Source organism: Malania oleifera, chromosome 12 (genome assembly GCF_029873635.1).
Source record: "Malania oleifera isolate guangnan ecotype guangnan chromosome 12, ASM2987363v1, whole genome shotgun sequence".
Taxonomy (NCBI): domain Eukaryota; kingdom Viridiplantae; phylum Streptophyta; class Magnoliopsida; order Santalales; family Ximeniaceae; genus Malania; species Malania oleifera.
This window is the reverse complement of record NC_080428.1, coordinates 81,080,756-81,152,844: the sequence shown is the minus strand read 5'-3', so window position 1 is coordinate 81,152,844 and position 72,089 is coordinate 81,080,756. Positions and strand designations below refer to the sequence as shown.

At 35.0% G+C, this 72,089-nt stretch overlaps 2 protein-coding genes across 4 annotated transcripts in view; both read left to right on the top strand.

The window, feature by feature from the left end:
* Positions 1-41,363: 41,363 nt before the first annotated feature.
* LOC131144672 (uncharacterized) lies at positions 41,364-56,301 on the top strand. 3 transcript variants are annotated; one of them, XM_058093452.1, is made up of 9 exons: positions 41,364-41,515; positions 41,646-41,753; positions 41,970-42,028; positions 42,116-42,415; positions 43,146-43,206; positions 54,951-55,075; positions 55,224-55,286; positions 55,376-55,500; positions 55,992-56,301. In XM_058093452.1, the coding sequence occupies exons 2-9, from the start codon at positions 41,696-41,698 to the stop codon at positions 56,125-56,127; spliced, it is 927 nt and encodes a 308-aa protein (XP_057949435.1). In that variant the 5' UTR covers positions 41,364-41,515; positions 41,646-41,695; the 3' UTR covers positions 56,128-56,301. The 3 variants fall into 3 exon arrangements, with proteins under 3 accessions (XP_057949435.1, XP_057949437.1, XP_057949436.1); XM_058093454.1 differs by having other exon boundaries at positions 41,426-41,515; positions 55,267-55,286; XM_058093453.1 differs by having other exon boundaries at positions 41,505-41,556.
* An 11,320-nt stretch (positions 56,302-67,621) lies between these two features.
* LOC131144671 (cytochrome P450 704C1-like) overlaps positions 67,622-72,089 on the top strand; it is a 4,853-nt gene continuing 385 nt past the window's right edge. The window contains exons 1-6 of the mRNA XM_058093451.1: positions 67,622-69,394; positions 69,889-70,104; positions 70,193-70,483; positions 70,700-71,020; positions 71,637-71,840; positions 72,055-72,089. The exon at positions 72,055-72,089 is cut by the window's right edge and continues 385 nt beyond it. Of these exons, the coding sequence (XP_057949434.1) occupies positions 69,083-69,394; positions 69,889-70,104; positions 70,193-70,483; positions 70,700-71,020; positions 71,637-71,840; positions 72,055-72,089 (1,379 nt within the window). The 5' untranslated portion in view covers positions 67,622-69,082. The remainder of the gene's footprint in view (positions 69,395-69,888; positions 70,105-70,192; positions 70,484-70,699; positions 71,021-71,636; positions 71,841-72,054) is intronic.

The following is a 72,089-nucleotide window of genomic DNA, read 5'->3' as shown; positions in this document are numbered from 1 at the left end:
GAGGCCCGGATTCTCTAAATCCCTAAAATGTGATTACAAAGAATAAATATAGGGCAACTAAAATCAATAGCACAATGTTAGGCACAATCAGCGGAGGAAAAAAATGGTACAAAGAAGATGAAACCTATCTATGCAGTATTAAAGAAGATTAGGAGCACAGATGTCCTCTCCTCCACCACTCTGAAGTTGATGGGGTACGAGCTCGCTGGCAACATGTCGTTGCCTACTATTCTTGAGAGAGGTCCAAGGGCTTAGGAGGTTCCACAAGAGCAGCCCCATATACCGTCGAACGCTAAGATCATGGTGGCCATCACCGGTCTCACTGCATCATCTGAGGATTTTAAGACCTTCATGATAGAGCAGGCATCCTCCACCCAGGCCAAGCTTGATGCTCTCCATGGAGAGTTCACAGAGTTCTAGTCCAATGTGCGGGCGAACTTCCATATCCTTGGTGAGTGCCTGAGAGAGATGAATGATGAGGACATTGGTGAGGATCAGATGGAGGTGAGTAGTGATGAGGATGATGAGCACGATGATGGTGAGACTTAGAGGAGTCCTTAGAGTTTAGCTGCTTCATATTTCATCTATCTTATGCTTTATTTACATACACTTACATTTGAGTTTGTAATACCTAAAACAACTTTTTATTTTGTTTTTCGGTCATACACACTCATCACACACATACACAAATACATATAGATACTATCTTGTGGTGATTGTCATTTTGCTCTGATGTTTATTAGCTTGTATTCTTATATACGTATATGATTGCTTGATTGAAAGCCTCCTGCATGGCAGATGCAGTTGATGTGAAACTGTCTATTGGTAGATATATTAGGTTCTCAAATGCTGAAAACTATGTGACATGCTATTGCCTATTTGAGAACATTTTATACAAGTTAATGTGGGAAATGTCCTGTTTACAGACAGCATGCTGCCAGATTTTTTGTAGATATTTTCTCAAAATATTCAAACGTTTTGTAAAATGATAGTGGATGTGCATGTAAATTCTGATCTAGATTTCAAAATGTATGCACTTAGCTAAATTTAAATTTGAATCATCTGAAGCTTGTGCATACACATTTAAAGGTTTTGAAATTGGCAGGTGTTTATGGGATAAGTCACATTTTTAAACAAAATGCTACCGAAATTTTCAAAATCACTGCACATATCCTGTACTTTTAAAAATATTGAATATTTTAAAAATTAGGCTGTGCTTCTAGAACATTATCTTTGTGCATCATGAACAATTTTAATATGATCTAGTTCTAATTCACTTCACTCTGTTTGTTGAACTGAAATTCACTATGTTTTTTGGCAAACTGTATCTCTCAAATAATAATTGGTATCGATATTTTTTTAGGGGGGAATTCCTGAATTGATCCTAAAAGTTAATCTTGTGTGATGCAGTATATTTAAAAGTTTTAAAGTACTTGTGTATCTTGTTCAAGGTATAAGTTTAAAGAGAATGCAAAATCTTAGGGGGAGTCACTTCACCTTGATACATACGGCTCTGAAACATTAAATTCATCTTATATCTCTTTTTACCTTATATCTTGTGGGAATACATATTTTTCTAACAAGTGGTATCATTTTGTGTTAAATGATCATTTTATTTCTTCAACATGATCAATACTGAACTGTTTTAGTTGTTGGATGCAAATTGTTATATATTGTCCGTTTAACTCAAAACAGGTCACTTATGTAATGACCCGAAAAATAATGGTATTTAAATAATAATAAAGAGGGAGGAAAATAGAAATTGTAAAAGAGGCGACAGCGGATTTCGTCGACGAATGCGAAGTACTTTGAGCTCATCAACGAGGGTGCGCTTCGTCGACGAGAAGATACCAAGAGTGAGTTTGGACGATTTTGAATTTCGTCGACGAGGAGTGAGTTCGTCGACGAATTGTCTTCGTGGCCTCGTCGACGAGATAACGTGGCTCATCTACGAAGGCTAGTGTATAAAGAGACCAAACCGTCATTTTATGGCCAAAACCCTACGGGAATCTCTCGCACACTCCTCATTTCGTCTCCCCTTACTTCTCTCTAAGATCTCGGGCCGATCTTTCATCAGTTCGAGGATCTGAAGCCCCTACGACACTCTTGGGAAAGTTCTCTACATATCTACTGAGTGGATCATTAGTGGGGCTCATTCGGAATCCATCCCAAATTCAGGGTAAGACTTTCTACTCACTATTTGATTTTTCAACACTTGTAGAAAGCGTAGTACGCGTAGAAATATTGAAATTTAGTTATGAGGAATGTCATTTTCAAGGTGTTGAACGGGGAGCCTTGCAGCTACGAGACTGTTTATTTTAGGGGCCTCTCAGGAGTCATGTAAGGGGATAAACTAAGCTAGTTGATTATGAAAATTATAAGTATGATTTTATAGCATTTGATTTCAAGGAAATATATGTATTTATATATATTTATGCATTATGTTGGAAAATACTGTTAAAAATGATGATATGTTTGAAATATACGAAATACCCATTTTGTGTGGCATGAGTAGAATTTGTTATGAATAACTGTTTTCTAGGAATATGATAATGATATGGATATATTTGCCAGTGTACAAGCCGATCTATGGATATGTTTTTCCGGCGTATGGGCCGAGTTATGGATATATTTTGCTAGTGTATGAGCCGAGCTATGGATATTTTTTGTCGGCATACAAGCCGAGTTATGGTAAAAATATGAAATGCCGGCGTACGAGCCGATGATTTTCATGATGTATATATATATATGCAAAATGATGTGATGATATTAACTTGGCAATTAATAGTATGAAATATCCATGTATCATAATTTGATTATATGTTATATGTTATCAGAACATGGTTGGCTTGGTTTAGGCTAGCACTTGTACGGTACTGCTGCTATGTGTTCATGATCATCATGATATTGTGTTAACACTAATGTACGGAGTAGCGTGAGGACGGATAGTCGATGTGGTTTTAAGAAGTGTGGATGCCCCTAATGTATGGACCAGGTCTGGCAGACCCATCAGACTTATAGTGTAACAACCTGCTATTTATAATTTTTTTTTCCTTCTATCTGAATATAATAAATGTCATCTAGCTGAAGTACTACTGGTAAACTTAGGCTCCAATGAGTGCTGAGAATAATTTTGTATATCATATGCATTTAAGCAACGGTAACAGAAAAATTGTACACTGTCTTATATACAATACCAGAAAACTATAATAATCTAAAATATATTTTTACAATACTAAATACCCAGTGACAACATTAAAATCTGAAAACTATCCCCAAATCACTAATATCAAAACACACATACCCTTCTAGTAAGGGCAGCTCTAGTCAACCTCTACCCGCGAGCGTGATCTGCTCGCCTAGCCGGATCTCCTGAAAAACAATAAGTCACTAGGATGAGACAACGCTCAGTAAGGAAATATGCTATTACTAGTGTGTGGCGATTGAGTTAAACATTTAAAATACTAAAATAATATTGATACTATAATCTGGGAAAGCTGATAAATTGTGCCGAATATATATATCATGTAATTTTAAATTACAGTTGTGTATCTGAGTTTGCTATCTATACATACTGCTAACATAATACTATAAACTGCTGCTGTGTGATATATCTGTACATGGGAACTTCTGTTATACCCTAGGATCTGTGTATCATGATATTACCCCTCATGATAGGGTTATGCGACCCGTAGGCTGGACTTACTCTAGTTGGCCTACCATGTAGTGACCCGAAGAATAATAGCATTTTAATAATAAGAGGAAGAGAAAATAGATACAGAAACAGAACGAGGCCGTAGACTTCATCAACGAACACAGGGTCTCATCGATGAAGGTCTTCAGAATTTCGTCGATGAACACAGGGCTTTGTCGACGAGAAAATATCGAGAGAGGGTCCGGGGTGGTTTGAATTTCGTCGACGAATACAGGGCTTCGTCGACGAATTTACTGAAGGATTCGTAGATGAAGTGACGTGTCTCGTCGATGAATCTGGCAGTATTTAAGGAGGAAAACCGAGATATTTCTCATTTCTCTCACCGCTCTTTCTCTCCTCTCTCTCTCCTACGACTCTCTCTCCCTTCTCTCTTCAATTCTGGCCGCACCAGTGGCCGGATTGACGATCCGAAGCTACCACGACGCTCCTAGCGGAGTTCTCTGCAAACCTGCCGGAGCAAATCGTCGGGAAAACAGAGTTGGAATTCATCCCAAATTCAGGGTAAGGTCTTTTATCCAGTTTTTAACTTCCAGGCAGTTATAGGAAATGATATAGGCGGAAAAATACTGATGTTATGTTCTGGCATATGTTGGTTTCAGGGTGTTTTGTAGAAGGCCCTGCGGGTGTTAAGCTTGTATTCCCTAGGGGCTTTTCAAAGTTAAGGTAAAGGAAATATGTTATGCTAGATATTTTTAGAAACATTATACAGTTTATTTAATTATGAAAACTATGTATTTAGTATGGTGTGGCTTGTGAATATGAATATGGTACCGATATACGTTTTACGAATTTAGTTTCATGATTTTTACGAATTTCAGTATTATGATTATACAGATCTCAGTACCATGACTACATGAATATCAGTATTATGATTATGTAGATGATAGAGTTATGATTATATAGTTCTTAGTATTACATATGAACTACAGTTACAGTTTATGTAGCATCATGGTTATTTTAGTACTCCATAGTCATGGTAAATCAGTTAGATATGTATAGAAATATATTATATGATATCAGACCCTGTTGGACTTGCAGCTACAGAGCACGGTACCGTTGCTACAGATATTATGTTACTTTATCAGTGCAACCACCTATTCAGATAATACGTGGTAAGGTCGACCACCTAGGCCCTTGAAGAGGTTATGCTCCCCATCCAGATAAGGGTTGAGGTGGGCAAGTCGACTGACGAAGTTTAGTGATTTATTCCTGATTGGCCAACTAGGGTAAATCCAACTTACAGGCCGCACAACCTTGTCATGAGGGGCCATGTCATGACACACAAATAGCCACAGGGAATAGTTTCAGTTACTATTACATACGTACAAATTTACAGAAACAGGGATTCTACTTATGTACACTAGAAGTATTTTGAATTATAACCATAATACTGTATGTTAAGCAATAGGGAAAAGGGGTGGTGTATTTTATTATTGGTAATGTACTTTGTAATCAACTATTCATATTTATATGAATATAGATTTCATGATATATATATATATATATATATATATATATAGTAGCTCATTTGCCACACACTAGTAATAACATATTTCTTCTTACTGAGCGTTGACTCACCCCAGTGTTCAAACATTTTTCAGGTGATCCAGGTAGGCGAGCAGACTAGGCTCGCAAATAGAGGGGCGTCTGTAGTGCCCTATCAGAGAGTGAGTATCATTTTTGGGAACGTTTTTGTACAGCCCTCACCAGTTGAGGATATTTTGGGAATATAGTTATATTTGTAAATATTGGAAAATATTTTAGAACTCTGATATTGTATATAATGGTTATGGTTATGCTTGTATGACTTCCACTTCTTGCTACTTAGGTTTATGAATGGGTTTTTCCTTAGTATGGTATCAGAGCATGTAGAATATTATAATATGGAAAAAAAATCAGTTAATTAAGCAGGTCGTTACACACACAGTTTAGCAATAAAATTCATACATTGCTTGTAAAATAAGCACACCAACATTTAACGTTTATATACTGAAAATACCTTTCATTCCTTACATAATTACCCTAAAAATATTTTTCCACTTTAATCAGTTCATTTTCGCATATACATATCTAATAAACAACCATAAACTCGAAAAAACATAATTTAAATAGTTGGCATTTTAAACCCATACGGAAACATATACACGTATATATAACACAATTTATTTTTTGTCAAATTCATAAAGATTTTGATTTAATATATATTTTTCCCCTTACCTGGTTTCTTGAACTACGCCAATAGAGACCCCAAAAATATGTCTGCGGCGCTCACCCGGACCCTGAAATTAAAATTTTGAATTCCATTAAATTAACCCTAAATAAAATATTATTTTAATATTTCCTACGGCCATAAATTGTAAATAAATAATTATACCCTTAAATATAGTCAAATTACTAAATTTCTCAAATCTCACTCTCACTTTGGAGTTGGGCCTAGAAAACCCCAATTGAAACTTTACTTATGTCAAAATGATAACGATCACGACTAGGACATTGTGGTGGTGCATGATCGTTGATTTAACAACAGATTTAATGAAAAAAATGAGAAATTAGGATAAAGTTGTCTTACCCCAGGAATGGTACTTACGCCACTGCCACGACAAATCTGCTCCAGTAGAAATGTTGTTGGCGGAGTTAGGAATCCAACGACACCTTCCTTTTTTCGATCGGTCGAATATCCATCGAGAAATGAGGGGAGAGAGAGAGAGAGGCGGAGACGGAGAGGCCCAGGGACAGAGAGAGAACAAAGAGGCGCTGGAATTCAGGGTAACCTTCTGTAATCTTCTTCATCTTTCTTCCTTTTTTTTTTTTTACTTACTTTACATATAATATAATAATATTATCTATATATATATATATATATATACATATCATATTATTTATTTAATACATCAGATTTAATAATACTTAATTAATTAATTAATTCATAATAATTTTTTTAAATTACTTATTTATTTATTTATTTAATAATGTTTAATTAATTAATTGATTAATAATTTGAATTAATTATTTTTTTTTTAATTTTTTTTCGAGTTATTACATTGTCCCTGAAATAAAAGAATCAAATTCTACTCATTGTAATATCTGTCCTCTTGCTAAACAACAGAGGTTGTGATTTCCAAACAACAATAATATGTGTTCAATAGCTTTTCAACTTGTGCATTGTGATATCTGGGGACCTTTCTCTACAAAATCAATTGATGGTGCAAGGTATTTTCTGACCATTGTAGATGGTCATACTCGATGCACTTGGTTATACTTAATGCAGTCTAGGGCACAAGCCAGTTATTACTTGAAGTCTTTTGTCTCTTTTGTTGAAAATTAGTTTCATATTATTATGCAAGCCATATGTACTGATAATGGTGCAGAATTTCACATGCCTGATTTTTTTATTTCCAAAGGCATTGTTCATCTAAAATCTTATGTCCATACACCACAGCAGAATGGTGTTGTTGAACGAAAGCATCAACACATCCTTGTCGTGGCTAGATCTCTTCAATTTCAGTCTAATTTACCTCTTCATTTCTAGGGTGAGTGTGCTTTAATTGTGATTTACCTCATTAACACGTTACCCACTCCAATTCTCAATGAAAAATCTCCTTTTGAGATGTCGTTCCGTAAAATTCCTTGTTACTCTCATCTTAGAGTTTTCGGTTGCCATTGTTTTGCATCTACTTTTTCACATGGTCGAACCAAATTTGATCCTAGAGCAAAGTCCTGCATATTTGTAGGTTATCCTCATTCTGTAAAGGGCTATAAATTATATGATCCACACACTCAAAAAAATATTCATATCTCGAGATGTTGTGTTTCATAAGCATGTTTTTCCTTTTCGGAAATTTTCACATAATAATTCCTCTCGTATTCCTTATCCCATTCTACCAAACTGCATGACTTTTCCATCCTCTACAACTCCCATTATCAGTTCAAATCCATCCACTTCTGAACCATCTTCCCATATTCCAAATATTACATCAGATCCAATTGAAGCTTCTGTTGATTCTCCAATTGACTCCAATACTTCCATTCCCTCTGTTCCTTTAAGAAGGTCTTGTAGAAAAATTCGATCTCCTTCTTATCTCCAGGATTATCATTGTTCTTTGCCTTCTTTGAGAAATCAGTCAAGCTCTGCCACTATTGCAGGTCCAGGTTGTCTTCATGACATTTTTCCCTACATATCCACTTCTAATCTTTCTCTTGCTCATCAAACTTTTGTGTCCTCGGTTACCAACCTTGTCGAACCTCAATCTTATAAGGAGGCAGCTCTTTACCCTGAATGGAGAAAAGCTATGGTTGTTGAAATCAAGGCCCTAGAAGACAATCACACATGGACCTTGACTGAATTGCCTCCTAGGAAAGTTGCCATTGATAATAAATGGGTTTACAAGATTAAGTTCAATTTTGATGGCACGGTTGAGAGGCCCAAAGCTTGACTTGTGGCCAAATGTTTCACACAGCAAGCAGGCTTGGATTACATCGAGACCTTTAGTCTTGTTGCTAAGTTGGTCAGTGTCCATTGCATCCTATCCATTGCTGCTATCAAAGGTTGGCACCTCCATCAGTTAGATGTCAATAATGTTTTCCTTCATGGAGATCTTCATGAGGAATTTTATATGCGTGTGCCTCCTGGATTTGCTAGCAAGGGGGAGAATATTGTATGCAAGCTAAAATAGTCTCTTTATGAGCTCAAGCAAGCATCACGACAATGGTACTCAAAATAATCCACTTCTTTGACAGAATTTGGTTACAAACAGTCACTCGCAGACTATTCTCTCTTCACTAAGGGTAATGGTGAGTCATACACTGCTCTTTTAGTATATGTAGATGATGTGATTTTGGTAGGGAATGATTTGTAGGAGTTTAAGGATCTAACACACTTTCTACATGAGAAGTTTAAAATTAAAGATCTTGGAGAATTGAAGTACTTCTTAGGAATAGAGGTAGCAAGGTCTAAAAGAGGCATTTCCATATGTCAAAGGAAATATGCGTTGGACATTCTTAAAGAATTGGGTTATATAGGCTCTAAGGCAGTCAAATTTCCTATGGAGCAAAACTTGAAGTTGACTACAGAAGAGGGGGACTTACTAGAAGATTCCACTACCTATGGAAGATTAATTGGGAGAATGTTGTACCTAACTATTACAAGGCCACATTTATCCTATGCGGTTCAAGTTCTAAGTTAGATCATGGACAAGCAAAGGGTACCTCATTTGACTGTAGCATATTGGGTGCTGAGGTATATCAAGGCCACTCCTGGTCAAGGTATGTTCTTCTCAGCTTCTTCGGACATGCATTTGAAGGCTTTTTGTGACTCAGATTGGGCAGGTTGCATTGAGACTAGGAGATCAGTCATGGGTTATTGTGTTTTCTTGGGAAATTCTTTAGTTTCACCGAAATCCAAGAAACAGAAGACAGTTTCTAGATCATCTACAAAATCGGAATATAGATCCATGGCTACTACTGTTTGCGAAGTAACTTGGCTGATTTCATTAATTAGGGATTTAAAGATTGAGCATACAAGGCCAGCCTTGATTTTTTGTGACGATCAAGCAGCACTACATATAGCTGCTAATCCGGTATTCCATGAGAGAACAAAACATATAGAGACAGACTGTCATATAGTTCAGGAAAAATTACAAGTTGGTGTTATCAAGATTTTGCAAGTCACTTCACAGAATCAGCTAGCAGACCTCTTCACGAAACCTCTCGAATTTCCTTCCTTTGCTTCATTGCTTTCCAAGATGGGTGTAATTGATGTTCATACTCAATCACATCCATCTTGAGGGGGAGTGTTAAATAGTCAACTGCCAGCTGTAAATGTAGTTAGAATTTTAGTTAGCATTCACAGAATATTATTCAGTTAGTTATTTTGTTATCCATTCAGTTTGTTAGTTCTTCAGTTTCAGCTATATATACTTATTGATGTAATATTTTTTATTATGAATGAGATTCAGAATTTCTCTCTATGTCTAGCTGTTTCTTTATAATGAGTTCACTTTAAATGATTAGCAAGCACAAGTTTTCATCCTCATTTGAATATTTCCTTCTTCAAACGAAAAGTTGCTAGTTTTATTTGTTCATCGTTTTGAAAATTAATTTTTTAATATGAAATCTATAAATGTATAATTTTTTTCGATGCTCAGCAATAATATTTATAATTAAAGTTTAATCTTATTATTTATAAAAAAAATAAGATTGTAAAGTGTGCTTAAAAAGTCCATTAATTTTAAATGACAGTTACATGAGAAAATCTAACTTGGGACACTTGGATTGTACAAGAAATAAATTATTGCCATTAAGAGTGAGTGTATTGTTAATATCGATCATCCCTTTACACAATAATTAATTGTCCGAGTACGATCCATGACTGAATCAGATTTGAATTGTAGAAATAAGAAGTAAAATCAAAGTTTGAATTCATTTTTGTACATCCTTAAACATAAGAGAAATAAGAGTATAAGAAATATGAGGTGGAAAGTATTTATCTCTCGTATGTAACCTAGTCTTACCATGGAATTTCAATCAGACAAAAAAAAAAAAGAAAAAGAAAAAAAAATAGTCATGTTTTAAATAAAATGAAAACTTAAGTGTTGGTATCGTTTCAAGTAATCATCGAAACGGAAAATGAAAGGAAAAATAAGTGTTGGTATCGTTTCAATAAAAATTATAATGCAAAATTAAAATTAAATATAATTTCTAAATTAAAAATATGAGACTTAAGCCTATATATCATTTTACACTTTAATTAAATTTTAGGGTCTATTTGATATTTTTTTATTATATATATTTTTTAATTTTTTTATTGTGAAAATGTAGATTATAAAAATACATTTTTGTGTACATTGTGAGTTTTATATTTTTGTGTTCATTTTTTAATTATTTTTTTGAAATAAATTTCATAATTTTTTATTATTTCCTACAACCTATTAGAAGAATACTTTAATATCTAGAATTAAGTTTTATAGATTAAATCATTCATTTCATATGTAAATTTGAATCAATATTAAAAGAGAACAATCATTTGAATTTAAAATATAATTAGAATAAAAGTATCATAAGTTTTTATTAAAATTTAAAATACTAAAATCTATTTTAAAATTTTTCTTTACTACTTTTTAATTTTCAAACGCAATATGATTTTTCTTTTAAGGCGATTTATTAAATATTAAGTAAAATAGTTATAAAATAATATTCTTAATTTATATTGCTTTGTACTTCTATTATTTTGGCTACATTTTTTTTAAAATGTTGTTTGTTTTAAGGAAAAATATGAGTATTTGTTCGATCAAGTTTTTAATTTATTTTATTTAGTTTTAAATCATTAACCAAATATATTGTTGCTTTTCAAATTTTAATTTCCATTTTAAGTTTTTCGTTCTCATAATTTTTTGCATGATATCAAACGGTCCCTTATCGCCTTCTTGATATTTGTTTAACAAAATCACTATGATTATTATGTTCAATTGATTAGTTAAGACATTTAAATTTAAATTACAAAAAATAAGAAAAATACTTAGAAGTTGAATGCTTTCTCCACGTGCAATTTTAAGCTTAACAATTACACAATCTCACCATAGTAATTTTAATTACTTTGAATTTGTTACATCCATAAATTTATATATATTAAAGACAAATAGGTAGCAACATTATATCCACATCACTCCCTCAATTATCATTATCACTTTATTCCTTGAATAATGATTCCATTTTCACAAAATTAAGTGCTTCAAACCAATGGATTCAAGAATCAAGAACTTGCAAAAATTTTGAAGAGCAATCAATCTAATCGAAAAAGATGCATTGTAGATCAACTTCTAATTTAGTAATCTAACTCCGATAACTTGAACTATGATACAATTGAATTGAAAGTTTGTTGAATGTTTGTAGAAATGGCTTAAGTTTATTGAATGTTTTTTTTTCTAAATCTTTAATTACATCAGCCTAATAATAATTAGAAAGGTTAAATATATTCCTACCAACAATCATCAGCGATCTGTGTTTTTTTTTTTTATTGTAAATCTTAATTCACTCTCATAAATGTTGAAAAACAATCAATGAGATTGAAAAAAAAAAATTATAGATCAATTTATAATTAAATAATCCAACTTTGATAACTTTTTAATTTGATACAATCAAATTGAAAGTTTGTTGAATGTTTTCTAGAAATGGCACAATTTTTTTGTTGAATTTTTTTTAAAAAAATATTATTTTATCACATTATTTTAATGATAATTGAGAGGTTAAGTATGTTCTCATCACCCATAAATAGGGATTCTTTTTCACTAAGAATCTAAATTCACTCGCTAATTATAAAAATATTTTTAAAAATTTATAAAAAAATCTTACGTCTTTATATATTTTTAAAATAAAATATTTTATCTTACTTCAATATAGTTATATTCTTAATAAAGTTCAACTTTACTAGTAGATGGAACAATATAAAATAAAAGTGCCAACAATAAATAGGAGGAATACTTGAATTGAAATTCTATGTACTTGAGAAGATTTTTATTTTGTGTAAATTTTCTAGAAACAAAATATGGTACTAATAAATATTGTACCAAGGTCACGACTTCGATTCCCCCTTGAGAGTTTATCCCAGTGAATTACCAGGGGTGCGTCAATGGGCGGATGACTTTCACTCTTATTGGGGATTTGGCTCATATTCTAAGTGGAAGACATGTATCGGGGAAAGCACCATGAAATGAGAGACGAAGAGAGATGTGTACAGGGTGCAACCTTGAGGGCAAACTGTCGACGATTTTAGGCAGTGCTACAAAGGGTTTTCTTCTCGGCTTCAAAACGTCGACAGTTTCACTCACAGACGTGATCGACTTTCAAATATGAGATTCGTAGATTGGTAGATTTTGGAGGCATTTCCTCCAAGGGTTCACTACAGAAGTGTTTTAGAATAATTAGAAGTCTTCTATACGCATTACATTAGTACATGCATAATCATTATTATGTCACCCTAGATTGATTTAAGGTTGGTGTAAGCTTCAACAGCTTTGTAAGCTTCATTGTGATAGTGAAAACGGCCACTGCTCCCGTGCATGTAGGTAATTTGTTAAACCATGTAAATTCTTGTATTTATTTTTTTGTTATTGCTTTCTTTGATTCTCATTGTTGAGTGATTGCTAGGTGTGTATAGTTCATCATCGAGTGCTTACTTGCTTGTTCCATAGACTTTTTAGCGAGTTCCTGTGAGGTCTTCCACTGTGCATACTCAGCAGCGACAATTGGTTTCTGAGTATTGATTGTTTGGGAACAACAATTGGTACTAGACCAGGGTAATTGTTGGAGTGTTTGCATAACAATTGGTATTAAAGCTATTGGTTCTCAATGGATGGGATTTCATCTGTGAGGTTTGAGATTGGCAAATTTGATGGAACAAGGAACTTTGGGTTATGGTAGAGGAAGGTGAAGGACTTTGTTGGTGCAGCAAGGGATGGTGAAGAGTCTATACGGAAAGAAGTCGAAAATCATGAATGACGCAAGTTGGAAGGAGTTGGAAGTGAAAGTTGTGTCGACTATCAAGGTATGTCTTGCTGATGACGTGTTGTATCACATTATGGATGAGGACTCGCTGATAGCGGTTTGGTTGAAACTAGAGCGCTGGTACATGTCCAAGTCATTAACGAACAAGTTGTATCTTAAGGAAAAACTCTATTGGCTTAGGATGGCAAAGGGTTCAGATTGACTCAGCATATCAACATATTTAATCAGATCGTTAGTAATATGGGGCATGTTGATTTGAAGTTTGAGGAAGAGGACACAGCGTTGATGCTGCTGAATTCCCTACCTACATCACCTATATATGAGAATTTGGTTACAACATTGACTTTGGGGAAAGAAACCTTGGAGTTAAAGGATATCATAAGTGCATTGCTGGGTTTCCATCAAAGAAAGAAAGCCTGTGATGAGGGTTTACATAGTGAAAGGCTTATGGCAAAGGGTAATCAGGATCGTGGGAGAGGTAAGCAATCTTGGAGTGGATCGAGTGGTAATAAAACTAAGTCCAGGAGGAGGAAGTACGTTCGCTGTTTTAAGTGCGGGAAACTAGGGCACATAAAATCAGAATGTCTAGAAAGGGAGAAGGGGAAGGGAAAAGCTCAAGAGGGTTCATCAAAATCTGCAAATGTATTTTAAGAAGGGGACTCAGGGAGCAGTGATTGTGAGATGCTTTCTATTTCATTAGGTTCAAAACGCCTCACGAGTTCTTGAATCCTAAACTCGAGATATTCTTTTCATATGATGCCCAACAAAACCTGGTTCACCTCTTATAGATTGGTGACTCCTTATTATGTTATGTTGAGAAACAGTGCGGTCTGCAAAGTTATCGAAATGGGAGATAACAGAATCAAGATGTATGATGGTGTGGTAAGGACATTGTGTGGGGTAAGATATGTACCTAATCTACGGAATAACGCGATAACATTGGGTGCTTTGGATTGTAAGGGGTATAGTTAATTACAAGTTTGAATGCAGGACGATGATGGTGTATGATGACGTATTGATGGTGATTAAGGGACAGATGATAGCAGGGAATCTCTATTATTGCTGAGTAACACAATTGTAGGTGGAGTTGTAGCTGGGAGTTCTTAGCTAGTTAGATAATGTAATTTTGTGTAACATAACCACACAAAAAATTAATGGCTTTCTTAATTACATTGTTATGGATGTTTTGGGACTGATGAGAGCAACATCACAGGTTGGACATGGGTATTTCTTGAGGTTATCATGAAAGGTCTAGGGGTATCTCATGCGGCACAAGTTGGATATGATTTCCAGGTGTAACTTATGGCTGAGGTTGAGTACCATACCGAGAGAGAGTTCCTCAAGTCAGGTATTGGTGTTGAGTATGCTGGTGTTCAAGGATTTTTGTGACCAGGGCATTGTGTATGCAGGGTTTCCAAGGGACTTCTTGGTGAAGCCAGCAAGTATGGCGTGTTTCTCGGTTAATCGATCATTAGAGATATCACTAGATGTGAGAGTTGCTAGAGAGGCTTGGACAAGTCATGAAGTGGAGTTCTTTGGTTTAAGAGAGGTCTGAGGTCTAGCAATGCACGTTTCTAGTGAGGTGGTATCGAGGTTTGGTGTGATATCTTGACAGTGCATCTTTCTAATATATAAGAAAGAGGAGTTCAAGCTGGGTGATCCAATGGCAAATAGGGTGGCGATTGGGGGAGACATGTTTTAAGTGTTAAGATCATGGGACAGCGTAGTCGGGTAAATGAAGAGAAAGGGGTGCCAGAAAGGTGCAGTAGCAATAATGAGCATGTTGTGTAGGTGGAGTTGAAAACTCATGGTAGAAGTACAAGGAGTTATAACACAGAAGACTTGTTATATCGCAAAATAAATTGGAGCATAAAGAAGATTGTGATGTAGGTAGAGTTACGTACTTAGGCCAGAGATGACATTGGTCATAATACATGGAGTTCAAGCTCGAGAGACCAGCAGGATCATAATGGGCTCAAGTGCACTATCAGGCTACTGCTTAGGTATGATATGATGTATTATGCAACCATTATTACTAGGAAGGATCCTACTACCTTTCTGGAGGTAGTGCACAACCAAGAGAATGATAGGTGGATTGGTGTCATGGTGGAGGAGATGGAGCTACTGTATAAGAATCAGACATGTGGGTTGGTGGAACTCCCAAAGGGGGAGAGGGAGATAGGCTGTAAGTGGGTAAGTATTCTATTGTTTTATGTGAGAGACATGCCGATTGCTAGAAAGATCCGACTAAGGTAAATCAATTGGGGACCCTATTTAGAAAGAAAGTTGGCATGAAGGTGTTGGGTACTGCCAAGAGTATTTTTGGGTTGGAGATTCGTAAGTATAAAGTTACTAAGAGATTGGGATTATTTCAGGGTGACTTTGGGTTGGAGATTCAAAAGTACGTCGAGTAATACTTCAATGCACTTGTCATGTTCAAATAATACTTTATAACTTTTATCACATAGTTGACTTATACTTAATAAGTTATGCTTTAAATCATCAACCAGTAAAACATCATCTATAACGAGTGATGAATCGTTACCAACTTTACTTACACTTATGATCCTTCCTTTTACATTGTCCCCAAAAGTGACAAATCCTTCGTGGCAGATGATTGATTTATTGATTATTGTTTATATAAAAAAAATGATATGAAAATCGGGGCATCACACCGAGCATATGAACTAATACTCTCACTTAATCTATACAAAAAAAAAAAAAAAACTTTTAATATGTATGTGTTGAAGAGTAAACTTGACGGTGGCAGCAAAATTTGACAACAGCTGCTGCACCAACCAACCTCTTTTGTTGACATTAGAGATCAGGGGCCACCAACCTCACAACTAGCCCACCATCGTTGATTATTCTTATTCAAAATTTGCTATAAATAGATGTGTGTGTGTGTGTGTGTGTGTAATGTAGTGTGGTGTAGTGTGGGTTAATAACCAGTGAGGGAAAGGTTTTGAGATTTTCCCTCTCTAATATTTTTTTTTCATATTAAAATCAATTGAGTGCAATTCATCACTGAGTTTCAATCACAACCAATGATTGAGTGAGTTCCCTCCACCCATCAGTGGTGTCAGAGCATCTAGGTTCACTGAAATTCGCCAAACAGAGTCAAACAGAGGGAAATTCGTTTTTTTCCCCAGGTTTGAAGTTGCTCAAAATCCAAAATTGAGCATACCATTGTGAAATTCGCGTCAAGACGATTCCAAAGGTGAAAAACACGTCTCAAACGGAGTCCTAGAACCCCCACATGCGCCCCCACGTGCCGACAAACGACATAGCGTCCTTCAGACATGTTGCACATGCCGACGAGAGTGCTAATCGGCAAGTTCACGTACTACACGTGCCTTGCACACGTCTTCTTCGCCCGGCTGGTGAGATCCAACCCAGAGACCCTAGACTCGATTCGCGACCCAGCCCAGCAACCAGAATCTCGAAACCTGACCTGCGAGCACGACCTGACCCGGCTATTCGACCTGCATCAAATCGCTGACACGCAGCACCCCTAGAAGCCACCATGTGGCCTTAACAGTAATCTACAACGCCATTTTTCTCCATTAAATTAAACCGGTCCAGTTAAACCGGTTCAGAATTATTTTTTGACCGGTTTGGTTATTTTTAGACCGGTTCTTTGCAACCCAAAATCGGTTCCTAAGGTTTTTCGACCTTCTGAACACATTGGTGGCATTCGATTTACCAAAAGCAGTCCCCATCTTTCTGTTTTTTATATATTAAATTCAATGGCGAATGGTGCTACCCAAGCAGTTATTCCAAAGTTGACCCCAGATAATTATGACAACTGGTCTATTCAAATGAGAGCCCTTCTAGGTGCTCAAGATGTCATGGACATCGTTGAAAATGGGTACATAGAAGCCCCATCAAAAGAAGGCAAAGCATCTATGTCTGATGCTTAATGAACGATCTTGCGAGCCGATCGAAAGAAGGATTATAAGGCGAAGTCCATAATCTACCAAGGCCGTGATGAGGCCATGTTCGAAATCATCTCCTCCACCAAGACATACAAAGAAGTTTGGGACTCTCTCCATCGAACACAAAAAGGTGCAAACAAAGTGAAGAAAATTCTTCTTCAAACATTGCGAGGTGATTTCAAATATTTAAAAATGAAATCTACTAAATCTTTTACTGATTACTATACACAAGTTATGGTTGTATCAAATCAATTGAGAAGAAATGGAGAGACTCTCAACGACGATAAAATTTGTGAGAAAATTTAGTGATCTTTGGATCCAAAATTTGATTATATAGTTATGACCATGGAAGAAATAAAAGATCTAGAAAATATGTCTGTAGAAGAACTTGTGGGCTCACTCCAAGCCCATGAGCAGAAAATCAACAAAAGGAGTGATGATAAAGCACTAGAGCAAGCCCTCCAAACAAAGTTGTCACTGACTTCTGATAGATATGACAAAGGGGGGACGTCACAGTGAGAAAGAGGATGAGGCCGAGGATCCCGTGGAAGAAATTATGGAAATTTTGACTCTAGAGAAGGTGGCAGAGGCAGAAGAGGTCCCACTAGAGAAGGACGCAGTCAACAGAACTATGTCTCACGAGGCAGAGGACAAGGAAGAAGAGGGGGATTCAATAACTGTTCGAACGTAGACAAGAGAAACGTTTAGTGCTACAACTGCCATAAGTATGGCACTACATTAATGAGTATCGAGGTAATCTCCAAAATCACAAAGTAAATGAAAATGCTAACTTTGTAGAAAATGAGAAAGCCAAAGGAGAATTGTTGCTGCTGATGGCACACAATTCAACCCACTAGGACCAAAATGTTTGGTACCTTGACTCTAGAGCAAGCAATCACATGACTGGAAGGAAGAATCTATTTAATGAACTTGATGAGAAAGTTTAGGGAGAGATATTATTTGGTGATCTCTTTAAAGTCCCAGTTCGAGGAAAGGGAAATGTCCTAATCAAGAGGAAGGATGGAGACCATGCTTTTATCTCCAATGTGTACTATGTGCCAGCCATAAAGACTAATATACTTAGTCTCGGACAGCTTGTGAGAAAGGCTACTGAATTAGTCTCAGAGATAAGCAGAATGTGATAACAACCGCTCGAGGTAAGCTTGTTACTCGAGTATAAATGACAAAATTGAATGTTTCCACTCACCATTCAACATGATATGCCAAGGTGTTTGAGCGCTATCATTAAAGACAAAGACTGGCTATGACATCTTAGGTACGGACATTTGAATTTTGAAAGTTTAAAACAGTTGGGAAGCAAGAAGATGGTGAAAGGCTTATCCAACATCCACCACCCAAATGTGATATCTGAAAGCTGTGTTCTGAGCAAACAATACAGAAATAGCTTTGGAAAGCAAGCCAACTGGAGATCTACCATGCCGCTCTAGCTAGTACACACAGATGTGTGTGGTCCATTCATTGACAATTATAGTAGGAAGACTTGGGTCTACTTCCTAGAAAGGAAGTAAGAGGTGTTCAACAAGTTCAAAGAGTTCAAAGCACTTGTAGAGAAATAGAGTAGCTATCACATCAAGTCACTCCGATTAGACCAAGGAGGAGAGTATAAGGATGAAGCTTTCCTAGAATTCCTTAGGCAACAAGGCATTCAAAAGCAGTTCACATCGACCTACACTCCCCAGTTGAATGGTGTAGCTAAGAGGAAGAACCGCATGATCCTTAACATGGCTAGGAGCATGTTAAAGGATAAAAATGTGCCCAAGAGTTTTTGGGCAGTAGTTGTATGATGTGCAGTTTATCTACTTAACAGGTGTCCAATGAAGAGTCTTGATACAAAGACACCACATGAAGCTTGGAGTACTCACAAGCCCAATGTGACTCATCATAAAGTGTTTGGCTCCATAGCCTATGCCAAGATCCCAGAAGCAAGAAGGACAAAGTTAGAAGATAAAGGAGAGAAGTATATCCTTGTTAGATACAACGATAGCACCATGGGAAATCGACTCTACAATCCCATCAACAAAAAAGTCATTCATAGTCGGGATGTCATTTTTGAAGAAAATGAATTCTAGAAATGAGACCAGGCTAAATCTTCCAAAGATGCGGAATTAACGCTTGAAGGAGAAGAACCCACACAAACAAGAGAAGTGGCTATCGAGTCACAAGTTCCCGAGCTACAGATACCTCCACATGGTTCACCACAGAGGAATGAATCTCCATCACCAATTGAGCGTGAAATCTCATATATGAGGCCTACAGGAGCTTGTAGTCTAATTGATCTGTATGAAACTACAGAACCAATAGAAGAGTATGTTACTGTATACTGTTTGCTGTTGACCAGCGACCCGATTAACTTTGAGGAAGCACTCTATGGCTTGAAGCAGGCACCTTGTGCATGGAACATAAGGATTGATGACTACATCCAGAAGAATGGATTTGAGAAGTATCCCTACGAGCATGCACTATACATGAAGATGGAGACAGATGGAAGCATATTGATTGCCTGCCTATATGTTGATGATCTGATCTTCACCAGAAACAATCTAAAGATGTTATCCGCTTTCAAGTGGAGCATGGTCAAAGAATTTGAAATGATAGATATTGGCCAGATGGCTCATTTTCTTGGCATAGAAGTCATGCAAAACAAGAAGGGAATCTTCATCTCTTAGAGCCACTATGCAAAAGAAGTACTAAAGAAGTATTAGATCGACAAATGCAACCCTGTGACAAATCCAGTTGAAACGGGATTGGAATTGAGAAAAAATGAGCAAGGAGATGTTGACCACACATATTTCAAGAGTCTGGTTGGAAGCTTGAGGTATTTGACGTGCACTGGACCAAACATACTCTATGGAGTTGGACTTGTTAGTAGGTACATGAAGACTCCTGACCAGTCCCACTTGAATGCAACGAAGAGGATACTCCGCTATGTCAAGGGTACCATCACTGATGATATGTTTTATTCATCAAGAGGTGACTGCAAACTTATCGGCTATTCAGATAGCGATTAGGGAAGAGATCCTGACGAAAGAAAAAGCGCGACAGGATTCACATTTTTCATGAGAGATACAGCGTTTACATGGTCATCGAATAAGCAACCCATCATAACGATGTCATCATTTGAAGCTGAATATGTTGCTGCCAGCGCAGTTGTTTTTCATGACATATGAATCATGAATGTACTAGAGTATCTAGGATTTCTTCAAAATGACCCCATAGAAGTCTACATCAACAACCGATCAACGATTGCACTTGTGAAGAATCCAGTATTACATGAAAGAAGCAAGCATATTGATACTCTGTATCATTTTATCAGGGAGCATGTTAAGAAGAAAGAAATGGAGTTGATATCTTGCAAAACGTATGATCAAATTGCTGACATTTTCATAAAGCCACTCATGCATGATATTTTTGGAAGACAAAAGACAATGCTCGAAATGAAAAAGTTAGGAGAGTCAAGTTTAAGGGTGATGTTGAAGAGTAAACTTGATGGTGGCAGCAAAATTTGACAACAGCTGCAACACCAACCAGCCGCTTCTTTGACATTGGAGATCGGCGGCCACTAACCTCACCAACCAGCCCACCATCGTTGATTAATCTGATTTAGAATTTGCTATAAATAGATGTGTGTTTGTGTGTGTGTGATGTAGTGTGGTGTAGTGAGGGTGAATAACCAGTCAGCGAGAGCTTTTAAGATTTTTCCTTTGTATTATTTTTTTTTTATAGATTGAAATCAATTGAGTTCAATTCCTCACTAAATTTCAATCACAACCAATGATTGAGTGAGTCCCCTCCACCCACCAGTATATAAAAGGCTTAGAGTGACATAGTTTTGGGGCACCCACTTAACATGGTGTTTATGTCTAAATAAATAAGATTAGGAGGCTAATTCAATTTTTTTTTTTTAAATAAATTACTTATTTGGGGCCAATTCAAATAAATACGAACATATTTTTTTTATTTCTCTGAATATTTATGAAAAGAAATTAAAAATATTTAGGGCAATAAGTTATTTTATTTTGTCATAAATATTTTAAGTGAACCCTAAATTGTTATTTCTATACATATATATTGAACCCTAATTTGTCGGAAGAATTAATGATTCTCTAGAAATTTATATTGTTCAGTCTCATTTGAGAGTTTTGCTTAATACAAGCTTCTTGTTAGATATTGAATAAGGCAAATATGTTTAACGTGCATGCCCTCCTACTAGTTAGCATTTTTGGGGAAGCGGGGTACGTGGGTAATTGCAAAATATACAAATGCTATACTCGGGAGATATTTTGGATTTGACTTTGTGTAAAAAATATAATACAAATTATATTAAATTTTATTCAAATCCACCCAAATTTAATTTCAAAGTTCAAAATCTATACTTTTAAATCCAGCGAAATAGTTCAAGATCGGAAATCTTTTGGGCCTCTTGTTCAAATTAAGACTAACTACACATTTGGTACGTATGGATAGTGGAATGAAATCAAAGTTATCACTTGATTTAGTTATATCCGTTCACCATTCAAATTTTCATTATATTTCTTTCCGCTACATTTTATTCCATAAATTAATTAACCAAATAAAACATGACTTGAAGTAGAATAATCGATTGAATTGAAATAGAATGATATTATATAAAGATATAATAAATTATTTTAAATGAGAATTTTTTAAAGGAAAATAATATATATATATATATATATATATATAGAAATTATTATTTTAATTATAATTAAGATCTTAGTGAAAATAATTTATTTCTTGCCTATTCAGTGTGCTAAGTTAGATTTTTCCATGTAATCGTCGTTTAAAATTAATAGATCTTTTAAGCATACTTTACAATCTTCTTTTTATAAATAATAAGATTATACTTTAATTATAAATATTATTACAAATTTGAGCATGGAAAAAAAATATATATTTATAGATTTCATATTAAAAATTTAATTTTCAAAATGATGAACAAATAAAACTAGCAATTTTTTCATTTGAAGAAAGAAATATTCAATTAAGGACGAAAACTTGTGCTTGCTAATCATTTAAAGTGCACTTATATATATTGATGACTAAATTTTAAAATATACAAAATTGAAGATATTTATTCTGAATTTACATGTATGATTATTGATGGTATTATCCAAGTCTATTAAAATTATAGATATTTATTTATTATTAATATTTACTTGATTTTGTTTATACCAACATGAATTTGTTTCACATATTTAGAATAATTTTGTAATAATTCAATTTACCAAGCATGTAGATGTGAAACAAATATAGGAGTAAGTTTGAATGCCAGATAAGTGTATAAAGGACCAAAAAAGAGAGTATATATGCTTTAAGTTTAATTTGAAGCAATTGTCATATTTTATTTAAACCATTGAATTTATTTCCAATTTTAAAATATAAAAGTAAAATTCAAAATTGTATAGAGGACCAAAAAAGAAAGTAGTAATGAGTGTTAAACAGTCAGCTGCCAGCTGTAAATGTAGTTAGAATTTTAGTTAGCATTCACAGAATATTATTTAATTATTTTGTTATCCATTGAGTTTGTTAGTTCTTTAGTTTTAGTTATATATACTTATTGATGTAATATTTTTTATTATGAATGGGATTCAGAATTTCTCTCTACGTCTAGCTGTTTCTTCACATGGTATCAGAGCAATTAGAGAAATTCTTCTCTCATGCTCCTCTGCAACTTCTTTAGATACTTCTTGTTCTCCTGTCAACTCCATTAATGTTGATTCGAGCTCAAATCCATATTACTTCCAAAGCAGTGATAGTCCAAACCTGCACCTGGTAAGTAAGGTTCTTACTCGAGACAACTTTCAAACATGGAGCATGTGTGTAATAATGGCACTGAGTGCCAAGAACAGGCTGGGGGTTCATTGATGCAACTCTAGAAGCTCCTCTCCCTACTGATGCGAATTATGCCACCTGAAAACGAGGCAATGACACTATGAAGTAATGGATTCTCAATTCGCTGTCTAATGATGTTTATTCTAGTGTGATGTTCATCAAATCAGCAAGGGATATATGGATTGAACTTGAAGATCGATTCTCCTTGACTAATGGACCTAAAAATCTTTTAGTTGCAGCAATCTATTTCTAATTTGACACGAGGTCAGATGAATATTGTTGATTACTTCACACAATTGAAGCCCTTATGGGATCAACTGATGAGTTACAGACCATTTCTCGAAACATCTCCTGCTTCTTTGAAAATCTTGGTTGATTATCAGAATCAAGATTATGTAATGAAGTTCTTGATGGGCCCGAATGAATCATACAGCCACCATAAAAGTCAAATCCTTCTCAACAATCCCTTACCTCCTATAAATAAGGTGTTTGCATTGCTTGTGCAATAAGAGAGGCAAAGGGAGATCACCCACAGTGATTGGGCCTTTCACCCACAGTGCAAGATCTTTCTCTGAAGATCATCTCTTCTCCACAATGACAGGTATTCCTTCTTGCTCATCTGCTGTTTGCAGTCAAGGCAAAAAGCAAATTAGTATCACATGGATTATTGACATCGAAACCACTGATCATATGGTAAATTCCGTCCATTCTCTCACTACCATAACAACTTCCATCAATACATCCGTGAAATTGCCTACTGGTACTCTTGTTCCGGTCACACACATTGGAACAATTCGTATAACACCTAACTTGCTGCTCACTGATGTTCTTGTAGTTCCTTCTTTTGCCTATAACCTAATCTCAGCCAGTAAACTTCTAAAATCCATTTCTTGTTGCATTATTTTTTATGGCAAATATTGCTTTATATAGGACCTACAAACATGGAGGATGATTGGATTGGCTGAAGAGAAGGAAGGTCTCTATCATCTCCTCAATAAGCATTCAGTTATGTCAGTCTCCAATACAGCTTCCAATAAGAATAGCCTACTCACTGTACCTACTTCATTGTCTGTCAATGCTTTTGATTTTGATGTTTGGCATTATAGATTAGGACATCCATCCAAGCCTAGACTAGATTTGCTGCATAAATCTATCCCTGAAATAAAAGAATCAAATTATGGTCATTGTAATATTTGTCCTCTTGCCAAACAACAAAGGTTGTCATTTCCAAACAACAATAATAAGTGTTCAATAAATTTTCAACTTGTGCATTGTGATATTTGAGGATCTTTCTCAACTAAATCAATTGATGGTGCAAGGCATTTTCTGACCATTGTAGATGGTCATACTCGATGCACTTGGTTATACTTAATGCATTCTAGGGCACAAGCCAGTTATTACTTGAAGTCTTTTGTCTCTTTTGTTGAAAAACAATTTCATATTACTATACAAGCCATACGTACTGATAATGGTGCAAAATTTCACATGCCTGATTTTTTTTATTTCCAAAGGCATTGTTCATCAAAAATGTTGTGTCCATACACCACAGCAGAATGGTGTTGTTGAACGAAAACATCAACACATCCTTGCCATGGCTAGATCTCTTCATTTTCAGACCAATTTACCTCTTCATTTCTGGGGTGAGTGTTTTTTAACTGCGGTTTACCTCATTAAGAGGTTACCCACTCCAATTCTCAATGACAAATCTCCTTTTGAGATGTCGTTCCATAAAATTCCTTATTACTCTCCTCTTAGAGTTTTCGGTTGCCATTTTTTTGCATCTACTATTTCACATGGTAGAACTAAATTTGATCCTAGAGCAAAGTCCTGCATATTTGTAGGTTATCCTCATTTTGTAAAGGGCTATAAATTATATGATCCACACACTCAAAAAAATATTCATATCTCGAGATGTTGTGTTTCATGCGCATGTATTTCCCTTTCAGAATTTTTCACATAATAATTCCTCTAGTATTCCTTATCCCATTCTCCTAAACTGTATGACTTTTCCATCCTCTTCAACTCCCATTATCAGTTCAAATCCATCCACTTCTCAACCATCTTCCCATATTCCAAATATTACATCATATCCATTTGAAGCTTTTGTTGATTCTCCAATTGACTCCAATACTTCCATTCCCTCTGTTCCTTTGAGAAGGTCTTCCAAACAAATTCGATCTCCTTCTTACCTCTAGGATTATCATTGTTCTTTGCCTTTTTGACAAATTAGTCCAGCTCTGCCACTGTTGCAGGTCCAGGTTGTCCTCATAACATTTTTCCCTACATATCCACTTCTAATCTTTCTCTTACTCATCAAACTTTTGTGTCCTCCGTTACCAACCTCGTTGAACCTTAATCTTATAAGGAGGCAGCTTTTTATCCTAAATGGAGAAAAGCTATGGTTGCTGAAATCAAGGCCCTAGAAGACAATTACACATGGACTTTGACTAAATTGCCTCCTGGGAAAGTTGCCATTGATAATAAATGGGTTTACAAGTTTAAGTTCAATTCTGATGGCATTGTTGAGAGCCCAAAACTTGGCTTGTGGCCAAATGTTTCACACAGCAAGCAGGCTTGGATTACACTGAGACCTTTAGTCCTGTTGCTAAGTAGGTCCGTGTTCGCTACATTCTATCCATTGCTGCTATCCAAGGTTGGCACCTCCATCAGTTAGACGTCAATAATGCTTTCCTTCATGGAGACCTTCATGAGGAAGTTTATATGCGTGTGCCTCCCGAATTTGCTAGCAAGGGGGAGAATATTGTATGCAAGCTAAACAAGTCTCTTTATGGGCTCAAGCAAGCATCACAATTATGGTACTCAAAATTATCCACTTCTTTGACTGAATTTGGTTACAAACAGTCACTCGCAGACTATTCTCTCTTCACTAAGGGTAATGGTGAGTCATACACTGCTCTTTTAGTATATGTAGATGATGTGATTTGGTAGAGGAATGATTTACGGGAGTTTCGGACTAACACACTTCTAAATAAGAAGTTTAATAATTAAAGATAGGAGAATGACGTACTTCTGGGGAATAAAAGTAGCAAGGTCTAAAAGGGCATTTCCATATGTCAAAAGGAATATGCCTTGGACCATTATTAAAGATTGGGGTTATATAGGCTCTAGGCACAGTCAAATTCATATGGAGCAAAACCTGAAGTTGACTACAAAAGAAGAGGACTTACGTGAAGATATCCACTGCCTACAGAAGATTAATGGGATCATGTTTACTCTAACTATTACAAGGCAGATTAGTCTATGCAGTCAAGTTCTAAGTAGTCATGGACAAGCCAAGGTACCTCATGACTGAAAGAATATCGGGTGCTGAGGCTATCAAGGGGATACTCCTGGTCAACGGTATGTTATTCTCAGCTTCTTTAGACTTGCAAGTTGAAGGCTTCTTTTTGTGACTTATATGGGGTAGGTTGCGTGAGACTAGGACGATCAGTCACGAGGTATGGGTTTTCCAGGAACAATTCTTTAGTTTCATGGAAATACCAAAGAAACAGAAGCAGTTTCTATATATCTACAGAATCGGAATATCGATCCATGGCCTACTACTGTCTGTGAGGAACTTTGGTGATTTCATAATTAAGGATGTAAAGATTGCATACAAGGCCAGCCTTGATTTTTTGTGACGAGCAAGCAGCACTACCATATAGCTGCTTAATCAGGTATTCACATGAAGAGATGTGAGAGAACAAAACATATAGAGACAGACTGTCTATAGTTAAGGAAAAATTACAAGTGGGGTTATCAAGATTTTGCAAGTCACTTACACAGAATCAGTAGAAGACCATATCAGGAAACCTCTCGAACTGTCCCTTACTTTGACTCATTGCTTCCAAGATGGGATAATATGTTATACTTAATCACATACATCCTTGAGGGGTAGTGTTTTAACACAGGCAATGCCAATGTAAAGGTAGTTAGATTTTAGTTAGCATTCACAGATATTATTCAGTTAGTTATTTGTTATCCATTCAGTTGTTAGTCTTGCAGTTTAAGTAGATAGACTATGAGTATACTGTTATTACGATGATGAGCTTCAGAATTTCTCTCGTAGGTCTAGGGTTTCGTCACATGAGATGCACTTTAATGAATAGCAAGACACAAGTTTCATCTCAATTGAATTACTTCCCTTTTTCTTCAAAACGAAAAGTTGTAGTTATTTGTTCCTCGTTTTGAAAAAATTAAATTTTTAATATGAAATTATGAATATATAATTTTTTCGAGCTCAATTGGCAAAATATTTTATGTGATTTAAAGTATAATCTTATGATTATACAAATAAGATTGTAAGTGTACTTAAAAATCCAATATTTGAAATGATGGGTTAATGAGAAAATCTACTTGGACACTTGATTGTACAAGAATAATTACTGACATTAGGAGTGAGTGTCTCGTACTATCGATCATCCCTGTACACAATTAATTACTGTCCGGGTACGATCCATGATGAATCAGATTTGAATGGAAAGAAGAGTAAAATTACAAAGTTGAATTCATTTATGTACACCCCTCCTTAACATAAGAGAAATAAGAGTATAAGAAAGATCAAGGTGGAAAGTAATATCTTTCAATGTGACTAGTCTTACATGGAATGTCAAATAGACAAAAAATAATAATATAGTATTTTTTAATAAAATGAAAAAATTAAGTGCTGGGTTTTGGTATGTTTGAAGGAATGATCGAAACGGAAAGGAAAGGAAAAATAGTCCTAGTATCCGTTTCATAAAAAGATAAGCAAAATAAAAATTACATATAATTGCTAAAGAGAAGGGGAGGGGTGCATTTGAGAGAGAGAGGGAGTGATTTGCGCTGAAAATTCTATAAAAAATCCGAGTTTTAGCTATTTATAGACCCAGATTCGTCGACGAGACATGTCACCTCGTTGACGAGTCCTGTGGAAAGTTCGTCGACGAACCTGCACCCTTGTCGATGAGTTTCAGTCTACCTTAAACCCTCACTCGGTATCTTCTCATCGACGAGATGTGTCTTCGTCGACAAGATCCTAAAGAACCTTCATCGACGAAACCCCTGTGTTCGTCAACAAGGCTTGGATAAATTTCTTGGGTTATTACATTCTCCCCTCCTTATAAAATTTCGTCATCGAAATTTACTATCTTTGTTAACCGCTATCCATGTAATTTATCATCCCATAGAGGCAAATGGTCTACTTATTTTATTACTTACCCTCACTTATGAGGGAGGAATACTGTGGCTACATTCTATGTTTTGATAGATTACACATATAAAACTAAAAGACTACCTACTAATTAAATTAATACATGTACCTATAAAAGAAATTTTATCTAACTACTTATACTTTACATGTTTACCATAAACCTTCTTGGAACATCTGCGGGCATCTCTATCTTATCTGTTCCTCGAGCTCCCAAGAAGCTCCCTCTATAGAGTGATTTTTCCAAAAAACTTTAACTAATTGAATTTCTTTAGTACGCAGTACTTGTGTCTTCCTGTCTAAAATTTGTATCGGTACTTCTTCATAAGCTAATGAATTCTTAAGCTCTATTTTTGCATAGCTAATTATGTGGGATGGGTCTAGGACGTATGTCCTCAATATAGCAATATGAAACACTTTGTGTATTCTGGATAAAACTAGCGGCAGAGCTAGCCTGTAGGCAATTGACCTTATCCTTTCTAGTATCTCAAAAGGGCCAATATACCTAGGGCTCAACTTGTCCTTCTTTCCAAACCTCATAACCCCTCTCAGAGGAGCTACCTTCAAGAATACTTGGTCTCCCACATTAAACTCTAACTCCCGGCGGCGAGTGTTTACATAGCTTTTCTATCGACTCTGTGCGGTACTGATTCTTTCTTTAATTAGTCGGACCTTTTCATACGCCTGCTGAACAATCTCTAGATCCAAAATTCACCTCTCGCCTACTTTAGCCCAGAAAAGAGGAGAACGACTTCTTCTACCATACGATGCCTTGTAGGGTGTCATACCGATGCTAGCCTGATAACTATTATTATAAGAAAATTCAACTAGTGACATAAATTGAGTCTAACTACCTCCAAAATCTAGTACACACGCACGAAGCATATCTTCTAATGTCTGGATTGTCCTCTCAGTCTGACCATCTGTTTTGTAACACCTCGACCTCGAGGGGCCTGAGATATTAACTTTTTACCATTGATTTACAGCGGAAGCAAAATAAACTTAATTTTTATTTAAACCAGAGCGCTAATTATCCATATTACAATCATTTATTTTAAAAGAAGAAAATTACACAAACATAAATATCTGAAATCATACTAATATTTCTAATCAATCTTTATTTTTCTAATCCCCACCCGCATGCTTGCTAAGCCTGATTTCCGACATGTCCTTCAGAGTTATCTGAAATAAAAATATGATTGTAGTGAGACGACGCTCAGTAAGTAAATAAGATTATTATTAGTGTGTGGCCAAAATGAGTTTTTGTAAAAATTTCGTAAAACAATATTTAATACTAAAACTTCAAAATTTCTTTTAGAATAAATAAAAATTTAAAAATTTATGCATAAAACCTTTACCATCAACTATAACAGTAGAATTTTATAATCATATACTATAACTGTTAAATTAAACTTTTAACTTTAAAACTGTATAAATATATAATAATAAATATACATATACTTTTCCTTATACGTTTTCTTTAGATCGTCATTTAAGCACTAGAATGATCCTTTTCATGTAAACTTACATTTTTCCTTCAAATCATCAGTAACTTTGTACACGTAATTAACTATGTATAAACATATATTGCAAAAACCACCCTTAGGCTTGTTTGCCGTAAGTTATGTTTACCCCCATGATTGGGTTGTGCGGTCCGAAGACTGGACTTAGCTAGCTGGCCGACCAAACTAAATCAACGTACGTAAACTTTAAGTAAGATTTTCCTTATTAAGTACTGGTCCGGAACCAGGTGTGCACTCAGGAGAAATCCACTAACATAAATAATCACTCCGTAAACAGTGTGGGTACACTCTGATCCGTTTAAACTTTAAGCTGTGGTACCGAACATCTGTAACTTTGAACTTACTTTGTCATAAGGGGTTTTAAAATCATCTTATTATAATTTATGTAATTTAAAATAATCTCGTGAAAATCTCATCTTTACTCATATTTTCATAAAAAATGTAACGTAAAAATAAACTCATGCTACACAATTTTTGTGTTAAAAATATATATTATTTTATTTTTGAATAGAAATAAATACTGAAAATTTACCCGAGGGGATTAGAACATTTCTTAACCCAAAAATAGATGCAAGTATATTAAAAATAGAACTGGTATAATTAAATACACGTAAAAATAAACTCATGGAAATTTTGTGGAACTAATTAACATAATTGAAACTTAATTATAAAATAAACTCGGGTATGAATTTTAAATTAAAAAAAACTAACATAATCAAAATTTACTTACCTTCTTCCTTACGAACACTGTAACTATCTCTAAGAAATGAGATCGAAAAGAGTGGGTGATTGAGAACTTATTCAAAAATTTTCTTTCCACCACAAATTCTTCCACTCACTAATCCTTCTCTTCCTTGGAAAATTGTTGTGAAAAATGAAGGTTGAGAGCTCCCTATTTATAGGAAAATTTTGGGAAAGAAATTAAATTTATAAAAGTATGGGGAGATGGGTGAAATTATATTTTTTTAAAAATTTAAAGAATTGACAAGGGATGGGCAAGGTATGGGTTGAGTATGGGATGGGGATGGAGGCCATGTGGGAGTGCTTGTCACCATTCCCATTAAATAAATTTTTAATTAATCACTTAGCTAATTAATTAATCAATTAGTTAATTAATTATTTTTTTATTTTTTTATTTTTATTAATCATTATTATCATTATTATTATCATTGTTATTAATTTTGAACCATTTTTAGTATTTATTTATTTTATTATTTATTTTTGAATAAGAATTAAATTTGAATTTTGAAAACTCATGTAGGCCCCACATGGTCTTGTGGGTCCCACACCACTTCGAGACCCAAACGGATTCTACGTAATTTCAATAATCCTCATACGATTTTATGAGCCCTACACAGTTTCGAGACTCGTGTAAACCTCCACACGACTTCGGGACTCATGTGGGCTTCACACTGCCTTGTGGGCCCCGCATAGGATACCTATATTATTATTATTTTATCATATATTTTTATAAATTATATCAGTCAAAATATTATTTTATGTACTTATTTACGTATATAAATAGTGTCTTGTGGCTCCGGAACTCATGTGGACCCCAGATAGTCTTGTGGGCCCCACATATGATACCTATATTATTATTATCTTATTATGTATTTCTACAAATTATGTCTATCAAAACACTATTTTATGTATATATATTTATTTACGTGTACAAACAGTGTCTATCCTGTTTATCCTATGAAATTCCATTTTGATTAGGTCGACCTCCAGAGAGCGACTGAGCCGCAATGGTCTCTGAGCACTCGCTAAGACAAGGTTTTTCTTAGGCATCAAATATGGAATCAAGGATCCTACAGAAAAGCACTTCTGTATTGATATTAACTTAATGACCATTTTTTATTATTTTATTATTATTGTACTTTAATTATATATATATATATATATATTGGGTCATCACAATCTCCTCTCCTTATAAAAATTTCATCCTCGAAATTTGCTAATTTAAAATGAGTACTATATAATTGGTTGCGCTATTTAAAAGAGTACATTGATTAACGATTTGACTAAGTCTTAGAATAGATTGAGGGTCAATTTAGCAAAGTATTTTATTTTGGGAATTGAAGTGTGAATCATCGGTCTAATAGAGGTTGAAATGGAAAAGAAATTCAGAAGATGTGGAAAAGGATAATTATATATATGTATATATATTATACATGTCCTATAAATTAAAAATATACGAGATCTGGCCTTTAGAACCTTAGATCAACGTCAACATCAATCGCAGTACTAGCGGTGTCACTGCTAACCACCTGGGTTCTTTCTTGGCAGAGTTGACCTCTTATAATGTCGCCGACTTGGGTCGGAAAAAGGGAGAAAATGCCCGTTTGTTCGGCGAAGGAGGAAGAGCGCTGCCCTCTTCCTGAGTTATTGGTGGCCCGTGTATGAGTCTCAATGCGAATCAGATTTCCTTGCAATGGTGAAGTAGGCCAGCATTATCCGAAACCCTTAGTGTGGTGACTGCGATATTGCCATTGTAAGGGATATGACTCATTGGTGTGATATTAGTTGTAAGTTTCATAGTCGGAATGTTCTCGATAGGGAAGAGGGTTGGAAGAATGGCAGGGGCACTGCTCGGGTCGGTAGTGGCGGAGGAGGTAATATGGAGAATTCATGGGGCAGTAGTTGAGATAGTGGCTTCTCCAACTGATTCCTGCCTATGCCTACGGTTCTCAAACCAAAAGTGCACATTCCTCGGCTTGATTGGACCATACTTTCGAAGTTGTGCTGCAAGTAAGATAGTTCGCTCCACAGAAGGGAGTTCCCCTTGACTGCTGCGGAAGGCCTCCTCTAAAATCTCCAGCTGTGCCTTGCTAGGTTTCCATCTTTGGATTGGCGATCTAGTGCTGCTCTCAGCAGCTTGAGGAGTTGGGTGATTTGGTAACATTTTTGAGTAATGAGACAACCAAGAGAAAAGTTGGGAAGAACTAATCTCTTCAAACCGAAATGTGGTTGTTCAAGATGGTAGAAAATTGTGATGCTTAGAGTTTGAGGAGGGCGTACCCTTTTTATAAGGGAATGACCGCGTGTTGTGGAAATCGAGAGAGAGCGACGTGCACTGTGAGAATCGAGGGAGAGCGACGCGTGTCACGGATATTGAGCAACGCATTTTGCACAAATCGAGGGAGAACGATGTGTGTCATGAGAACCGAGAGGGGGTGACGCGTGTCATGGATATCGATTAACGCATTTTGCACAGATCGAGGGAGAACGACGTGTGTCGTGAGAATCGAGAGAGAGCGACGCGTGTCACGGATATTGAGCAACGCGTTTTGCACAAATCGAGGGATAGCAACATGTGTCGTGGAAATTGAGAGAGCGACACGTATTGCAAAATTTGCAGACTCCAGGTTCTTTTTATGTTTTTACATCTTTATTAATGCTTTAATTATAATTAATTTCATCCTTAGATCACCACTTGGGTGGGTGGCCTAGTGGTAAGGAACCGGCCGCGTATCCATGTGATCGTGGGTTCGAGTCCCCACTATGCCCAAGTGGTCTCATGCCCTGGTCTTGCTTCGGGGGTAAGTGAGTTATAGCTGATGATTTTCACCCATGAGGCATTTTTTCTTTTTTCTTTTTTTAACTACAAGAGTACCCCTTTATATATATATATATTCCATTAACATTATTATTATTATTATTATTATTAAATATATGTTGGGTATGTTTAGCCAATTGATGATTTGACATTGGTTAGTTATTTAAAGGAAATTAGTTAAATTTTATATTGCTTTCATTAATGGAATTTTTTTTTTATATAGAAAAATTAAGTTGTATTAACTTTTATAAATTTATACCAAATTAAAGATTTCATCAAAATTTGTACTCCTAAATCAAATTTGGATACTATATGGAAATTGAATATGTAATGGGAAAAAATAGATATACATATTTAACTTGCACATACTAAGAGATTATACATATAGATATTTTTTTGAATTTGAATATAATAAGCAATATTTGAATTATATTTAATTCCTTATAAACTGATACAAAATTAAAATTAAAGATTTTGTCAAAATATATATTCCTAAATTAAGTTTGAATGTTTTGTTGATAACTGAATATGTAACTTAAAAATACATATTCATATCTAACTTATGTATGCAAAGAAATTTTTTGGATAAATTCAGATTTCATAATAGACTGTTCGTTCATGTCTAAATGTATGTGTAGCACTTCTAAACTCAGTAGGGTCTAATGGGTTATTTCTTATATATTTAGTGGAAATAATAACAGAGAAAATAAATAAATCTCAGATATTATTATATTATTATATTTATATATATATATAAATTTTAAATTATTAATGCATTTGACAATTAATTATGAATCATCAATATGGGTACGTGTTTCTACAAACATAAATAACATATTTAAATTAATTAACGTGTCTTCAATAATACTACTATTTTTTTCTTAGAGAATTTATGATTATTACCTGTCTTTGGGAGCCTTAACATTAATCTCATTTCCTTCAATGCTACTATCTTTAGGATCCATTCTTAAACAATGACCAAATATTATTTTAAAATCATAAATCTATTATTAACATATAATAATATAACAAACAAAATAAATATTTTAAACTACCCAATCCTACCCAAACCATGTTTTATACCTATGCTCTGGTAAAATTTATATATTAGATTATGCAGAACCTATATCCTATGCTCTAGTAAAATTATTTCTTAAAGTTTACAGAACCTATAACCTATTGCTCTGATACCAAATGTAACACCTCGACCCCGAGGGGCCTAGGATATTAACTTTTTACTACTAATTTACAGCGGAAGTAAAATAAACTCAATTGTTATTAAACTAGAGCACTAATTATCCATATTACAATCATTTATTTAAAAAAAATTATAATTTCACCCATCTCCCTATACTTTTATAAATTCCATTTTTTCCCTAAAATTTTTCTATAAATAGGGAGCTCTCAACCTTCATTTTTCACAACAATTTTCTAAGGAAGAGAAGGATTAGCGAGTGAAAGAAATTGTGGTGGAGAGAGAATTTTTGAGTAAGTTCTCAATCACCCACTCTTTCCGATCTCATTTCTTAGAGATAGTTATAGTGTTCGTAAGGAAGAAGGTAAGTAAATTTTGATTATGTTAGTTTTTTTTATATTTAAAATTCATACCTGAGTTTATTTTATAAGTAAATTTCAATTATGTTAATTAGTTCCACAAAATTTTCATGAGTTTATTTTTACGCGTATTTAATTATACCAGTTCTATCTTTAATATACTTGCATCTATTTTTGGGTTAAAAAATGTTCTAATCCCCTCGGGTAAATTTTCAGCATTTATTTCTATTCAAAAATAAAATTATATATATTTTTAATACAAAAATTGTGTGACATGAGTTTATTTCTATGTTACATTTTTTTTTGAAAATATGAGTAAAGATGAGATTTTCACAATATTATTTTAAATTGCATAAATTATAATAAGATGATTTTAAAACCCCTTATGGCAACGAAAGTTCAAAGTTACAGATGTTCGGTACTGCAGCTTAAAGTTTATACGGATCAGAGTGCACTCACACTGTTTACAGAGTGGTTATTTATGTTAGTGGATTTCTCCTGAGTGCACACCTGGTTCCGGACCAGAACTTAATAAGGAAAATCTCACTTAAAGTTTACGTACGTAAATTTAGTTTGGTCGGCCAACCAGCTAAGTCCAGTCTTCGAACAGCACAACCCAGTCATGGGAGTAAACATGACTTACGGCAAACAGGCCTAAAGGTGGTTTTTATAATATATGTTTATACATATTTAATTACATGTATAAAGTTACTGATGATTTGAAGGAAAAGTGTAAGTTTACATGAAAATGATTATTCTGGTACTTAAATGACGATCTAAGGAAAACGCATAAAGAAAAGTATGTGTATGTTTATCATTAAATATTTTTACAGTTTTAAAGTTAAAAGTTTAATTTAACAGTTATAGTATATGATTATAAAATTTTATTGTTGTAATTGATGGTAAAAGTTTTATGTAGTAAATTTTAAATTTTTATTCATTCTAAAAGCAGTTTTGAAGTTATAGTATTAAATATTGATTTACGAAATTTTTTAAAAGCTCATTTTGACCACACACTAATAATAATCTTATTTACTTACCGAGCGTCATCTCACTCCAATCATATTTTTATTTCAGATGACTCTGAAGAGCATGTCGGAAATCAGGCTTAACAAGCACGCGGGTGGGGATAGAAAAATAAATATTGATTAGAAATATTAGTATGATGCCAGATATTTATGTTGTGAATTTTTTCTTTTTTTAAATAAATGATTGTAATATGGATAATTAGTGCTATGGTTTAATAACAATTGAGTTTATTTTACTTCCGCTGTAAATTAGTAGTAAAAAGTTAATATACCAGGCCTCGTGGGGTCAGGGTGTTACATGTTTGGGGGTGGAAAGCAGTGCTAAATGCTAACTGTGTACTAAGAGTGTCTTGAAAACTTTTCCAAAATTGTGAAGTAAACCGAGGATCCCGATTTGAGACTATGGATATTGGTACACCATGGACGCGAACTATCTCCTGAACATATAATTCTGCCAGTTTGTCCATGGAATAATCGACTTTAATAGGGATGAAATTGATGGTTTTCATCAGACGATCAACAAGCACCCAAATCGCATTCAATCCCTGTCGCACTGGTGGTAACCTTGTAACAAAATCCATAGAAATGTGATCCCACTACCACTCTGGGATAAACAATGGTTGCAACTGTCCTACTGGTCTCTAGTGCTCAGCCTTAACCTGCTGGCACTTCAAGCACTGCTGTACATATTCAGCTATCTCTCTTTTCATTCCACTCTACCAAAAGTACTCTTGTAGATCCCGATACATTTTAGTACTACCGGAATAGACTATATATAGTGATCTGTGAGCCTCCTCTAAAATAGTTCTCCTGATCTCGGTATCTGCAGGAACACATAACCTAGTACAAAACTACATGGCTCCGTCATCTGATATGCTGAACTCCTCTCCCTGACCATCCCGATACATTTGGTTTTTCCTTTTTACTTTTATCTTTCTATATATATATATATCCTATTATATTATTTATTTAGTTAATTCAGTTTAATAATTAATTAATTAATTAATTAATTAATTAATAATTAATATTTTTATTATTATTTAATTATTTATTTACTTTTATTTTATTTTTTATTTTATTTTTTTATACTTCAATGCATATAATTTTTCAGGGCATTTCATCATTTACCTATACACTGGTTGAGATGGTGCCTCCATCTTCAAGTGGGAGATTGTTGAGATGAAGAAAGTGGAGTCGTCAGCAACTGCACCAACCAGCTGCTTTCGTTGACATTGGAGATCGGCGGCCACCAACCTTGCCTACCATGGTTGAAAATTAGCCACCTACAATTGACTTTCATCTCCATCCATGTATATATATGTGTTGTGAGTGTAAGTGTAGAGTGTGCAGAGCTGTGTGCATAGTGTGTGAGGCAGAGTGGAAGTTGTGTTGAGAGAGAGAGAGAGAGAGAGTAAATCCTTGTATTATTATCCAGTTTATAGTGAAATTGTGTGTGCTCCGTGGACGTAGGTCAATTTGGGCCAAACCACATTAAATATTGGTATTCTATTTTGCTTGTATGTAATTGTTGTTCCTAGATTCACCCCAACAAAATCTATGAATCAAAATGCATGCTTTCAAAAACAACCACAACTCTTAGGCTAAAATGTATAGAAGGCCACAAAGATTTTTCAAAATTTTAACACTTTTTGTCAATCTTAAGTCTCAACACCCAAAAACAAAATTATCTTCAATGTTGAGAAACAGCCATGTTCATATGCAATTTTGATAATTTAGCATAATCCCAAGAAAAACCAATAATCACCATTCAAAACCCATGATCCAAAATGCACATTTCATCTAGAACCCAACTCATTTGCTAAAATGTAAAAACCCATTATAATTTTTGAAATTGAAACATGATTGCATGAGAATAAGATTAAATAGAACAAATGAAATTAACTCACCAATGCCATTTGACTTTCAGGTTACAAATACAAACTTCGAAAACCCAAGAAGAGGGCCGAAGGGCAGAAACAGACGATGACCTCCGAACCGAGATGGAGATAGGATCGAACTGAAGTAGATCAGAGAACAAGGAAAATTGGTATAAGGGATATAAAGAGACAAAAACATTTATAGGTGAGAAAAGAAAGGAAGAGGATCAAAACAAAATTAGAAATGGAAGGGATTTGTTGAGTGCAGTTCCGGAGGAACACGTTGCGAACGCGAAAGACCCTTTCAGTTTCTCAAAATCGATTATCAAGAGAACTTTGTAAAATTTTTGAGACTTGCCCATGTCCTTTTGTCAAACATAGGTCAGTGTTTTTGTTTGAAATTTTCATAATATGTAATAATATAATTGACAAATTAATCTCATTAATTATTATTAGCAGTAAAGGAGTCCATATGACTTGACTTGATATACATGAATGAGTACTAATTTGATTCAAAAGTTTAAGCCGATTAGGTATTGGACTCAATCATGTATATAATAAGTATCCATTATCTACTTAATTTTTTCAATGTGAGACAAACTCACAAATAGAATTCTCAACAATTATAATATACTCTTTTGTCATTGTATATGAAAATTGCAACACGATTTTGAATCTAATTTTGTGTTTGAACTAAAAGCGGACAAGGTAATTCAAAACTCAACTTTTTTGTTCCAATGCATTCGGACTATGTTGATTCCAAACAAAAAGTTGCCTAATTAAGTGGTTATATAACATATTACCCTAAGTCAATTGTGATGCCTAGAATTTTAAGAATTCCAATATAATTTTTTTTTTGTTTACAAATGATGTGAAAAATCTTATAATTGTTGAAAATTTTAAATGTGAAAAGATCAACTTACTTCAAAATGTCATATATGAGAAAATCTTGAGACGAATAAGGAAACATAGAAACTTTTCATCTCCTAAAAAGAGGAAGATATGTAATGTATGTTAGGGAGACGATCATTAATGCGTTAATATTGATTTAGGCAATGGATGCAAGATGAATACTATTTGTTGAGACTTGAATTGGATAGTGAGATAGTTCAATACTTTTAAAAAAAAAAAATTATCAAATGGGAGAAAAATTTGATTTACTTACCTATCTTGAATATGGATTATTTGAGTGAACATATTGTAGAGAATTAACACGAAATTCCCAAATCATGTGAGAAAATAAAATAGAGTAAACACAATCGCATCAAAGAAAAACAATTATACGCACAAGACAGTATTTATGTTGTTCGACAATTTTACTTACATCCACGGAATTGCAGGAATTTCACTTTAATCAAGAAGAAAAATATAAAAAGTGCGGTAGTACAATATTTTTCTCTCTCGCTCTCTCTCAAGAAGTGCGATGGCCAACTAACCCTAATCACCATAACAACGATTTTATATCTTGCGCACAACAATGAGCTACAAAATGGATCCAAGCTTTCACTTCATGGACTAAATCTTAGAATAGAAATCTCTCATTAAGAAAATGTTGGGTCATCATTTAGATCAAACGTAACTAGGCTTCACAAAGCCCAATACATACCTATGAAAATGTAACACGTCTGAGTGACCTCAAGAGCTGCCATTTTCTCTGAAGGTCTAAGAAGGCCTACTCAAATAAAAAAGATTATCAAATTATCACATATCAAGAATTTCTATTGGAATTTCAGAAAAAAACATTATTGAATTATCCATAACTAAGCTTGCATATGCAATAATTGTTGCTATCTTTTTCATTTTTTAGCTTCATATTTTATTATATTTGATTTATCCATCAAATAAATAAACTTATTATGTAATTATTCACTATATAACAATTGTTCACTCCAATGATCTTTACAATAAAAAGAAACACAAAAATCGATTAGCTCTAACTCTCAATTGTCTCCAAAATTTATAAATATTTTTTATTCCCCCTCATCAACATGTGGCTCTGTAATTTTTTTTTTTAAAACATTAAGTTGTTCTTGTTAAACCCTTACACAACATTTTTAGGAACTAAACTTTAAAATCATTTACGTCAAAAAGTTAAAACCTTGACAACACTTTATGGGGACAGCGAGTCACATTTGATTTTGCTTAATACTTGCTAGTTCCTCATAATTTTTATTAGATTTTGAATAAGAAACACATTTCAGTTTGTGAGAAATATTTTTTATTTTAATTTTTAAGAAAAATAAAAAAATTATTTATTTTTTTCATTTATACAACATTTATATCCAACAAATGAATAATAAGAAAAAGTTTTGACACTATTTTATTTTTATTTTCAAATTTTCATATAAAAATACCTTAATTCAAATTTTCAAAATTGAATATAGGAAAGGTGGAATATATATATATATATATATATATATATATATATATATATTTATTTTCTATATTTATGAATTTTTTTATAAGTATGAAATATATATTTTTAGCATTATTATACCCATAAAATCTGTATAACCAAGGATAGAGTTGTTAATCTCTCTATATATATTTATACAATACCTCTGTAAATTCAACATCCATATTGCAAAGTTTAAAAGAATAATAATGCTAAAATCAGATTTTTGGAATCATAACCATGGTTAATCACTTGATGGAAGAGATTTTACAATTATGACTATTCTCATAATTTCTCTCATTAGTTTATTTCTATAATCTTTATGTTGTTTCTTAATTAACAACTCACGCCAACATTCCTTTCTTTTTACAAAAGTTAATTTATAGAATATTTAATTCAATTAAAAAGTGTGAAATCTGCCATCACATAACTATACAATGAACTTTACTAATCCTCTATATAATTTTTTTACTAAAAAATTAATTCAAGTAAAAAAAATGAAACTCTGACGCCACTACAGCAAACCAATTCCTTCTATAATTTATTCACTTGAAATAAATAAATACTTTATTTTCTATGACAATAGACCAATTATGACTATTCAAAATTGAGATTAATTGTTAGGGATTTAGGAACAATAATCACACATACAAGCAAAAACAAATGCACAAAATAAGAACACTAGATTTACATGGCTTAGTCTAATTTGATCTATGTCCATGGAGTACACCGAATATACAATAATTTAGGAGAAAAATAAGAGGAGTAGACACAAACTCTACTCAACTTTCTTCTCACCTTTAGAACAGCATTCGCACACTCCTTGCGATTAATTGTATTTTAATGGAATAAATAAGCACATGATATTTTCATTCCAAGGTATGAACTGACTCCTTCGCCATTAGCAACTCATCCTCATCAAGCCATTAAATTTTATATTTAATTCTCCATTTCCATATTTGCTTAACATAATTAAATGACGTATATGTCTTTATAAATAAAATGATTATGATATAATAATTTATTGTCATCATAAAATAAATAATAAAATATACATTTTATAAATATTGAACATATAATATAGAATGAATGTATATTTACAGCATGTATATATTCTTAAAATATAAAATAATAAAAAAAATATTTTAAAGACTTTCTTTTTTATTTTTATAAATCGTTATATCTACATATAATGTTTATTCTAATTTACTATATTTGATTGAAAAATAAAGATAAATCGCCAATTTTCAATAATCAATTCAATAATTTCCCCCCTTCGGCGGAGGAGCCGATATCTCGCTGTTCTCCATCACTTCGTGCAGAAAGCTAGAGAGCTGAACAGTTCCAAAAGAACAATCGGAAGAAGAAGGTTCAGCTTCTCAATGTTTATGTTCTAAATTTCTTACTCTTGTGGGTTTTTCAAAATTTTTGGCTTGTGTTCTACAGCTCTCTCTTCTTTGTTATTTTTTGAATCGACATTTGAAAATTTGTTTTTACAGATATCAAGGCTAATCTATTTGGGATTTGGAGCTGTTCTACTCTATCAATCATGAGTTTGCTCACTATGAACTGTTGGTGGAGCACGAACACAGAACCGTCAATCTTCAGTAGGTCTCCTGTCTCCTTGAATTTCTTCCCACCTCCCCCCCTCCTTTTTTTTTTTTTTTCTGGGTATCAAATGGATTGCTTGTTTCACTTTCTCAATTTATCAAGCATAGAAACTTGGTTCGCTCTTAGCTGGGCATTCAATTTTCAGCCAAATTTACTCCTTGCTTGTTTTAGGTTTTTTCCTTGCTTTTGATCGTATGAAAATATTTGTCTAGGCAGGAAATTCATTAGCCTCTGTGATGTGCCGAACATTTTAGCCACCAAATTATGCAATGTAAGATTCTGAATTTCATTAGATAAATGTGAAAAATTAAGATTTTTAGTTTCTTCTAGATTTAATCTTATTTTCTCTGCTATGAAGAAACTTGGAACCAATACAAGGGCTTTTTCAAGTCGGAATTCAGTGAAGAAATTGAGAAGAGACGGGCAACATAAAAATGAGACATTCCCAACCACAAGGAGACCATCGGACAAATACAATGGACAGGCAGAGGGGTTCTCCTCTGAAGATGATAATGTTAGAGATAATGACAGAGTGTCATTTTCTGAAAGTTCGGCTGCACAGAGTTCTAATACTGTATCTTCTTCGAGGAGTACTGTGCTCAAAGCATGCACCAATACATCTGGGTTTATTGCTGCTTTGGGAGTAACAATTCGACAGGTTGGTCTTACTTTTGTGCCTGTGACCTGAGTGTTTCTATTGTTCTACTGTATTTTTGTAGGGCGAACTCATTTAAAAAGTTACTAATACGTGCCGTAGTTTGATATTTCTTATTTGTTCTAGTTGGGCAATGTGATGCATGGATTTGTACCCGAAAAATAAATGCTGTGAGGCTTTAAGAAACTATATTCACTATGTCCACCTTTGGGGAAAGAAAATTTTCTCCTTACTACATTAGTTTGATTCAACACATACATTATGACTATGGGTCAAACAGTCCATCTTGCTGCTCAAATTCAAAATCCAGTTAAAACTACAGTTTGATGATGATGCCAAACACTCTGCATGACCAAACTCGTACTTTGAAATTGATATTATGATATTGTAATTTATAGTATTAGAGCTGCTTCTTCTAAAAACAAATATTGGAGCTGAATTACCAGGGTTTTTTCATTATAAATGTAGTGCTTCCTTGTTGCATTTAAGTTTTGTCAGTCATTTTAATTTTTCAAACCATTTGTTCATGATCTTAATGTATTCCGCTCCATAACATATAAAGCTTCAACATTTATTACCAGTGCCAGTCTTCTTAATTCTACCTGCAAGCTGTTACTCTTGAATATTGTAATTTTCTCAATAATTTAATAAACTTACCTGAAGTAATCTGAGTTGAATTCTTCTTGTTGATCATGTGCATTTTAAATATTTATGTCCTAATTGTAACTCGCAGGTATGTCATTTTGCATCAAAAGAAGGATGGCCAATCCTAGACTGTTCTACAGAAATATCATGTACAAATTTCCATTTTATCTCTCAAAATCTCTTTATATGAGAAAAGTGGCTGTTCCTGCGTCTCTATACAAATAGCCAATGCTACTGTTGTCAAAACTTGATAAACAATTCAAGAATGTAAACAAAGAAAATTTTGATCAGATCAATTAACTGTAGTTATTAGCATGAGGAATTGTTTAAAACCAGCATCCATATTTATTGGATGTTCCATTAAAATATTGCTAATAGGATGCTTACAATTATTTAAGCAGGTTATTACTTGTCTCAATGTTCACCTTAATGCAAGCGGCAAGGCACTAATGAAATATGTAACCTTATAGAGCTCTACTTAAATGACTTAGTTCAGGAGATCTTTTTCATCAAATTTAGCATGGCTAATTATGCTGTAGTGTATGCCTTAAGTGTGACAAATGATCTTAGATAAGTACTACACAATCTATACAAAATGTCTGATTTGGGGTATTTGAAGGGAGATAAATTTTTCCTAGGGTAATATCACTTTATCTGTCTGTATTTTTCATTGAAGCCCTATGTCCCTATATCTAATTGTATCAATGACTTTTTTGTACAGTTTCAAAGCCCCACCAAAATAACTTCTTCCTTCAACTAAAAACATTAAGTTGGAGTACACCAAAATGTAGTAATGCAATATGCAAATAAAATCTATTTTTATTTATTTATTTATTTATGATATTTTTATTAAGATCATATATTTGAGATGCTTGTTGGGAATAAAGAATAAATTCCTGAAACCTGTGAGAAACAAAATAGAGAAAAATAACGCCAAAGAAAAAAAAAATCAATCACATGCACAAGACAATATTTACGTGGTTCGGCAATTTTGCCTACGTCCACGGAGTTGCAGGGATTTCAATATTATCAGGAAGAAAACACAGAGAGTGCGGCGATACAAACAATCCTCCTAAACAAACAATCCCTCATCCTTGCAACTCAACCTCCTCTCCTCAAGCTAGAAGACCAACTGAAGCTGCACACAGCTTTAGTTTCTTAATAGTAACACCCTTAGTCAACATGTTTGCCGGGTTCTTAGATCCACATATCTTTTCAAGTATTACCAGCTTATCTTCAACAAGGTAACGGATAAAGTGGTATTTTGTTTGTATGTGTTTCGAATTTGAATGAAAAGCCGAATTTTTGGCAAGAAAGATTGCACTCTGACTGTCACTGTGTAGAATGTCTATCTTCTGCTTCTTACCCAATTCTTCTAAGAAACCATGTAGCCAAATCATCTCCTTTCCAGCTTCAGTTGCTGCAACATACTCAGCTTTTGTAGTAGACAAAGTAACAATCTTTTGCAAATTTGAAGCCCAAGATATAGCTGTACCACCCAGAGTAAATACAAATCCAGTAGTACTCTTTCTACTATCATTATCACTGGCAAAATCAGCGTCTACATAACCCTGCAATTTCAAACTTGCACCAGTGAAGCAAAGACATATATCTGATGAACCCCTCAGATATGTCAGAATCCACTTTACCGCCTCCCAATGCTGCTTTCCTGGCCTACTCATGAATCTGCTCACAACTCCCACTGCATGTGCAATGTCTGGCCTTGTACACACCATAGCATACATCAAGCTGCCAATAGCTGAAGCATAGGGCACCTTGCTCGTATGGTCCCTTTCTTCTTCTGTCTTCGGTGACTGTTCCTTGCTTAGTTTGAAATGACTACCCAAGGGTGTGCTCACTGGTTTAGATTCATTCATGTTGAATCTGCTGAGAATTTTCTTCACATACTCTGACTGTGAAAGCTTCAATGTAGCATTAGCCTTGTCTCTAATAATTCTCATTCCAAGGATTTGTTTTGCAGCTCCCAAATCCTTCATTGCAAACTGTTCTGACAATTGCTTCTTCAGATTATTAATCTCCTTAATGCTAGACCCTGCAATAAACATATCATCTACATATAGCAGTAAAATGATATAAGAATTGTCAAAGAACTTATGTAACGACCCGGCCCTTTACATGGACTCAGGTGTCACTCACATACATCAAATACCTATACCTGTTCAAGATATGGAAACAACCCGCCCTAAACAGGGACATACAGGTGTAAAACATACATAATCATGATGTAAATGTCGCGGAAAAACATAAACATCCATTGGGATTACTACTAGCCTTATACCAGAGTTCACTAATACATCCATAATTTACATACATTCGGACTTAGAGTAATCGTCATATTACAACCCTCCAAAAAGGACTTTCATCAAGTTTAGTACAAAAATTTAGATGCTTACGTAAGCTAACCAAAATAACCTCCCTAGTCCTTTTATCTACTAGGACCGACGCACGGATGGACCTGAAAACAAAGGTTGTAAGATAGGGTGAGACACCTCTCAGTAAGGAAGAAGGAGTTACAACAGTGTGTGACTGCATACATGCATATTTTCATTCAACATCTAGAATATAAATCAAATATTTTCAATACAGTAATGCATCAGGTATATCATTATTCATATTACAAAATTCCCACGTCTGTCTTTCGACCATTTATTGATTTATCAGATGACCAACAGCAAAATATCCCTATAACCAGTTTTACCCCGTGGTTCGGGTTGTGCACTGGTACTCGTCCAATGCCCTGTTCGTGCAGACACTGCCGAGTACCTACATACGATCCGACTGCCTCCATTGGCCCAATATCAGCCAATGGTTTCACCCTGCTAGCCGACCATCTTGGTACCCACATCGTTTAATACGTGTGGTTGCACGTGTACATCTAGCTACGATATCGTGCCGTATCATATAACAGTAGTTTATTTCAACTCTGCAAAGAAAGTATTTTTCAACCCTCCCGGGACTCTCAAGCTGTGGTTCTGTGTATCATAAATTCAATTTATACAAATATGATTTTATCTCCCATAATCTATATCAATAGTATAGAAATAATTCCAGCGGGTTCAAACCGGCGTCTTTCCACTCAGTTTACCCCTCTTTGTTTACTGATGCGGCTCGGTGTATCACCAGCCTCTGTTTATCACATTGTCAGTATAACAAATTGGAATTTCATTCCCATATTCTATATCAGTAGTATAGAAAATACATTCATTTCCATTTCAACATATATCACACAAATTTAATACAAAAACCCGCTAAATGATAGAAATTCAATATACATAGTTTAACTAAATAAATAAAGGAATCGAGCCTCTCCTACTATAGTATAAACACAAATAACGATGTTTGTAAAATTTGGAGATCATACGTCGAAATCCTCGTTTTTACCAAAAACCGTAAAATCGTCAAATCGGCATTTCTACGCGGTAGAATTTCACAAATAAGCATTTAAATCATACATAATAACATAAACTAGTTTTTTAGCGGTTTAGTTTTCCAAAATAACTGTTGTAATCAAGTTCCCCTTACCTTATATTCAAAATGAAACTTCGTACGAAAACGGTCCAAAACGACAACTCAAGATCCCGAAAACCTAAAACCACAGAACATAACCTTACTATGTTTTCTACTGCTATCCAAATATCCAATCAAAATTAGGATCAGATTCCTACCTCGATTCTTTGGAAAACCCGAAACTCTCCGAAACGACGATCCGATCCACTAAAAGTGTAGAGTTTTCTCTTCTGATCCACGCAATACCCTCCGTTTTTGGAAACGGATGACGAACGGCGAAGGATCTTAGAGAGAGAGAGAGAGAAAATGAGAGAGAGAGAGAGAGAGAGAGAGAGAGAGAGAGAGAGAGAGAGAGAGAGAGAGAAAGAAAGAGAATAAGAGAATTTATAGAATAAATCCTTGAGAGAGAGAGAGAGAGAGAGAGAGAGAGAGAGAGAGAGAATGAGAGAATGAGAGAATGAAAGAGGATAAGAGAATTTATAGAATAAATCTTTACTTAGCCCTTAAGTAATCTAAATAAATATCTCCTCCAAGATATTTATATATAAATATCTCAAAATATCTTCTCCAAAATATCCTTTTTTTTTTTTTTTTTTTGGGTCGGGTTACTACAACTTAACATAACAACAGTTATCAGCTTCACATATCTTGAACTCAATTTTATGCATAAAACTATCAAACTTCTTATACCATTGCCTTGGAGCTTGTTTTAGACCATACAAGCTCTTTCTCAGTTTGCAGACTAAATTCTCTTGTCCTTGGACAATGAACCCTTTTGGCTGAATCATGTAGATGTCTTCCTCCAAGTCACCGTGAAGGAATGCCGTTTTCACATCTAACTGCTCAAGATGTAGATTTTCTGCAGCCACCATTCCCAGTACCAGTCTAATTGTTGACATCTTCACAACTGGAGAAAATATTTCTGTAAAGTCAATGCCTTCTTTTTGCTGAAACCCTTTGACAACTAATCTGGCTCTGTAGCGCTTGCTACCATCATGTTCGTTCTTTATTCTGTATACCCACTTGTTGTGCAGAGCCTTCTTCCCTACTGGCAATTCAGTTAGTTCCCATGTCTGATTCCCCAACAAGGAGTCCATCTCATCCTTCATGGCTAACTCCCACTTGCTTGAACTTTTGTCCTGCAAGGCTTCATCATAACACTCTGGCTCACCACCATCAGTTAGCAAAAGATAATTTAAAGCAGGTGAATAACGCTGTGGAGGTCTAGTGGCCCTGGAAGATCTACGGACCGCAGCTACATGTGTAATTTGAATTTCCTGCGATTCTACACTCTCCCTATTATCTTCACCCCTTTCCTGGACAGTATTTTTAGTCAACTCATCTAAGTTAATAAACTCAGAATTTTTCTGGTCTATCGCTGTGACATCTGACACTACGGTTGACCTATCCTTGTACATAACTTGTTCGTTAAATATTACATTTATACTTCTGATGATTTTCCTATTTTGTTCATCCCAAAACCTATAGCCAAATTTCTCATCACCATAGCCAATGAAATAGCATATTTTGGACTTTGCATCAAGTTTACTACGAGCATCAGAATCAACATAAACATAAGAAACACAACCAAAAACTTTTAAGTAAGAAAAATTTACCTCTTCAGGAAGTCTAAACTCCATGGGAACTAAAGGTCCTTGGTTTATCAGATAAGCTGCAGTACTGACAGCATCAGCCCAGAAAGTTTTTGGTAGTCCAGCATGTAGCCTTATACTCCTAGCACGCTCGTTGAGAGTTCTGTTCATGCGCTCAGCCACACCATTCTGCTGTGGTGTCCCAGGAATGGTCTTTTCCATTTTGATTCCATGTGTAGCACAATACTCTCTGAACCCTCCATCTATGTACTCTCCTCCGTTGTCCGACCTCAAACACTTTACTTTCAAACTTGTCTCTGTCTCAACCATAGCCTTCCACTTCTTAAAAGTTTCAAATACATCATATTTATTTCTCAAAAAATAAACCCATACCTTTCTGGTTGAGTCATTAATGAAAGTAACGTAGTACCTTGAACCCCCAAGGGATGCAATAGGAGAAGGACCCCATAAATCTGTGTGCACTAACTCCAATTTTTCAGCCTTCGGTGTTCTGCCACTTTTCAAGAAACTCACCCTTTTCTACTTTCCTAAGATGCAGCTTTCACACAAGTCAAAATCAACGGACTTCAATTCCGGTAGTTTCCTTTTTGACAGCAGCATCTTCATCCCCTTCTCACTCATGTGACCAAGTCTGCGGTGCCATAAGCTTGTATTAGTACTTGCTTCAGCAACTGCAATTGTATCTCTTGGACTTGAGGTCATGTATAGAGTACTAGATTTCTTTTCACGAGCCAATACTCTGGCTCCCTTTGTAACCTTCCAAGTGCCACCAGCAAATAGCATCGCATGCCCTTCATCATCAAGCTGTTCGACAGAAATCAAATTCCTTCTCAAGTCAGGAATATGTCGTACCTTCTCTAGTAATAAAACAGACCCATTTGGCAATGACATCGGGACGTTTCCCATACCCACAACATCCAAGGCTGTACCATCAGCCAAATACACCTTACCAAAATCTCCTGCTACATAGTTCTGTATAATTTCATGGTGTGAAGTAGTATGAAAGGAAGCTCCTGAGTCCAAAACCCAATCATCAAGTGGACTGTCTATTGCAAGAAGTAGTGCATCCTGTACCTCTTCTGTTACAGCATTAGCAGAGTCATCCTCACTCTTCTTCTTAAGACTTTTGCATTGTCTCCTAAAGTGACCCGTTTTCCCGCAGTTCCAGCATTGTCCCTTTTGGCCAGGTTTGGATTTATTTCTGTTTCGATTATAATTTCTAGATTTTGATCTACCCCGATTTGAATTTCGGTCATTACCTCTGCCTCTGGTCTCAAGGTTTAGGGCAGAGCCGGATCCTGAGGTTTCGTCTGCATCTCTTCTGCAAATCTCCTCAGCCAGAATTAAATCCCGTATATCATTATACTTTAGTTTTTCCTTTCTAGTAGAGTTGCTTACTGCCATCCTCATTGTCTTCCAATTGTTTGGCAACGAAGCCAAAACAATCAGTGCACGAATCTCATCATCAAAATCAATTTCTACTGACGATAATTGATTTGTGATAGTATTGAACTCATTCAGATGTTGTGCTACAGATGCGTTTTCTGCCATCTTTAAATTAAATAATTTCTTCATCAGATGTACCTTGTTATTTGCTGATGGTTTTTCATACATACCAGATAAAGCCTTCATCAGATCTGCTGTAGTTTTCTCCTTCACGACGTTGTGTGCAACAGACCTGGACAGAGTTAATCTTATTAACTCCTAGTACCTGTCTGTCAAGGAGAGTCCATTCCTCGTCCTTCATAGTAGCAGGTTTTTCTCCTAGAAGTGGTAGATGTAACTTCTTCCCATAGAGATAATCCTCGATCTGCATCCTCCAGAATCCAAAGTCTGTGCCATCAAACTTTTCTATTCCAGACGCCTTTCCTGCTTCCTCTGCCATTGCTCCCACTCGAACCTAACCCTAGGCTTTGATACCAGTTGTTGGGAATAAAGAACAAATTCCCGAAACCTGTGAGAAACAAAATAGAGAAAAATAACGCCAAAGAAAAAAAAAATCAATCACACGCACAAGACAATATTTACGTGGTTCAGCAATTTTGCTTACGTCCACGGAGTTGCAGGGATTTCAATATTATCAAGAAGAAAACACAGAGAGTGCGGCGATACAATGCTCTCCCTCTCACTCTCTCGCAAGTACAACCACACAAACCCTAATAACCCGAAAGCAATCCTTTTTATATTTCGCTCCATGGACTAAGCCTTAGGATAGAAATCTCTAATTAAATAGGGGTCGGGTCGGCATCCAAATTAAAACACAACTAGGCTCCACAAAAGCCCAACAATGCTAAGGTATAATTAGTTGGGAAGCAAGATTCTAGGGTAATATTATTTAGGAAACTAGTATTTTAGTTTATTTAGATTTCTTAAATTAGTGTCTGTATCTTCCTAGCATTGTAGGCATATAAGAGGACACCTGTGTTATTAGTTTTTTGGAGATTTGATGCAAGACTGATTGGCACAAAAGAGGGATACTGGAAAATGAAGACAGAACTCAATTGGGCTGAATGCTCAGCATCCCAATCTCTCCCTCATGGTTATACATGAAGCCTTTATATAGGCTTTCTTCCAATACTAAATAAGTAAACAATCTCTAGGAATTAATATCACATCCTAATTGATGAAACATAGTATCATTGTATCTAATGTCTAAAATTAAAACAACACATATTTTCAAATCTTGAAGTCATAGAAAGCCTAGATAAAGACCCTCGGTAATTGACTACATTATTAGCATAAAATCCTACTATAAAATGCTGCAACAATAGGAAAAATGCTAAAAATAATATACTGTGAGATTGCCCCAAGTTCCTAAAAAAATTCCAAACATTTCCAACACAGGCCTTGAAGCTCATATTTCATCATCAATCAACCCTAATCGTCCCAACCCCAACCAAGTGTTAACCCAAAAAAGAAGTCTGAGGCTGTAACCGTCTCAGATCAGCTTTAAGGTCCTTATGCCATCTACTAGATTCTTCAACAACACCTACAGATTCATCTTTCTTTGGAATTTCAACAATGATTTCATGGGCCAATGTTGTTATTGCAGGACTTGTCAGAATCTCTGCTTTGATTATTGTCATGTCATTGTTGCTCAATGAATCAGCTACACTCCCAGCTCATCAAAACCCTATTTCAATCAGGTTTTTGAAGATTTTATCAAAGAAGCCACATCATTGCCGACAAACATTCCTTCTGGCCGCCAGCATCTTAGATCTGCAAACAAAACATAGCTGTGCCTCTGTCCCTCCTCTTTCCATTTGAAGAAGCCTATAGAAACCCTCTCTTTCACGAAGAGGCTTTTAAAATGTCCATATCAACCGAGTTAGACCTAACTAATTTAGTCAAACAGACAGTTTGGTTCATTCAAATCGGATCAGCCTGAACCAGACTAGCCTGGACAGGCCAAAGAGCAGAGGAATAAATAACGAATAATAAAATAATGACTAAAAATTTTGATGCTTGAATTGGCCTTGGAAAAGCTGGATTCTAGGATGAGCAAGCTTGATGCTATGCTTTGGAACCTTATATCATTATTTGGTCCTAATCATGGTGAGTTCGAAGACAGGCCTTCCTTCCAGCCCGTTAAAGAAGAAGAGTCCAGATCCAAGAGTGCTTGTAAATTTGACTGTGGTCTCCTTGTTAAAAGAATTTGCTCAAAGATCCATGGCTGGTCTCTCACCTGCCTTTTATATGTTTGCTGGTTGCAGCCTATTCAATCTGTACTCCAAGTGTACAAGGATATTGTGTTAAGATATTTAACTCGTTTCTTCCACAGGCTTTGATTAAAGGCCTCAAGCATTTCTTTGAAGATTTTCTTTGGAAGGGTAATGACTGGAATACAAGAGGATGCAAAGTCATTTGGGAAGGATGTTTTTTAAGCCTTTTTGCAGTGTGTAATTTGGATCCAAAGCTAATTTCAGATTAGAACCAGGTTTCAGCCTTGAGCATGCTGTGGAATATCCATGTTTCTCAGTTCTTTCTTTGGGTTAGCTGAGTCCATACCTATAACCTGAGGGGCAGGAGCAAATGGGCCATTAAACCTCCAATCAAATGTACTGGACTTGGAAAAGGATTTTGAAATCTAGACCAGTTGCTTGTACCTGCTTTAAAAATCATTTTGGCAATGGCAAAGATTCCTTTTTGTTTATGATAATTGGCATCCTCGTAGTCTTTGTATGATCACTGTGGATCTCATCTTTTTCAAATTGGTCTTGCTGATTATGCAAATGTATTGATATTGTTGCCGGCAATTCATGGACCTGGCCAAGGAGGCTTTCCTGCAATGTTGCTGTTGTTAAGGTAAGCTTATTTTTTCTTCCTAACTCTGCTGCAGGTGATAATGTTAGCTGGACTTTTAATTTCAAATGATATCTTTTCTTTCCTCTCTGAATGAGCTCACAGGAGAGGGAAAAAAGACTGGAACTTAGGAGGTTCACAGTTCTCTTGTTCAAGCAGCATATACATAGGCATTCTTTTATATGCTAGGCTGTTTGCTATAGACTAAGAATAGCGGATAAGCTCTTCTCATTGGGTAAAGTCAGTTCTCCTTGCCTTAGCTGTCACAACTTGATTGAGAATAGGAGCATCTCTTCTTTGGTTGCAGTGTTGTTAAGGATATTAACAGGAATTTGTTACATTCTTTGGGGGTTTGTTGACATTTTGAGTCCTATCCCGTTTTGATAATAACAAATCATAAGTATCTCATCCGTGTGTTTAGTCTATGAACATATTTATTGTTCAGAAGGCGCAAATAATCAATGAAATATGGAAGCCATGAGGCATTCAAAGCACACATCATGACCCATTCCATGGTATAATGAAGAGCAAAGAGTGAAGACTTGTAATTTTTCAGTTGTAATGCATTTTGAATTAATTGTACATGCATACCTTACTTGATTTGATGTGAAGCTCAATAATGACCTTAGATTGACCATAGGATCTCAAAATTTCATGGAAAACCTTTTTATTAAAAATGATAATCAACAACAAAAGGTTTGAAGTGTTGTTGAAGTCAAAACAGGGCTAGAAATCAATTTTCTTAAGGAGTCAGTTGCCAGATCATAAGTCCGGTTGACGGGCAGACCGAAAATCGCGAAAAGGGAAATCGCCTTCGCATCGGTCGACTGGGCAATGGGCCAGTCAACTGGAACTCTTGGGCAAACCCTATTTTGAGTAGAAAAACACCTATAAAATTCAAATTATATTATTATTATAATGCCAAACAGTCATATAACGGTTACTTCTCCCTTTTGGCTATAAATACCAAGCCCAAAACACTTAAAATAACTTTTGCATATATATATATTTTATACTCTTGCATATTTGGGCATTTTTTATCACTCTTCTCAAAATTTAAGAGCATTTCCTCTCATCTACACTTTTCATTTGTAAAATCATTTTGAGAGAGAAATCCCAGCTTCTCCTACTCTTACATTTGAAAATCATTTTTCGAGAACACCTTTATTGCTCTTGAATCTTTGAAGCTTTTATTGCACATTTATTTTCACAATCAAAAATCAACTACTCTCATCTACTGTCATTTATTTCAAAAATATCTTTTGAGAGAAACACTTAAACTCTATTGAGCTTCAAATCTTATCTTGTGAGAGTGCATTAGGTTTTCATTGTACAAACTAGCTTTTGAAGAAGCATTTCATTGTACACAAACTATTTATCTCATTTGTCTTTCAGCGGTTCGGGTTTTGAACCATGCTAAGCAAGAGCATATCGCTTAGAGAGGTCGCTCCTCCTATAAGGAGTGGTGTAACGGGTATCTCCGCCCGAGTAAAGGAGTGTTGTATAAGGTGGCTCCGCCTTGGTTGAAGGAGTGGTTAGTGAAAATCCTCAAGCAGTTGCCTTGAGGTGAGGACGTAGGCGGGAATAGCCGAACCTCGTAAAAATCTTGGTGTTTGCTTTCTTTATCCCTTCTCTCATTTTTATTTCCTTATTTTCTTGTGTAAATATTTTTTTGTATTTGAGATTTATTGTATGCTTAAATGTTTTTAGCATTTGAGGTTGATTGGTTGCTTAAATATTTGTGGAAGTTGAGATTGATTGAGAAACCCTAACTTCAAGTTGTGGTTTTAAAAATAGGATAAAACTTGACTTAGATTTTTAAAATATCCAATTCACCCCCCCTCTTGGGATTACACCAAAAATCACAGGCTTCATGGGAGATCTTCTTGCTGGAATGAGGAGGTAAGCAGGCATCTGGTATGGGTTCAAGCAAAACAGCCTGGACAGCCTCCATTTATTATGGAAAACAATGAAATCTATACTCTTTGAAATGTGCCTTTCGCTGTTGATGGTAGTGTTTATAAAATCTTATTTGATGTCAAAAGTAGATGTTCTAGTTTTTTGTGCACAAACATTTATTTTATGCAATACATTGTGCATGCACTTTTTGTGTGTTACTAGATGGGGGCTTTAAATCTTTTGACAAATTTATAATTTCTTCTTGATTTTATGTTTGTTTTTGGCTTAGGCTTTTGTATTAGCCTTTTGGTGTACTTTATTCTTTTCCTCTATTTTCTTCATGCTCTTAATATTCTTCTTACCTTTCTCTTCAAAAAAAAAAAAAAGTCTCTAAACAAGATCCTTCCATGTGGAATTGAACATTCCTCCTCACTTTGTAAACTCCCCCTCCCCACCCTCATCAAAAAATCTTTTTTTCCTAATTATGTTGGCTGGAACTGTCATTTCATTATCATAAAGAATGTGACTGATTTGTGTGTGCTTCTGTGCAGTTGAGTTTGAGATGTGGCACCTTCAGTTGATTGCAGGGTTAGTTCTCATGGTGTCATCCTGTCGATACCTACTGTTGAAGACATGGCCTGATTTTGCTGAGTCTAGCGAAGCAGCGAATCGACAGGTAGACTTGCGCATGCACACAGTCGCTCACCTAATCAAATGATTATTTACCTAGTTATTCTAATTAATGAAAATGTAAGAAGATTAAGAGTTAGTGTTTTGCTGCCAATTTGTACCAATCCTTTTCTGATTTAATGAATTCCACAAAGGTTCTTTCTTCACTTGAGCCATTGGATTATATACTTGTAGCAGTTCTGCCAGGGGTTAGTGAGGTAAGCTGAGAAATATCATTTCCTTCACATCTTTTGTTTTATTTTAATTTTATAAACCGATGGATATTACGTTACTACATGCATATTAGGAACTCCTTTTCCGTGGTGCATTGCTACCACTTTTTGGGGCCAATTGGATCAGCGTCTTGGGGGTTGCTGCCATTTTTGGCTCTCTGCACTTGGGCGGTGGTCGAAAGTTTTCCTTCACTATCTGGTACTCATACTTGATTTTAAGGGAGAAATCTTTTCAATAACTGAACATGTTTTATTCACTTATATCTGTCCATTTTGCCCCAGCCAGGTACAATGTTAATTTCTTTTTATATGCCTTTTTATTTTTAATCAAATTTCTTGTCCTTATTTTATGCATTTAACCATTGATAATTATCGGTAAAAAAAGTTTCTGTGGTTGGGTACTTCATATGTGTCGATACTAAGCTGTTATATATTTAGGGCTATCAGGTACATAATCAACATTCAAACGGTGGGTGCTGCAAAGGTTCCATCACTGCAAGTGCATAACACCCACCAGGATGCATGGTGATGATGTATCTGAGACATGTACTAGGAATGCATAAATTTTTTTTTGAAGTTCTAGGGTTTTTTCAAATGCTCAAGCTTAAGGATTCAAGGAACTTCGCTCTAAACTGTTCATGAAGAAACTTTTTGTTGCGCAGAATGATGATTTTCATGAACTGTTTTCAGGGCAACATTTGTTGGGTTTGCATATGGTTATGCGACAATTATATCGTCAAGTGTCATTGTGCCAATGGCTTCGCATGCAGTGAACAATCTCATGGGAGGACTTTTATGGCGATACACATCAAATTCATCAAAATAAAAAGTCCAGATCATCTTTGTAAGGTTTTCTCATTTTATGCCTTTTGTTCAATTTTTACAATTGCTTCGCGTTTGTTAAAACTAGCGAATGGCCTATTTATAAATGATACATGTAAGGAGTCCTGTATCACAACATTGAGTTTGAACTACACAATTAACCTATTCCCACCTCAAATTCCTTTTGAGTAGAACTTGAGAAGCTACATGTTCTAACTGTATGTGTTCTCAGGAGACAGTATGCATTTCTATTTATCATTCTTTAATCTTTACTTGTAGTTTTCATATTTGTATTTACTGATACAGGATCACATTACTTAAAGAGTTGAGTTTTTTAGCCTATGTAAGTACTGGTGGCAACTAGCGTGATTTATGGAATTTTTTAAAGACTTGTGTTAAACTGTTGTAATAGATTCTCGAAAAGCCCATAAGCCCAAACTTATGCCTTAAGTGTTCAAAATAATCATCTAAGTTGTGCCACGGGGACATGCTTGAGCATAAAAAATAATAAAATAATTTGGTAATTAGTTACTTTCTCTTTCAGTGAAAGCATACACATGGCAAATAATCTTGAATTTATATTTGTATTGGATTTGGATAAAATATAATGCAAAAAAAGTATTGAAATTTGTCCAAATCTTTACCAATCCAAATTTAAAGTTCAAAATCTATGCTTCCAAACAGAGTCTTAGCGTTATAACCTGGGTTTATAATTATATAATTATATATGGTACATATATCATAAATAAACATTACAAACATGGGGTTCTTTTGGGGCATTGAAAATCAGAACCAAACCAAAAACTAAAAAAGTTTTAAAATCAAACCTAAACTTAACTGAATAAAAAGGATACGTTTAGATTATTGGTTTGATTCAATTTTCAATTCTTTTGATAGTTCTACTCGTGAAATCTTGTCATGATTTTCTTGTGGTGAATAGCATAATTCTGCTTATAAATTTTTTAAAATAACAAAAACCATTATTGCTGCCCATTTGATCATGAATGATTGAGCTAGGTCCATACTCTCTCTATGCTTTGCACATTATTGTTTTCATGTGCATGATTTTGGTTTGGGGAATGGAACAGGAAAAAGGAATAAAGAAATATGATGATTCTGATTTCATTCTCCTTGATTTGATTCAATTTTATTACATACGATTTATTTCCTAGTTTACATTTCAATTTTCTTGAGGATAAAAGGAGGACCCTATAATTGCTTTATGAGTGAATCCTATTTGTAGTTTTTCATGGCACAAACCCTTTTAACTATTGATTAATCCATTCCACTATAGATGCAGCAGTTTATGCTACATAAAACTATCAAATACAATTTTATGTGTTGGATTTGAAAGTTAAAAAATGTGAACACAAACTAATATATATATATATATATATATATATATATATATATATATATATATATATATATATATAATGAAACTTTCCATGCCCATCCCTAATTCCTTGCATAGAGCTAAGTGATAGGCTGATCGGCTTATGCAAAATAAAAAATAAAAACGTTAAAAATAAAATATGCCAATCCTTTGTGTGGGAACATGGATTACAACTTTTGCTTTGAACTTTTGTGAATTTCAACTAGGGAGATCTCAAATTTGAATTTATATTAGATTTGAATAAGGTATGATATAAAATTGTGTAAATTATTTTGTAAATAAAATAATATTATTATCTTTTAAAAGTAATACAAAGTATTTCTAAAAGACCATATGCAAGAAAAAATAGATAAATTTACATTTAAAAATTTTATTTTAAATAGGTTAGTTAAGACTTGAACCTAAAAAGATCTATTTAGTTAAAAATAAAATAAATATAATGGTATCATAGATAACATAAATATAATGGCATTATAAATACTAAATAAAATACATATCGTAATTTAAAATAGGTATGCTCCTTAACAATTTCTATAATTATTATGAAATGATGGCATAAGTCTCTTTTCGCCAATTTACATGATAATACTTAAATATCAAATTTTATATCTTTAATGATGCATAAATATTAAAATTTAATATTTCCTATAGTGTTAATTAAAGCATAGATATTATACCATATCCTATATTTTAAAGATTTTTCTTGTACCAATATTTACAGTGTCATGATACTACCTCATGTCTATTTTTGTGTATTGTAGTTTTAAAGATATATTTTTTTATAAATAACTTTGAATATTCATACTTTAATATTTATAAATTAAATAATAAAAAATATGTTATTAATTTTCTTCATACATAAAACTATTAAGAATTATGAAAATATTTTACATCATATTGTCACATGCAATGCTGACAAGTAAAACACATACCTGCATTGCTTCTTTTCTTTTGCCCTCTGTTTTTTGGTCCTAAAACTAGATAAATTAAAAGCACAAACAAAAAGGAAAATAAACCAAAGTAATTAGGTAATGAACACACGCATCAGGAAACATCTTTAGATGCATAGCAGCCAGAGGAGATTCCCAAAAAATCAGCATATTGGTTTCTCTCATGTTCTATGCTCCGAGTTTGACAATGCAGTGATCGTGCTCATTTGCCAAGCTTAGAATCTGTACAAGTCAGTCACCTCAAGTACTGATGAATTAGTATCATTCCAATGACTCCGTTCGACTGTGTCGAGGAATGCGGCACTCCACGGCAAAAATCAAGGAGCTTATGGCTGAAATCACGTAAATTTTCTTAAAAAAAAAATTCACCAAATCATTTTATTTTGGAAAGGAGCGTATATATTGATTTTCTTTTAATTACATGTTCCCCAGTTCTTTGTATAGATAGGGGATTGTACAAAGATTGAACATGCATCAATAGCAACTTATTCTTTACTATATTTTAATCTTTATTTTCCTCATTTCCTTTTGCTCTAGTTTTATCATGGTATTAGAGCAAATCGATCCTTGAGAGCTGCAATTCTTGTTTGAGGATAATTCTCCTCGGGTTCTATCCATCTGTATTTGAATATCACAAAGTAGAGTGTCTTTTTTTTTTTAATCATCTTCTCTCACATCAATGTTACTGTCAAACATTGAGTGTGAGTTTTATTTTTCAAAATTCTGTTACTCTTGATTGTTGGATTATCCTAATGATATTTCTTTTCCACCTTGTTCAATCAACCTGCCCAATCAACCAGTCCAATTTAATTTCTGTTTTCATTGGACATTATGTCGAACAGTTGAGATGCACAACCTGCACATTCTATTTTTGTTCAAAGGTTGAAGAAGATTATATTTGGGCCTATTTTCCTAGGCTTCATACAATTCTGTTTTCAAAGGTCCAATCCAAAGTGGGGTTCTTTATTTTTTTTTTTTGGGCCGGATTCTCTTTCTCTTTACAAATTCTGATTTGAAGTCCAGATCCACGTCACAGGTCCAGGCCACACCCCAGGTTCGACTCGGTTTGTATTTCAAAAAAAAAGAAGAAGACGGAAGAGGTTCACTTTTTATGGCTGAAAAGGCAACCAAGGTGGGAAAATATGATGATCCCAATCATCACTTATGTCTCTCACAATCAGATCACCTTGGACTGATTTTAGTTTCTCCATTGCTCATGGAGGACAATTATTCCACATAGAGCCATGAGATGATTCCCGTACTTCAAGTGAAGAACAAAATCTACTTCATTAATAGCACACTAGCTCCACCATCTTTTGTATCCTTGGAATATTCACAATGGAGACGATGCAATATTATGGTAATTTCTTGGTTTCTCAATTCCATTGTGAAAGAGATTTCTAATAGTGTTATCTATTATGAAACTACCTATGACATATGAGACGATATGAAAAATCGATACTCTCAAGTCAATGGCCCCACCTATATAAGCTTAAACAAGATATTACTAATCTTGTTCAAGGATCTTTATCAGTTAGTGCATACTTTGCCAAATTGAAGAGTTTGTGGGATGAGTTATGCGCAGTTCAAGGAATGTCTACCTGCACTTGTTGTGCATACAAGGAGACTCACACAACAAGAACTAGATCATGTCTCGAAGCTTTTGATAGGGCTCAATGATTCCTACACTGTAATCCGTAGTCAATACTTCTAATTGATCCACTTCCTACTCTCAATTGCACGTATGCCCTTGTGCTTCAAGAAGAACGTCATCGCAACATTTTTTCTCCACTATCCATTGAAGGCATTGCTTTGGCCACTACCAACTATCAACCACGAAAGGAAGGACACCTTGGTTCACCAATGAAATCTCTCAACTGTACTCACTATGGCAAAGAAGGTCATATTGTAGATCGATGCTACCGCATCCATGGCTTCCCTCCAGGGCCCCGTAACTCTAAACCCAATCAAGGTCCCAATCATAGTGTTCATCAGGCTTCTTCAAATCCATCTACCAGCAGCCTTCCTTTTACTCCTGAACAGTGTCAGTAGCTTTTGGCCATTCTCAACAACTCAATTCCCTCTCAACCCACGGCACACCAAGTAGGTGTCGAATCTTCATTGTTAGGTAAATCCTATAATGATCTCTTATGGATTCTTGACAATGGTGCAACTGATCATATGGTTTGCTCACTCATTGCACTCACCCAATCTTTCCCAGTACATGGTCCACCTGTTCAATTATCGGATGGATCTCATGCCATCGTCACTTATATTGGGTCAGTTCACTTCTCTTCCAATCTTATTTTAGACAATGTCCTTTGCGTCCTAACTTTTCATTTCAACCTAATTTCTGTCCGTAAATTATGCAAAATCCATCATTGTCTCATTATTTTTTCTTCTGATTTTTATTTCATTCAGGACCTACACTTGATGAAGATGATTGGGATGGGAACTGAGTGGGACGACTTATACCACTTCACCAATGCCAGGAATGCTTATTGTTAGGTGGCTACTCCATATCCACTTCACAACTTTGGCATCGTTGTTTGGGTCATTTATCAAATAAAAATTTGTCTTTTCTTTCCAATAAATTCACAGAAATTTGTAGTTCTAATTCAGAATCATGTTTAATTTGTCCATTAGCCAAACAGACTCGTGTACCTTTTCCATCTAGTTTCATTTCTTCTCTTAAACCTTTTGACTTGTTGCATGTTGACATTTGCCGGAGCCATCGTGTCCCTTCCACTATTGGTGCATATTATTTTCTCACCATTGTTGATGACTATATTAGTTGTACCTGGGTTTGCTTAATGTGCCATCAATCTGACACCTGCTCTCTCTTGCAATTGTTCATTCACCTTATCGAAAATCAATTTTCCACCACCATAAAAATCATCCGAAGTGATAATGGGCTTGAGTTTGACATGCCCTCATTCTATGCTCCCAAAGGCATTATACATCAAACTAGTTGCGTCAACACTCCCCAACAAAGTGGAGTAGTTGAATGTAAACATCGTCACCTTCTTAATGTTTCCCGTGCATTAATTTTTCAAGCCCATATGCCTAAACACTTTTGGGGGGATGCCATTCTTACTGCAACTTATCTCATTAACTGAACCCCTTCTCCTGTTTTAAGTGGTTTGCCTCTTTATAAAAGATTGCATAATGTCAAACCTACATATAGCCATCTGTGAGTCTTTGGATGCTTATGCTTTGCTTCCTCTCACTGGCAAAACCCATCTAAGTTCAATCCCTGAGCAACTCAATGTGCTTTTCTTGGTTATCCATATGGTCAAAAGGGCTACTAACTTTATAACCTTGCAACACACAAAATATTTGTGTCTAGAGATGTTCTCTTTCATGAAGATTCCTTCCCCGTTGCATCATTGACTCTCGAACCCATGGAACACATCCTACCTTATCCTATTCATTCTATTGACAACATCACTGACATTCAACCTTCGTCATGATCTTCACCACTTCCCTCTTCTCCATACTTATCTAATCCTTTACCCTCTTTTCCACCATCCCGATGATCCAGTCGTTCTACTTGGCCACCGACATACTTGCAAGATTTTCATGTGGAACAGGTTCTGCCATATCGGCCTACTTAATCATCTGGCTCTGCAATGGTCCTTTCTTCAGGTAACCCTTATTCTCTCACCGATTTTCTATCTTATTCTCGATTATCTCCTTCTCACTGTGCTTTCATCACAACCCTCTCTTTTGCCAAAGAACCACAGTCATTTTTTCAAGCCATGACAGATCCCCACTAGCGTACTGCCTTGCGTTCTGAAATTGATGCTCTCGAGTTCAACATCACCTGACACGTCACTCCTCTTCCTTCTAGTAAGAAACTCATTGGCTGCAAATGGGTATACAAGATCAAATACAACCCTGATGGATCCATCGATCGATACAAAGCTTGCTTAGATGCCAAAGGCTATAGTCAACAAGAAAGCATTGACTACACTGAGATATTTGCTTCGGTTGCTAAAATGATCACCGTCCGTACCATTTTGGCTCTTGCTTCCGCTCGCAATTGGCACATCCATCAACTCGATGTCAATAATGCTTTTCTCTATGACAACCTTGATGAAGAAGTCTATGTGCAACTTCCCGATTCAGACAAAAGGGAAAGACTAGAGTTTGTAAGCTCGTTAAGTCTCTGTATGGTCTTAAACAAGCTTCAAGGCAATGGTATGCCAAACTTTCATCCACTCGCATTGATGCAGGATACAAACAATCCAATGTATACCTAAGCGATCATTTCAAATTCAAATATCTTGGAATTCTCAAATACTTTCTAGGAATCGAAGTTGTCACGTCCCCAAATTTCTACTTTTTTTTTTTCACATAATAATAATAATAATCATACTCTGATACCATAAAACGTAAACAAAGTTAACCCGGACCCATAGGTACCGGGAATTCACCTGTTTATACATACTTGTCAACTAAGCAGCAGAAACCATGTTATACTTAAACTTATACACAATGCCTGAGTCTTATTGTTTCCATATATACACATATACCTCTCAAAAAGGACCACAAATCCTAAAGTCAAATAAAATAAAAAATCCGTTGTGATCCTGACTCGACTACTTACCCTGCAACCGGGATGGTACCAACGAACTCCTCTATCTCAGAGCTTGCTCCACTCATCTGTCAGGGTTTCCTGAAATGTTTGTAATGCTGGGGTGAGACACCTCTCAATAAGGGAAACATACTAATATCAGTGTGTGACAACATGAGTATTATTATGTTATAAACAATACTGTAAATGATAATTTGTATTTGATAAGTAAGGAAACTTTGTACATAGCTGAACTTGCATTTGATCGAAAAGTATTCCTAGGGTCTCCACCCAAAAATCCATCTGACCCTAGCTCATCCACTTACCCAATAGACAAGGTAGCTCAAACCACTTCTACTGCTGCGGGGCTCTATCCACCCTCCTACCTAGATTTCTTGAAATGTTTGTAATGCTGGGGTGAAACACCTCTCAGTAAGGGAGATAAACTAATACCAGTGTGTGACAACATGAGTATTTTTCATGATATACATATAAATAGTACATAATTCATTATTGGTATAAAAGTTGTATCATATAGCATAAAACATGGTTTATCATTACATAGCATATCAAACTAAATTTCTGAACTGAAAAATCATCTTATATAACCATATTATACGTAACTTATTACCTATGATAGATAGTTAGTTAGCTATCGTCATGTCTTACTCCCCACATGATAGGGCTGTGCGGCTTGAAGGCGAGACCTAGCAATGGCTGGCTGACCATGCTAAATCAAACATAAGTTTGTAAGTACGATGAACATATTCCACTTGTGCCGGTTTACCAGGGAAACTACGACACTCCCATAAAGTTACATCGGTTGCCATCTCCCACACTCTACATAAGATGTGTAGTAGCACTAACATATTCATAATCATAAACATATAGCTACGGTACCGTTCTTCATAAAACTGAACTAAGCTATCAGGATTCTGATAATATATAATACATTCCATATTAAAACATAACTGTATCGTATTTTAGAGTAATATCTGACGTAAACATATTTCATTATTTCTTACATATCATACTTGATCACGACATCAACGCCGACATAATTCATAACATAATCATGACATTTACGCCGGCATATTTCATAACATAAGATTCACGGCATTTACGTCGACATATTTCATAACGCAAATAATGACATTTACGCCGGCATAATTCATAACGTAATAAACATGATTCTTGCATTATTTAACATATTCTTAAAATATAGTTCACGTACTATTTTAGGATTTTCTTGAAAACTACCATAACATACTTATCTAGGAAAACTCATAATATTTCAACATAGCATAATTTTCATGAAAATAATGTACTCATGCCACACAAATGTACATAACCTTATAAACTCATAATTAATTCTGAAATCATATTCGTATTAAAATAATTTCTCTATTCAACAAACAACAGTATTTTCAAACATAGTTCCAAATCATACGTATTTTCCTGAAGCTAAATATTATTTAATTCATAGTAATTTCATGGAAAATACTGACTTAATTTATCCCCTTATCTAACTTGCTGTGAAACCCACAAAATACTCCAAATTTACACCTGTATGTTCCCCTGCACAACACCCTGATATTGCATTTTTCCCAACCAAACTTCAGTATAATACTATCTAAAGCATTTTCCCTAGTCCATAAACCCCAGATAACTTATAAAGTCTAAAATAACTAACTTACCCAAATTTTATGGTACCCAAGTTGGCCTAACCAACGAACTACTCTAGTAGATTTGAATAGAATCTTCCCAATAGTAGCGTGGTGGCTTCCGATCGTTGAATCGGCGAAGGATGAAGCTAGAAACTTAAAGAGAAGGAGGGGGAGATGTTTTAGAGAGAGAGAGAGAAAGAGAGAGAGTGAGAGTGTGTGTGTGTGTGTTTCCTGAAGAATTTTCACGTTGAAATCCTGAGGTTTGCATACTTATACAACACAGATTCGTCGACGAGACACATCACCCAGTCAACGAGTCCATGAAGGGAGTTCGTCGATGAACACTTACTCATCGTCGACGAGTTTCAGGCTTTGAAAATAGCCCTCTCGGTAATTTCTCGTCAACAAGACACGCGTCCCTGTCGACGAGTCCAAGAGGCCTGCTCGTCGACGATCACTCTGCACTCGTCGACGAGACCTTACTGATTCTTTTTCTCTCCTTTTTTAATAATTTAATTACTATAACTCTTCGGGTCTCTACACAACTTGCCAAATACCTCAAGAATTGTGATAAGAGCTCATTTTTTTTTTTTTTTCATGCCTTGATGAGGAGAAATAGAAGCACGAACCACCTAACAGCTGTTACCAAAAGTAATGGTGAACAGACAATATCCTAACAATAGGTTGTTGAAGAATTCCTAAGATATTATAAGGAGATGCTGGTTTGTGATAGCGAAACTGATCATGTTGACCCGAGAATTGTAGCAAAGGGAAGGTCTCTGAATGATGATCAGAGGGCCCTAATGATTTCACCCATTTTAGATGAAGAAATAAAGGCAGCATTGTTTGATATTGATGATATGAAATCTCCAGGCCCTAATGGTTACACAACCTATTTTTTTTTAAAATCATGGGGTATCATTGGGAAGGAATTCACTCTGGCTGTCAAAGAGTTTTTTCTTACAGACAAACTATTGAAGCAGATAAACTATATTGCTATTGCTCTGATCCCAAAATCTTGTCATGTTGCTACAGTGCAAGAGTACAGACCCATTGCTTGCTGTAATGTTATGTATAAAGTTATAACAAAAATGATAGCTGCCAGAATTAAACCATGTCTTGTGGACATTGTCAATCCTGCTTAATTTGCTTTTGATCAATAATGAAGCATGGTTGAAAACATCTATCTAGTTCAGGAAATTGTGAGGAAGTATGCAAGAAAAAGAATATCTCCAAGATGCATGATGAAAATTGATATAAAAAAGGCTCATGAATCTTTATCTTGGAAATTTTTGAAGGAAATGCTGGAGCTTCTAAAATTCCCAACAACAATGGTAGGCTGGATTATGGAGTGTGTTACTTCCACTTCATATTCTCTTTTTATAAATGGGGGATTTCACGGTTTTTTTGAAGGCAAGAAAGGTTGTAGACAAGGAGACCTTTTATCTCCTTTGTTATTTGTTATCTACATGGAATACTTATCAAGATTGTTGTCAACACTTGAGGAAAACCCTGAGTTTAGATATCATCCAAGATGTGATCAACTAAAAATCACTCATCTTGCTTTTACAGATGACTTGATTCTTTTTTCAAGAGGTGATCCTAGTTCTGTTAGACTATTGATGAGTTGCTTAGAAAAATTTTAAGTCAGTTTTAGACTATATGCTAATAATCAGAAATCCAATTACCTACTGTTTGCTAGTATTAAAGCTCAAGACTTGGAGGTTATTAGAAGTCTCACAGGGTTTCAAGTGTTGGGAATAAAGAACAAATTCCCGAAACCTGTGAGAAACAAAATAGAAGAAAAATAACACCAAAGAAAATCAATCTCACGCACAAGACAATATTTACGTGGTTCGGCAATTTTGCCTACGTCCACGGAGTTACAAGGATTTCAATATTACCAGGAAGAAAACACAGAGAGTGCGGCGATACAATGCTCTCTCTCTCTCGCTCTCTCGCAGGTACAATACGCCAACCCTAATCACCCAAAAGCAATCCTTTTTATATGTTGTGCCTAGGGTTCCGTTCCGAATGGGCTCCAAAATTTTCCCGGGGGCGTTACCCTCGAACCCTTACGAGTACGGCTTGTGTGGCCCAAGCCTTCGCTCCATGGACTAAGCCTTAGGATAGAAATCTCTAATTAAATAGAGGTCGGGTCGTCATCCAAATTAAAACACAACTAGGCTCCACAAAAGCCCAACATCAAGATGGAGAGTTTCCCTTCAAATATTTGGGGATCCCTTTGGTGGCTTCTAGATTGACTACGATGCACTACTCTCCTTTGATGAATAGAATTTCTAACCTACTCAATAGATGGCCTGGACATACTATTTCATATGCTAGTAAGTTGGAGCTGATAAATTTTGTTATTTAAGGAGTTGAATGTTTTTGGCTTGCTATATTCCCTTTTCCTATCTCAGTGTTGGAGCATGTAGTGAAACTATGTAGAAATTTTTTGTGGGGAGGTAGGAAAAAGCCACTTGTGGCCTGGAAGGAGATATGTCTATCAAAAACAGAAGGAGGCCTTGGGGCGTTTGATTTAAAAATATGGAATAAGGCTTTATTATCAAGGGCCCTGTGGAATGTTCATGAGAAAAAGGATTCCCTTCGGTCCAAATGGGTAAATCAATTCTATTTGAAGGATGCTAGCATTTGGGATGTGGTTCCAAAACATGATGACTCTCCTCTGTTTAAAAAGATCATTGACATTAAAAACCAGTTCTTACAAGTTTGTGGGGGTCAAGATGCAGCAGTGAGGATGATTAATCAATGGGTAGTTGAGGGGCAGATCTCCCCCTCGTATATCTACAATTTCTGGAGAAATAAAGGTAGTAGAGTTGCGTGGCATAAGGAGATATGGAAGTGTAGGAGTTTACCTAAACATGCATTTACCTTGTGGTTAGGTATAAAGGGGGAGTTGTTCACTTTTGATAAACTGGAAGGGGATGGAGTAGATAAAAACTGTGTTTTCTGCAGTGATGAAATTGAAACTTTAGACCACCTATTCTTTAAATGCAGGATAACCAAATAGGTGTGGGACACAATCAAATCTTGGCTGAGGATAACAAGGAATATGACTACATTGAAAGCAGCTCTGAAATGGCTACACAAGGAAGCAAAAGGCACAGGTATAAATTCTAATGGTAAAAAGATTTGTGTGGCGGCTACTGTCTACCTCCTATGGCATTTCATAAATAAAAAGAAGTTTGAAGGCAAAGGAATAGAACCAGATAACTTGGTGAAGATAATCCAGACACAAACATATAGAATTGTATATGACAAATATGATCTGTACTCAGATTTATAAGCTCTTCTAGGCTTGTAGATTTGAGAATTTCTTATGATGTATGTTTTTGGTAAAAGGTTTTGTTAAAGGAAGTCATGTTGGCTTGCCTTTTGAATGTAATGTTTTGCATCTTAGACAGGGACTTGGTTTCCCACTCTCCTGGGTATGCTCAGTGTATGTTGTACATATCCATTTGATCCATTTGATCAATATATTTATCATTTACTGATAAAAAAAAATTGAACCCTAAATCATCATATAAAATACTTTACATTCATCAAGTTGAACTCTAAATCATCATATACTCAAAATTTGTTCAGATTATACTCGATGTGAAATCATAATAAACTCTCTCGTTTAATTATTTCAAGGCATTTTCAACGAGCCCCACACTACTATGCCAATTACATGACAATATCTTTAACACAACTTTGATAATTGATAATAAATATTATAATCAAGGTTGAACTCGATTTATACACCCATTTTGATTATCAAAGGGTCATTTGATATTCTTATCAAAAATTAAAATAAAGAAAAATAGACATGAGAACTAAAAATCAGAAATAAAAACTAAAAATCGAAAACTTGCAAAATATTTGGTCATTTTTAAAATTAAAAAAATTAAAATTTTGATAAAACAAATGCTCATTTTTGTTCTTAAATCAAATAATAATTGTAAACATGATTTAAATAGTAAAAATAAAAAGCAGTAAAAATTTAAAAACTATAATAAAAAATAAAATTATTATGTTTATTTACTTAATTATTATATTTCAAAATTTACTTTACAAAAATAATCTAATTGGACATGACAATTGAAATAATTTGAAAACATTTTGTAAATAATTTTTATTATTTTTAATTTTTTTTTGAAATTTTATAAATATTTTTATTTTAATTATATATTAATTATAACTAAAAATATGAATAAAAAAAAAATTTTAATTGCAGTTGGGGGTTGGCGTCGCACTGGCCAACCAATATTAATCGAAACTCTAAAGGAGTCCTGGCGGTGCTTCCGAGAAGTCATTGGCTAGTTTTCTGTTATCCTTTCGAGAATCCAAACAGAGCCTCCATGGACCTCCTCGGCAAGCCCATAGTTTTCACTGTAATAGCTCTAATCCTCTCGCTTCTCACTGTGAAATGGCTCGCCAAGAAATTGCAGGAAAAGCCAAAGATGGAGAAGAAGCAGGAGAAATACCATCCCGTTGGTGGCACCATCTTCAACCAGTTGCTTAATTTCAATAGGCTGCACCACTACATGACTGATCTTGCTCGGAAACACAGGACTTACCGGCTGCTCAGTCCTTTCAGGAGTGAGATTTATACGGCAGACCCCGCAAATGTTGAGTACATGCTTAAAACTAACTTTGAAAACTATGGCAAGGTATTCTCCCTTATTCCAAATTCTTTTTTTTTGTATGATTTATTTATTTATTGTATTGATAATCCGAGCTCAATTCTCAACCCGGAATATTGTGAATTCTATGGGAAAAAAATTTCACCTTTCGGGATTTTCTCAAATTGGATCATTTGGAAAATCGCTATTCAATATGGGGTTTAAAGCAAACCAGTTGACCTTTCTAGCCTTGAAAAGTTCGAAACTTGAGCAGCGGCTCGATTCATTTCAGAGCTTCACCCATTTCGATCCCATGTTCAAACCTCAGCATTTCAACGGTACTCTACATTTACATCCTGTATGGTTTGCAGAATGAAATTGAATAGAAAAGGAGTGAAATAAAAATTTGAATGAAGAGTGTGAAGAAATCAAATGATAAATATGATTATATTTATTCTATTCTATTTTGAAATTTTTTGGGAAGAACGGAAATTTAAACAGAACCCAAGTTGGGAGTACTAGCTGTTTCAAACTTTATGCAGGGATGGCATAACTATACGATTTTGAAGGATCTTCTAGGCGATGGTATTTTCACAGTTGATGGTGATAAGTGGCGACAACAGAGGAAAATATCAAGCAATGAGTTCTCCACAAAAGTATTGAGGGACTTTAGCAGTGTAGTTTTCAGAAAAAATGCCGCAAAACTTGCTTATATAATATCTGAAGCTGCAAATGCCAACCAGACAATGGATATTCAAGTGAGTTTGCACAGCTCCAACTTGAGACAAAATCCATTTGATTTGGCAGAAAACGTAATTAATCACATGAATAACATGATCAATGCAGGACCTATTCATGAAATCGACTTTAGATTCAATATTTAAAGTTGCATTTGGAGTTGAACTAGACAGCATGTGCGGATCAAGTGAAGAAGGTGTGAGATTTAGTGAGGCTTTTGATCACTCGAGTGCACTGACCCTTCGGCGATATGTTGATATCTCCTGGAAGATTAAAAGATTTTTGAACATTGGGTCAGAAGCCATGTTAAGGAAAAATATCGAAATTATTGACAATTTTGTATACAAGCTAATCCATTTGAAGACTGAGAAGATGCAGAAATCACAAGATGATTCTTCTGTGAGTAAATTGCTTTTAAGTGCAATTCAGAAGATGAATTTCAAGCCCTTTTTATCTTTATTTTTTCTCCAATAAGCAATGGATTTCAGACCTTAGCTCTAGAATGGTGCGACTTTGGGCTGAACTCCAAACATATATTTTCGCAATATATGGTATATAAGCTTCTATGATCAACCAAATGTACTGCATATTCTTAATCGTTTTATGGTGTTACAGATGAAGAAAGAAGACATTTTATCAAGATTCCTGCAATTAACAGAGACTGATCCAAAATACCTACGAGATATTATTCTCAATTTCATAATTGCTGGCAAAGATACAACAGCAGCCACTCTTTCCTGGTTTATTTACATGCTCTGCAAGCATCCTGTTGTGCAGGAAAAGGTTGCACAAGAAATAAAAGCGCTGACAAATATGAAAGGAACTTCGGCATACACAGAGTTCGCAGCGAGTATAAGTGAAGAAGCTCTAGAAAAGATGCAATATCTCCATGCGGCCTTAACTGAGACACTCAGACTCTATCCTGCAGTTCCTGTGGTAAGTGAAATTTTCTGCTGCTACAGTACTTTATTTTTAGGAGGAACTGGTACAAATCTTTATAGGTCATTTATACGTGAACTTGGTCATTCATGCAATTTTTTGTTAATATGACCTCTCTTTAAAACCACCAAATGGCATTAACTTAAACAAAAATCTATTTCTAAAGTCTAGAATTATACATAGGTAGTGTTTGGGGGCATGGATTTCAGGATTTGAATCTGAATTTTGTTAGGATTTGAAGAAACTAAATACAATTTTTTACTAGATTTTGCCTGAATCCACACAGATACAAAGCCCCCAAAAGCAGCGAATAAGTTTTTTATCAAGAAGAAATAACCTGAATTTTTTGATTAGTTTGATATTTGGTGGATTAATTTAAGGATGAAATGCTTCAAGGTCATGATAGTTTTAATGAATAAAATGTGCGCCATTTTCCTCGGTGACACTTCTTTCAATTCATATCTCATAATTCTTACAAACTACACTAACAAATTGCCATATTTTGATGTTAATACTCCATAAAAGTTCTACATCCCTAGTTGATTCCAAAATTTTGAATCATTTCCTTCGTGGGAAGATTCCCAAGTCTCAAATATCTACAATATGGTTGCAGGATGCAAAGATCTGCTTTTCAGACGATACCTTGCCAGATGGGTTCACTGTGAGGAAAGGTGATATGGTGTCTTACCAACCATATGCAATGGGCAGGATGAGATTCATATGGGGAGATGATGCAGAAGATTTTCGACCAGAAAGATGGCTCGATGGAGATGGTGTTTTCCAGCAAGAGAGCCCTTTTAAATTCACGGCTTTCCAGGTTAGCACAATATACATGCATGTGCATATGCGCATGCTGTTCCTCAAGAATTTCTAGAACTGTTCATTACATATATATTATTCTTCCCCTACCAGCATAACATTTACCTAATATTCTACATTAATGCCATCCTACCTTCAAACTAACTACGGTTTGAGAAATAGCTATACTCTGGTCGTTGAATAAACTAAGCAAAGTTCTTGCTGGTGAACAGGCGGGCCCGCGTTTATGTTTGGGAAAACAATTTGC

Excerpts from the sequence above, each read along its gene's own strand:
- LOC131144672 (XM_058093452.1), top strand. The coding sequence starts at position 41,696 with ATGAGTTTGCTCACTATGAACTGTTGGTGGAGCACGAACACAGAACCG. Across the intron at positions 41,754-41,969 it reads CACAGAACCGTCAATCTTCA|GCAGGAAATTCATTAGCCTC; the intron begins GTAGGTCTCCTG and ends ATATTTGTCTAG. Across the intron at positions 55,501-55,991 it reads AAGTTTTCCTTCACTATCTG|GGCAACATTTGTTGGGTTTG; the intron begins GTACTCATACTT and ends AACTGTTTTCAG.